General features: G+C 48.6%; 1 protein-coding gene and 1 pseudogene across 1 annotated transcript; one reads left to right on the top strand and one right to left on the bottom strand.

The window, feature by feature from the left end:
• Nucleotides 1-5,670: 5,670 nt before the first annotated feature.
• LOC127191934 (cullin-4B-like) lies at nt 5,671-22,166 on the bottom strand (annotated as a pseudogene).
• A 6,789-nt stretch (nt 22,167-28,955) lies between these two features.
• On the top strand, nt 28,956-53,236 carry Rhcg (Rh family C glycoprotein). Its single transcript, XM_051148761.1, has 11 exons — nt 28,956-29,161; nt 39,452-39,638; nt 43,280-43,430; nt 44,579-44,726; nt 45,660-45,826; nt 46,762-46,899; nt 47,082-47,218; nt 47,494-47,618; nt 47,841-47,914; nt 51,856-52,053; nt 53,062-53,236. The coding sequence occupies exons 1-10, from the start codon at nt 28,975-28,977 to the stop codon at nt 52,027-52,029; spliced, it is 1,488 nt and encodes a 495-aa protein (XP_051004718.1). The 5' UTR covers nt 28,956-28,974; the 3' UTR covers nt 52,030-52,053; nt 53,062-53,236.
• The last annotated feature ends 6,555 nt before the right edge of the window (nt 53,237-59,791 follow it).

Below are 59,791 nucleotides of genomic sequence, written 5' to 3'. Positions count from 1 at the left end.
ACTTGGGGGTGGGTGGACCTGTGGTTTAGAGGTGCTGTGAGGGGTGGGGTGGGGGTCATTCCTGCAAACTAGAGGCCTGAGACCCTGTTCTTCTCTCAACCCCACCCCCCTCAGACTCCAGCAGTGCTCACTGGACAAATCCTGTCTCTAGGCTGCTGTGGTCCCAGACTTCTGTGGGCCTGGCCCTCCCTTTTCTGGCCAGGGGAGCAAGCTGTGACTGAAGGCAGTGAGGCATGGCCCAGTCCTGCCTTATCAGGATGGCACAGTGCCCAGAAACCCCTCATATCAGGTGCTGTAGACATGGCCTGGAACACTGTGTCTGTCAACTGACGTGGAGATTCAAGGGCTAAAGGTAGGGGACTTGGGGAGGCATCAGCTTCTGAAGCCCACCAGACAGGAGCCAGATCAGATGGTCAACATGGGACCCCTGAGCAGAGCTGAAAGTCCTTATGAGGCCAGAGATGCTGGCCATCCTGTGGAGCTCCCATCCTGACTCTTCATCAGCCCTTGGTCCTTCTCAACAGGGACAACTTTACTCTAGAGGAAGGGGCTTAAAGACACCTCAGATGTTATAAGGGCTCAGGGGATGTGTTGGGTCCTGAGTGCAGGAATGGAAAGGAATGCATACCCCAGATAGTTGGAGAATGGGCAGAATTGCAACCTCCCCTAATGGGCCATGGCCAGAGTGTGAGGAAGGACTGAGTAAATCAGGCATCCTAGTGTGGTGCTGAGGAATCCATGCCTCTCCCCCCCCCCCCTTTTTTTTTTTTTTTTTTTTTTTTTTTGGTTTTTTTGAGACAGGGTTTCTCTATGTAGTCCTGGCTATCCTGGACTCACTTTATAGACTAGGCTGGCCTTGAACTCACAGAGATCCACCTGCCTGCTGGGATTAAAGGCATGTGCCACCACACCAAGCTCAAGATAACTCTCGTTACAGATTTTTAAAAACCACATCCAATTAATTTACAAATCCTGACATAAAGAGTGTTTACATAATAGTCTCAGAAGAGTTCTTGAGAGCTAAAGGCCAGGAAATTGTAATGATAAGAGATTTTTGGGAGTGTAGAGCAGAGAAAGCTTAGATATAATAGGTTTGTGAATTATTTGCAGTGACAGGTTGTTATCATATGAGAAAACTTAGAAATCAAGTGTGTCATCTTTGGACACTGAGCTGTCCTTGGAATAAGGCATTTGCAGTAAGACAGAGGCTGGGGGTGGGTGTGTGGATCTCTGAGTCTGAGGAAGGAAATCAAGTCTGAGGAGAAAAGGAAGAAAGGTCAGGAAATTAACTTTGACATAGGGAAACAGAGGAGAGAGATGCCCACAGGGTGGACCTACTGGAGGACCTAGTAGGTTCCAGGAGCCAGACAGAGAATATTTACTGAGGAGGCAAAGAGAAAAGGATGGTAAGAGCAGGGGGAAGGAAGAAGCAGCTGTAGAGGCAGACTCTAGAATTTGGAATCAAATATGGTGGGTGGCAGAAACCGACAGAAACAAATGATCTGTATACACCTTTGAAGAGTCAAACCAGGCAGCTTGGTTCAGAGAGGCAGAGTCCCTTCGAAGGCAGCTCATATATGCCATCTCTGTAGTTTCAGCACCAGATGATAAAATAAAATAAAATAAAATAAAAGGAGGAGGCCAGGTGTGGTGGAGGAGGCCAGGTATAGTGGTGCAGCCCTTTAATCCCAGCACTCAGGAGGCAAAGGCAGAGACAAGTGGGTCTCTGTGAGTTTGAGGCCAGCCTAGTGTACAAAGAGAGTTCCAGGACAGCCAGGGTATCACACAGAGAAACCCTGTCTCGAAAAAACCATAAATTAAAAACAAACAAACAAACAAACAAATAGATGGAGGAGAACATGACTACTCCTAAAGTGTGGAGAAGATTTTTATTGTAGGTACAAGGGAGGAAGCAGGCAGAAGGAAGAGTCTAGGCTGACCATGGGCAGCAGACTAAAGCAGCCCATGAAGGAGGAAGGCCAACAAGAGTGGAGCCGCTGGCCAAGAGACCCCCTGTAGCCAAAAGAGCTGAGTTATAGAGGTCTGGCTGCGCGAAGGGAAGCAGAAGGCCTGCCCCTGCGAGGGAGGTTTGGGGTAGGGGGCGGGGTGAAAGTGCTGGGAGGAGCCACGGGTACAGAGTGAGACTTGTCTGGGTTTAAGGCTTACCACCTATATAGCCAAAGCTGGCAACTGACTCGGAACCTTCATTCAAAGACCCAAGTGCAGGAATCTGAGATGTGTGCCATAACACCCAGATTGCAGATTCTAATACATTCCTAACTGCTGCCTGACCGGAAGCCACTGATCATCACCACCGAATGCTCACTGGGTCATGTCTTGGAGAGTTGTTGTTCCTCCATCTTCCTCCTCCTTCTTGCTCTTCTTTTCGTTGTATTTTGAGACAAGGTTTCTCTGTGTAACCTTGGCTGGGATGAACTCCACGCTGTAGATCAGGCTAACTTTGAACTCACAGAGGTCACCTGCCTCTGCCTCCCCAATGCTTGGGTTGTAGGCGTGTACCACCACCGACAGGCTCTCTGCTATTCTTAACAGGTCTTGCCCTCCAACCACTCCCTTCCTCCGCCTCTCCCAATCTCCTTTCCCTTCTCTCTTTCTCTCTCTCTCATTGAGAAAACAGGCGTTTCAGAGCTTCCTCGGAAAGCACTTCGAAGTTTAGGGGCCTCAAGAAAAGCTGAGGATTGGTTTTGCTGACAGAAGTTGTTTTTAAACAAAATTCCAAAGGTTCGATTTTTTACCAGTCAATACTCAGGAGCCAGATGCTGGGGTGAAAGCCTACTCGCTCAGAGAGGCAGTGAAGGCACCCAACTGACCTTCCTATTCGGCCTATGTTCCAGAAGGAAAAAGTCTCTTCTTCTCCATACAGTCTTTAAAAATCCTTTAAACTGAGTGCCCCCTTTACTTCCTGTGTGTCTATCTATCTTCCGGACTTCCTCTCACTCTTTTCCTATGTTCAACTGGTTGCTTGCTCCGGCTCTTGACCTACTGTTGATTTTGTTTAATCCTGTTTACAGAAAGCTCTTGGCGTGTGTGCTAGGGCTGAACCACACCACAACTAGAAACGGGTTATTCCAGTACACAATCTCAGGATTCACAGTGTGATCAAATATCCTGTAACACATGAGTCCAGTTTCCATCTCTGCTCCACGAGGCATCCAGCCTGACCTGGCCACCATGGCTGTCCACTGAATTTTTAATTCCTATTGCTATTACATGCAAATGCAATGTGGCTCTTCTTCGGATCTACTTGATCCATGTGGAGATGGACATACTGCTATGTATCTTTCTCCAACTCTGTGTTCAGTGATGTCTTCTTGAAAGCTTGTCATCAGCCATGGTGGCAGTATTCATAGCAAATGCTACAAATCAAGTCTTGATTTCTTGATTGACTAGGTTGAGTGATGGTAAATATTAATCATTCAAATTCAATTTAAAACTGTGCTGTTCTGTAGCCACGACATCATGACTAATAATACCCACATGGTGAAATGCTCTCCTCATTGAAAATTACTCTCTGATTCAGCGAAGGTGTGTCTTCCATTATTAGCTAATGAAGCTCCAACCTGTCCTGTTGTCTCATTTCCTCTTCCTCCCTAACATGAACATGTCAGCCAACACTTGCATGAGAATGAAGATGAATAGCCAGGGGTCAGCTGCGGGCACATGAGTTGAGCAATACATAAATAAATAAACAAACAAAAGGATATTTGCAATAATCATTTTTCCATATATTGCATCATTATTATTTGAAAATGTCAAATATCTTTGTTTCTGTAAGACTGATGTCTGTACGCAGGCACACACTTTTTCCTACGTCACTGGGTGGACCCATTCACTGGAAGCAGCCATCAAAATGCAAGTCAAGGTCTCTAGTGTTGTATAAAATCTTTAGATCACTAAGTGGATTTGGGGGCTCCTTTGTTCCTAATTATGAAATTGATGGATGACTCACTTCTGTGTCAGTTCAGAGAGACATCTAAAAATGTAGTTTTCCAGCTGGATGTGGTAGCATACACCTTAAGGCACTTAGGAGGCAGAGGCAGGAGGAACTCTGTGACTTCAAAGCCATTGTGGTCTACATAGAGAGCTCCAGGCTAGCTGGGGCTACACAGTGACACTGTCTCAAAAAAAAAAAAAAAAAAAAAAAAAAAAAAAAAAGAAAGAAAGAAAGAAAGAAAGAAAGAAAAAAGAAAAGAAAGAAAGCTAGGCATGGTTTGATCCTAGCACTCAGGAGGCAGAGACACGTGGATCACTGTGAATTCCGAGGCCAGCCTGGTCTACAAAGTGAGTCCAGGACAGCTAGAGTGACACAGAGAAACTTTGTCTTGAAAAAACAGAGAGGCGGGGGGGTGGAGGGGGCTTCAACGCTAAAGAGATAGCTTGTAAGGGGAGTTACAGCAACTTCTGCCATTCCAAAGGCCTGGAGTTCATTTCCTAGCACCCACATCAGATCAGGTGACTCACAACTGCCTGCAACTCTAGGTCCAGGGTACCTACACACACACACACACACACACACACACACACACACACACACACACACACACACATAAATTAAAAATAATCCACTTTTCAGGGTAGAAGAGGTGAGTTAGAGGTTCAGAGCACTTCCTGCTCTACCAGAGGACCCAAGTTTGGTTCCCAGCACCTACACTTCAGGGGATCCAGCTTCTGGCCTCCAGGGGCACCTGCACACACACGTATGACCTATGCTCATGCAAACACACACACATACATAGCAAATCGTAAAATAAATCATATATATGTACACACACACTTTGCTTAATATTTTATTTAGCACTTAGCTTTCTTTGGTTTGGTTTTGTTTTTCGAGACAGGGTCTCTCTGTGTAGCCTTGGCTGTCCTGGACTCACATTGTAGACCAGGCTGGCCAAGAACTCACAGAGATCTGCCTGCCTCTGCTTCCTGAGTACTGGGATTAAAGGCATGCGCCGCCACCACCTGGCACTTTTCAATTTCTTAACAGGTTTCCCTTAATAGTCTGGCTAGTTTTTCAGCTGAAACAGCATCAAGTTTTCAAAGAATTAAGAACTTCAGGAAAGAGACCCTCTTTGAAGAGGGTGGTATCAAGAGCCTCCTGGTAGGTACAACTCTACTTGGAAATTCCTCAGTAGTAACTAGTGGGTGGCGTAGTAGTGTCCATGTCCCACAGACCAGCAGAGATGGCTTTGAAGCGATGCTGACAGTCCAGTACACATGGCAGCCACATTTCCTTCTCAGAAGAGCTCCTGTAAGAAAATCAGGGTAGGGATTGGAAAAAAACAAACCATACCAATAATCCATGCAACTATTTTCATCACACTGCTTCATTTGGTCGTCGGAAGTGGAAAAGAAGTCAGTGAGATCCAGCTAGGTTTACCTAGTGGCAAGAGCATATGACAATACATGTTCCAAGGCCAACATTCTATGCAGTGTAGTGCCCATTTGTTTTTTGTTTGTTTTTTATTTATTTATTTATTTATTTATTTATTTATTTATTTTATGTTTTGAGACAGGGTTTCTCTGTGTAGCCCTTGGCTGTCCTGGACTCATTTTGTAGATCAGGCTGGCCTCGAACTCACAGAGATCCGCTTGCCTCTGCCTCCCAGAGTGCTGGGATTAAAGGTGTGTGCCACCATGCCCGGCTCGATTTGAGTTTTCTTTATCTCTTTCTATGTAGGGATTCTGTTCAGTCAATTGGGGATTCTCTTCTCCCCTCTAGATCAGCAGGTCTTACTGGGAAGTTTTAGCTGACTGTAGACTTGTGAGACAAGAAGACTGTGGCTAAGCATTTTCCTCATCGTCATACGTCAGACGAGCACACCATCCATTTGGTGCTGCCTACCTTAAAACGCTCTTTCTGTAGTGCTTGCTCGTTCTTCAGCCGTTCCTTCCATTTGGATTTGACTGATCTTTATCCTGAGCAGCTCGTGTTTGAAACCATCGTTACAAATGAATTTGTCACCATCTCTGATATCTCTACCCTTTGGGTTTCTGGCCAGAACGCTAGCTTTCCCCGGGCACCTGCAGCATTTTCCTTAGTTCTCCGTTCTGCATCCTGGCGGCTTGCTTGATCTCTTCCAAACTGACTCCTCCCTTCATTACACATCAGCAGCACCAGGGCTTGAAAAGGAGAGACCTGAAGATCTTTTTTGCCCTCTTTAATTATGACTCTTAGCACACTGCGTTCCAAAGTTGGCTGCCACGGGGGTTCCCTGCTGATGTCCTTGCCTAAGTAAAATGTCTTTAAATTTTCCTGAAGCTACATCATCTTTGGTGGCAAATGAACACACATGTTGGCCAGTATTCCACTGTCAGGATGTTCACAGTTAATTGGACGTTGCCAGGTGTGTGCTGGTTCTGCACATCTGTTTGAGCTGAATCATGATTGTCTTCAGAGTGCTCCATGTCTTTACACACCCCTTCTAGAGTGCTTGTGAAAGCGCCACACCCGTTTCAGTTTGGACAGCAGCGATTTTTTTCAGCATCTACAGATGAGCTCTTGGCACTTAGCTAAATCTTTCTTCTAGAAGGCTCCCAAAAATGTCTTTTCTGTAAGACATCTAAATACGATCATCATTTTCTCAAGCTTTTTATCTGTAGCTTCTTTGTTGCCTGGACAAAGTTTTGACTCCACATACTTCACTATTAGTTCAACCAAATTACTTGGTCTTTTCTTTTTTCTTTCTATTTATTTACTTATCCATCTATTTATTTATTTCAGTTTTTAGAGACAGGCTCTTACTACATAGCCTTGGCTGTCCTGGAACTCTGTAGACCAGGCTGGCCTTGAACTCACAGATATCCACCTGTCCCTGTCTCCCAGAGTGCAAAGATTAAAAGTGTGCACTATAATCTCCTGGCTGGTCAACTTTATCTTTAAAGCCCAACAATTCTTGAACCATGGTTCTATCTTGTTCAGGATTAATAACAATAAATAGTACTTGTAAAGCATTAATATATTCTATCCATTCACTGCAAAAGAACCTGAACTCCCCCTTAAAAAATCTCCTGCAGAGTTGACAGAGAAGGGACACATTTGCAGGAATCTTGTAAGAACAAAGACTTTCTATAGCCTGGAAGAGTTCTTCTAAATTGTACTTTGAAGTTTTTTCTTTTTTCTTTTTTTCTTTCTTTCTTTCTTTTTTTGGTTTTTCAAGACAGAGTTTCTCTGTGTAGCCTTGGCTGTCCTGGACTCACTTTGTAGACCAGGCTGGCTTTGAACTCACAGTGATCTGCCTGCCTCTGCTTCCCCAGTATTGGAATTAAAGGTGTGCACCACCACTGCCTGGCTTTAATTGAAGTTCTATTCTGAATAGTTTGTACCATTTCTTTCACCTTTTGCCTTGTGTCATCTGTATGTATAGTTATAGCTTATTTGTAGAGGGTTTTTTTTGTTTTGTTTTGTTTTGGGTTGGTTTTGGTTTTTTAAGACAGGGTTTCTCTGTGTAGCCTTGGCTGTCCTGGACTTGCTTTGTAGACCAGGCTGGCCTCGAACTCACAGAGATCTGCCTTCCTCTACCTGCTGCTGGGATTACAGGCATGCGTCACTGTGCCCAGCTATCTTCAGAGTTCTTGATCACTGACTTGTGGGTTCTTCTTTTTCTCACCCTTTATTCCCCTAGTTTTACCCTCTAACACTAGATAGAAGAGAAAGGAGGATAGAGGGAAGTGAGGAATTAGGAAAATCTCCAAATATAATTTCTTTTCTTTTCTTTTCTTTCTTCTTTGAGCATAGCTACTAGCAAACCACAACCAATCTCCCTAACAACCAACCACTACCGACCCTGCCACTTGGGGCCCTAGCATTTATGTATCCCTAGAAAGTTCCCAGATTTCCAAATGTCATACAATGGTGAAAGTATTTGCAGCTGGGAAAACCACACTTTTGCTAGAGCACCAAGCAAATCATAGCCAGTGGCTGTGGACAGTCCAAAGCACCCCCATATTCCTTTCCTGGGCATCACATACCTGGGCATCCTTACAATATTTTTGTGTTTTTTAAACAAACAAAATTCCAGATTTTCACTATAATATACTCTTGTTTGTTGTTGTTGTTGTTATGGTTTTTTGAAAAAGGATTTCTCCATGTAGCCTTGGCTGTCCTGGAACTCATTCTCTGGACCAGGCTGGCTTTGAACTCACAGAGACTTGCCCTGCCTGCCTCTTCCTCCTGACTGCCAGGATTAAAGGCGTGTGCTACCATGCTGGGCTCTATCAGCCTTTTTAAAAAAGAACCTCTTGCAGCTGGGCAGCGGTGGCTCGTGTCTTTAATCCGGCACTCTGGAGGCAGAGGCAGGCGGATCTCTGTGAGCTCCAGGCTAGGCTGGTCTACAAAGCAAGTTCATGACAGCCAGGGCTACACAGAGAAACCCTACCCCCCCCCCAAAAAAAAAAAAAACCCAAGAACCTCTCACACGGTTCTGTTTTCCATGGACCACTGGCTAGGAGTGGCTTGAGTAAACTTAAGGGCCGGGGATTCATTTACTAATTACATGTTTCAGGGATGCAGATTCACCATGCCAGTATGTGCAAGCTAGTGGACAGTACCTGTTGTGCCACTGTCTTCTCATGAGACATGTTTAGACTGAGGGTGTGAGGTCTGGGGCGGCTCCATTGCTCTAAGTATCTTTTATTATGTTTTTGTTTTGTCACTGATGCCGGTAGCTTTGGCTTGGGTGTGAGTGAGCAGCAGTAACAACTATAATGGCAGTGGTGATGGCTATTCTGGTTATCCTCCAGTCCTGACTGCTTGAGCGGAACATCCCACAGAAAGATTCGTTCATTTAGTGAGCACATTTAGTGAGCACTGACCACTAAGGAGCTGGGGTTTGTCTTAATCTTCTGCCACAATAAAATACCACAGACTGAGTGGCTTAAGTGACACTTGTGTATTTATTACACTTGATGTCAGCCAGTCCTGTTCCTTGGTGAGGGCTTTCTTCCTGGCTTTCAGACAGGTGCCACTGTAGTATTTGGTCTCCCACAATGGAGAGAGACAGCCAGTTCCCCGGCATCGCCTCTTAGGAAGATACTAATTCTGTCAGATGAGAGCTTCATCCTTTGGGCCTCATTTAACCTTAATGGCTTCCTTACCCCAAATGCAGCCTCACTGGCTTTAAAGCCAGTATATGAATATGGGGGTGGGGTGGGGGAAATGAGACAGAGTCTCTCTAAACCATCTGACCAAAACTCACTTTGTAGACCAGGCTGGCCTTGAACTCACAGAGACCCACCTGCCTCTGCCTCCCAAGGTATGGTGAACCACCACACCTAGTCCTCTTAAACCAATTTAATTTATATTAAATTCAGTCTATAGCAGGTCCTCTGTTTGAGCCTACTGACCCCATATTTCAGTCCTCAGCACCAGCCTGGCCTTCTTGCCCCATATCTGAATGATGACAGAACTTGTATGGGAAACCTTTGCCCTGCTAGTCACACCCAGGAGTAGATGGATGGGTCCAAGAATCCCAAACTTTCTGACTTCTTTTTTTTTTTTTTTTGAGACAGGGTTTCTCTGTGTAGCCTTGGCTGTCCTGGACTCTTTGTAGACCAGGCTGGCCTCGAACTCACAAAGATCAACCTGCCTCTGCCTCCGGAGTGCTGAGATTAAAGATGTGCGCCACCACACCCGGCCTGACTTCTTTTTTTCCTTCCTTCCTTCCTTCCTTCCTTCCTTCCTTCCTTCCTTCCTTCCTTTCTTTTTTAGACAAGACTCATTATGTATCCCTGACTTGTGGACCTCCTTCTTGACCCTGGCTCCTGACTTCAAGTCAAGCAAGGTTACAAAGGAGCATAGTGTTGTGGTTTGTTTACATAGAACATAAGTCGTTAATTCAAGCAGAATGTTCAACAAATATTGAATTGTAAGTAAAAGGCTACTCAAGCTCCCAGGCAAGCCAGGCTTTAATCCCAGCACTCGGGAGGCACAGGCAGGAAGATCTCTGTGAGTTTGAGGCCAGCCTGGCCTACAGAGATATAAAGAGAGTCAGAACAGCCAGGGCTTTGTGTGACAGAGAAACCCTGTCTCAAAAAAACAGAAACAAAAACGAAAACAAAAAAGCAAACAAAACAAAAAAAGAAGGAAGGAAAGAAAGAAAGAAAGAAAGAAAAAAAAGCAAAGAAAACAGCAAGCTCTAGGCAGGTGGAGCCTGAGAACCTGATCTTAATTTCACCTTATGATCAAAATGGAGACTTGGAGAAAAAAAATAAAACAACAAAAACAAAAACAAATAACCAATAGCAGGGCTTGGTGGCACACACCTCTAATCTCAGCACTCGGAGGCAGAGGCAGCCGGATCTCTGTGAGATCGAGGCCAGCCTGGTCTACAAAATGACTCCAGGACAGCCAAGGCTACACAGAGAGACCCTGTCTCAATAAATAAATAAATAAATAAATAAATAAAAACCACCACAACAAAATGGAGACTTGGAGGCAAAATGGCTTCTGCTATCCTAAGAGCTATAGCTGGTATTAACAGAACCACAGTTATATTAGAAACTAAAGCAAGTCTCAACGGAGGAGCTGTAGAGTTTGAGCAGGTTAAGCAGGTTCCAGTACATTTCTTTCTAAGTGGCAAGTAAGGCAGGAAGTATAAAGGAAACTGTCCCCTACAGCCACTAACCATCACAGCCCCTTGCCATTCGCCCATGGGCCCATTTAGACCTAGTTATGAAAGTGACCAAAAAGCCTGCTCATATCTATACAATTTTAAAGACTTTAAAATGTGTGTATTGGAATTTTGAGACAGAGGTTTTGTATGTGTGTGTGTGTAGCCTTGTCTATTCTGGAACTCACTCTGTAGACCAGGCTGGCCTCAAACTCAGAGATCCTCCAGCCTCAGCCTCCTGAGTGCTGGGATTAAAGGCGTGTGCCACCAGGCCTGTCTGGATACATAGATTTGTATTTGATAGGCACGTGCTTAATACAGATATTGATCCTGCATTAGGGTTTCCTTGGCTTCCAGTGGGCAAGTGGTTACACATTCTGCTTCAGGTTCCTTCAGTAGGACCAGCACCCAGGCGCAATGGCCCACATGTTCTGGCAAAATTCATCCATTGAAATCCTAAGCTCTGGTGTGATGCTATATGGAGGACTAGGTTGGGAGGATGGAGCCCTGGTATATAATATCAGTGTCCATATGACGTAGGCCTGAGGGAGCTGCATCAACCCTACTGTCGTGCATGGGGGACAGCAAGTAGACACTATCTAGGAGAGCTCTTACCAGATGCTAAATCTGATCTTGGACTTAGCCTCCAGAACTGTTGTTGTTTATAATTCACACAGCGTCGGGTATATTTGTTATAGCAGCTGGTATAGACTATGATACATGGTGAGGAGTGTAGGACCATTGGTAAATTCAGAGCTTCAAGGATGCGTACCTTTGGAAACCCTACTGTCCACTACACAGATAATATTAAAATACCTTCATTTCACATTAAATATGTATTTGCTAGGAAGTAATTTGAAATGGGGTGTGTGTTTGTGTGTGTTTCCTCTTACAGAATTTTTTTTTTTTTTAATTTTTGCCACATCTTTTTCAGATGTAGGAAGAGGCTAAGCGTCTAACCCATATAGCGTTACCACTAACTCAGGAGGAAGGACCACCCATGTAGGTGAAAATGCACTTTTTCAGGTCCTTTCCCTCTGCTCCAGAGGTAGTGCTCATCCTGAATTTGGAAACTATTGTTCCCATTCATTTCTTTAGACTTTAGAGGCGACACTAACATATATCTAAGAGTTGTTTCTGTTTGTTTGTTTTCCAATTTCCCCACCTTGGCGTGCTAAAACAATTTTTATAATTTTGCAGTTGACACTATTTGGTTACAAGTTAGTTAAATCACTTAAATTCTTGAAGACAATTTATCTAACCTATAAATTGACCTAAAAAGTAATTAAATGTTTCTGAATACAGTAAGTATGTTTGATGGACATTAATCAAGACCATCATTTCTATTTTGTAGCTTTCCTTTTTTTTTTGAGACAGGGTTTCTCTATGTAGTCTTGGCTATTTGGCTATCCTGGACTCCCTTTGTAGACCAGGCTGTCCTTGAACTCACAGAGATCCAGCTGCCTCTGCCTCCCAAGTGCTAGGATTAAAGGCATGAGCCACTGCTGCCTGGCGTAGCTTTCCTTTTATATTTTGTTTGTTTGTACGGTTTCTTGGTTTTGTGGTTATAGTTTTTCGAGACAGGGTTTCTCTGTGTAATTGCCCTGGCTGTCCTGGAACTCTCTTTGTAAACCAGGCTGTCCTTGAACTCACAGAGATTCACCTGCCACTGCCTCCCCGAGTGATGGGATTAAAGACATGAGCCATCACCGCCTGGCTCCTTTTATATTTTGTAAAGGGTCCCTGTAGGTGTGAAAACCTTAGGCCCTGACACTGGGTCTGAAGTCCTAGGGTGGGGAGAGCGTGGGGTACAACAGAGTCCCTTTGGGGGAGCACAGAGCAAAAGCAGCAAGGGTATTAGGAAACCAAGTCAAGGTGACATGTTAGAGTTCTTACTTCTTATTCCTTAATGAGCTTCTAGCAGTACGGTGATGTCCAGAGATTATTATGCTAGAAAGGAGGGGTAAGTATCCTTTGATTTACAGAAGCTTTTCAGTTTCAAGAGATCCCATTTATTAATTGTTGATCTTAGAGCCTGAGCTATTGGTATTCTGTTCAGGAAGTTGTCTCCTGTGCCAATGAGTTCAAGGCTCTTTCCCACTTTTTCTTCTAACAGATTTAGTGTATCTGGTTGCATGTTGAGGTCTTTAATCCACTTGGATGTTAGTTTTGTACAGGGTGATAAATATAGATCTATTTACATTATTATACATGTAGACATCCAGTTAGACCAGCACCATTTGTTGAAGATGTTATCTTTGTTCCATTGTATGGTTTTGGCTTCTTTGTCAAAAATCAAGTGTCCATAGGTGTGTGGATTTATTTCTAGGTCTTCAATTTGATTCCACTGATCAAGATAAAAAAAAAAAAAACCCAAATGACAACACATGCTAGCAAAGATGTAGAGAAAGGAGAACACTCCTCCATTGCTGGTAGGAGGGCAAACTTGTACAACCACTTTGGAAATCAATCTGGCTCTTTCTCAGAAAATTGGGAACAGTGCTACCTCAAGACCCAGCTATACCACTCCTGGGCATACACCCAAAAGATGCTCCACCATACAACAAGGACATTTGCTCAACTATGTTCATAGCAGCCTTATTTGTAATAGCCAGAATCTGGAAACAAGCTAGATGTCCCTCAACCAAAGAATGGATAAAGAAACTGTGGTACATTTACACAATGAAATACTACCCAGCTATTAAAAACAACGAAATCTTGAAATTCAAATGGATGGAACTAGAAATGATCATCCTGAGTGAGGTAATGGAGACCCAGAAAGACATGCATGGTATATATTCACTTATAAGTGGATATTAGCCCAACATAGATGTCCTCTGAGAGACTCCACCCAGGGGGGGATCGAGACAGATTCTAGATGGAGTCATGAGAGAGGTTTGGAAGAATGGGGGCCTGGAAGGACCCAGAGGGTTCTGGAGCCCCACAAGGAGACCATCAAGGCCAGTAGATCTAAACCCAGGGGGCCCTGCACAAACTGTTGCACCAATCAAGGACAATGCATGCAGTAAACCTAGACCCCCTGTTCAGATCTAGCCAGTGGACAGCTCATTCTCCATGGTCGTGAGGAAAGTGGGGACTGCCTCTGACATGAACTCTGGTGCCCCTGATTTGATCACTCCCTTGGTCGGGAGGCTGGGCAGGCACACAGAGGGAAAGATCCGGATGAGCCACAAAAGCCTCGGTCATATGGTGGGGGAGGAGGTCCCCTTTTGTCAGAGGTCTAGGGGAAGGGAATAGGGCGGAAGAGAGCGGGAGAGTGGGAAAAGGAAGACACAAGCGAGGGGGATAATATTCATTATGTAATCTGAATAAATTATAATAAATTAAAATTAAAGAAAGAAAGAGAGAGAGAAAGAATAAGTAAAGTAGTGGGGGAGCTGGGACTGAACGCCAGCAGCTGACAGATTCCTCCAGATGCTGCCGGCTATTTCTGAGCCCCATATGTATCTACCAGTCCAGTCCTGAGTCGGTTCTTAGGCTTTTGCCCAAAGCCGGCCCTTTCTCTGCTGACTCCAGGTCACCCAGTTAAAACACAACCGGACATTTCCCGACCCTACTCTACCCCCACCATTGACCTCGCCTCCCCACCATGCTCCCTCCTTCCTCCCTCTGCCCTGCGCCTGCTCAGGGCCGGTGAGAGCCCACAGGCTGCTTTCCAGATGCGATAGTCTCAGGTGGCTGCCTCTGAGGCCCGCAGAGCTTACCTTATCTTGATCCATCAAAATTTTCCCTGCCACCTGAGCTCTGAGTCAAGGTCACCTCTAGCGGATTCCTCGACCACTGCACAGACTGGAAACCAAGACTGGAGCCTGGGGGCCATTTAAAGAGCCGGGTTGTAGCTCCCGGCCTCTGTAATAGGCAGAGAGTAGCTAGGAGGTGCGAGGCACAGGGAATGTGATCCCAGAAGAGTAAGGCTTCCTCGAGGGACTCTGGGCTGAGCTCCACGGCCGGGAGGTGTCATTTCCTCTCTCTGGGCCTCAGTTTCCCAAATTGGAAAGGCTGAGTGAGGTAAGAACAGTGCTTTCTAAGATCCTTTTAAGAGTGAATGGCACTCAGGAGACAGAGGCAAGAAGCAGGAGGATCTCCAAGTTCGAGGCCAGCATGGTCTACGGAGTGAGTTTCAGGACAGCCAGGGACTACAGAGAGAAACCCTGATCTAAAAAAAAAAAAAAAAAAGCGAATTATATGTATACATATATATAATTTTATAAAATATGTATTGTTTACTAAATATAAATTAAACATATGTATGTGTTCTGCTTATAATATATAAGCATAGGGAAATATATAATATAAATTATAAACTATATATGTATATACTGTTTATATGATTTATAATTTTGCACAATTATATACCAACATGTATATGACTATATATCTTATACTTTTTCTTTAATTAGAATTTTTTATTTATTTTAAAAATAATTTATTTTATGTGTGTGGATGTTTTGTTTGCATGTATATTTGAAAACCATGTAGGTGCCTGGTACCGGAGGAGGACAGAAGAGGGCATCAGATTTCCTGGGTCTGGAGTTACAGACAGTTTGGAGTCATCATCCATGTGGGTGCTGGGAATCAAACCAAGGTCCTCTGGAAGGGCAGCCAGCATTCTTAACCACTGAGCCATCCCTTCAGCCCCCAGTTTTATATCTTTAATAAAAATTTTAATATATACTATCTTAGTTAGGTTTCTATTGCTGTGACGAAACACCATGACCAAAAGCAAGTAGGGAGAGCCGGGTGTGGTGGCGCACGCCTTTAATCCCAGCACTTGGGAGGCAAAGGCAGGTGGATCGATCTGAGTTTGAGGCCAGCCTGGTCTACAAAGGGAGTCCAGGATAGCCAAGGCTACACAGAGAAACCCTGTCAAAAAAAAAAAAAGCAAGTAGGGAGAAAAGGATTTACTTGGCTTACACTTCCACATTGTAGTAATCCATCAGTGAAGGAGGTCAGGACAGGAACTGAATCAGGGCTAGAGCCTGGAGGTGGGAACTAATGCAGAGGCCATGGAGGGATGCTGCTTACTGCCTTGTTCATCATGGCTTGCTCAGCCTGCTGCTTATAGAACCCAGGACCACCTGCCCAGGGCCCTCCCCCATCAATCACTAATTAAGAAAATGCCCTATAGGCTTGCCTATAGCTCAACCTTATTGAGACATTTTCTCATTGAGGCTCCTTCCTTTACAATGACTCTAGTGTGTCAAGTTGACACAAAACCAGCCAGTATGTGTGTGTGTGTGTGTGTATTGTATTATAATATAATTATATTAGTATAATTGCTTGCTTTGATTTGAAATATAAATTAGGACTGTGGCACAAGCCAGTCATCCTACCTATTTGGAAGTTTCAGACAGAAGGATTAAAATTTTAAGGCTACAGGGCCAGGCTAGCAAGACCCTGTTTCAAAAATATGAAAGATAAAAAAAAAAAAAAGGACTATGCATATAGCTCAGAGATAGAACATTTGCTTAGTGGCACTTGAGAGACCCTGGTTCAATCCCCAAGACCAACAAAAAGAGAAAGGGCTGGAGAAATGGCTCAGCAGTTAAGAGCATTTGCTGCTCTTCCAGAGGACTGGAGTTCTGTCTCCAGTACAACATCAGGCTACTCACAACCACCTATAACTCCAGCTCCAAGGGGTCTGACTTTCTTCTGGTACCCCCACACACATAGCACACACATAAAAATGAAGCTTTTGGGTGTGGGTGTGGGTATGTGTCGTTGGGTTTTTGTGTGTGCGTGTGTGTTGGTTTTCCAAGACAGGGTTTCTCTGTGTAATGGCCTCAGCTGTCTTGGAATTCTCCTTGTAGACCAGGCTGGCCTTGAACTCACAGAGATCTGCTTGCCTTTGCCTCTGGAGTGCTGGGATTAAAGGTGTGCACTGCCACACCCAGCTTGTTGCTGTTGTTTATTTATTTATTTATTATTTTATTTTATTTTGGTTTTTCGAGGCAGGGTTTATCTGTGAAGCCTTGGCTGTCCTGGACTCACTTTGTAGACCGGCTGGCCTCGAACTCACAGAGATCCGCTTGCCTCTGCCTCCTGAGTGCTGGGATTAAAGGAGTGGACCACCAACGCCTGGCCCGTTGTCTTTAAAGAAAGAAGTGCTAACAAACCTATGCCCTGCCATCTCAGGAAGAACCCTACCCATCTCCTAGCATGAGGGAAAAAGACAGCAAAGGAGAGCAGGGCGAGGAAGGAATCCATATTCTCTGTGATGCTGCACACTAGAATAGTCAGTGGATGTTGCAAACGGTGCGCCTGAGCCGTGCTGCAGAGCAACTGGAACATCTGGGTGTGGACCTGGTGGGTGCAGACTTTGGTATTCCTGGGCTCCGATGAATCTGCTGTGCACTGAGGGTTCAGAACCACCCTCTGAGAGCAGGGTTGTCTGCTCTTCAGTGCCTCTGAGTCCCCTGCAGGGATGTGTACTGGGCCCCTTTGTGGACTTTGCCATTTACTAGGATGATGCCTATGTGTTGCCCGTGGCTACTTTGACAAATCTCTTCTACTCTTACACTTCATAATAAGCCTCGCGGTGGGGCTGTGCTACATTTGGAGGCCCCAGCGAAGAGCTTGGTGTCTTGCCCACCATTCTGTGAAAATCCTGAGTGTTTATCTGATGAGCTTCTCTAAGGTCGTACACTCATTCCTCCCTCATCCCTACGGACTGGACAGCATAGACTGGCCTAGGCTGCAGGACACGTCCTAACCCTGACTGCTGAAGCCAGAATGAGCTTCTTGTCAGGGAAGAGGGTGGTGGAGCAGAAACACTTGGGTTTCAAGAATCACCCAGATCCAGGTTAGCTCACTCCTGAATTCAAAGCACAGGCTATAAGGGTTCAATCAGACCTTGTCTCTACCCTAATGGAGATATTAAACCAGTGTTCCCCTTATCTTTGACTTCTAAAGAAACTCTTAAAATTTAAAGACTTCAAATAAGTATGTAATGGCTCACCGTGGTGTGGGCCCTTGACTTAGGCTAGCCTTGGCTGGCCAATTCTTCTAGACTCCTTTGCGCTGGCTGTCCACTTATGGTGTGACAGGGCTGGATGGTCTAGGTCTTGGCTATGATGGGAGCTTTCAGCACATTGGCCTGGATTGCTTCACTTGGCAGTGGTGCTCCCCAAAGGGAATACATGGATAAAAAAGGGGGGGTCATTCTGATTTGCTAATGTGCTATTGGCCGAAGAAAACCACATGGGTAGACCCAAAGACCTTATGGCCAGAGGAGTCACAAGAATGTAGGTGTGAAAGGCATGGTGGCCCAAGGAACAGTCTGTTGGGGCTACACATCACTAACTCCTCTACCTCTCAAAGCCCTTCACTCTTCTTGGAGAATCCTCTACTGCGCATGACTGTGTTTCACATTCTCACCACCTCCCACCAGCCATCTGGCTCTTGGACTCAGAGCAAGGGCGTGAGGAGGAGGATGAGGAAGGAAACTGCACGATTGGTACACACTGTATTCCAGATGTTTTCACAGTGACCTGTCTTCCAGGCCAGGAGTGACAGGCTTTTCCATCCCTCTTACCCTGTTGATTTTGGGTTTAAAAGAAAGCCTGACAGTCACACCCCATTGTGATGGTGGTGGCTCTACTTCAGTGGCTGCTACCAGTGAGAGGCACCTGGAACTAGAGTCGTGTGGCAGAGCCTTGCCCTCGAATAGGCAGGAAAAGGACAAACAGGACACCCCTGTTTTTGTATACACAGTTACAGGTGGGGGCAGAGGCCAGCTATGCAGCCACCAATTCCAGGCACCCTGAAGCCCCCGGGAAGGCATGACCTTCAGGGTTTCTCCATTTTCAGGCTCCTTATCTAGTGTGAAGGGGATAACTAGGTCTAGGTGTTCTTAGGCCATAAGGCTCCAAATTGGCTTTCTTAGAGGGCAAGTGGGTGGCAGTCAGCTGTCATGCTAGGGTGACTGTGTGTCCCCAGTGCCTGGGGCAGTCCTGTCTGCACCTGATACCCCAGGGTAATTATTAATAGTGTCCTTTCTTCTCTGTCTGGTTTAGATGTCGCAAGTCAGGGGTCCCCTAGTGAAAGCCCACGTTTGCTCTAGACTGCAAGAAGGTGAGTGGGGACAGGAGTGCTTGTCTTGTTTTGTTGCTGACAAACTGAGGGACTTAAAGCATGTCCATTTTTCTCTCTGGTGGCAGTGGCTTCATGTCTACCTTGAGGGGTTAGTTAGGTCAGATAGCTCATTCTAGCTGGGATGAATGTGAGACACTACCCCGCACTGTGGCAGGGGTTGGGGGGAGGAGGTTCCACTTAACCCATAGGCCAAGGAGCCTTTGGCTCACTGCCCTCTGGGACCCACCACACATTCTATGGGCTCTCAACCCACCCCACCTCTCTGAACACAGCTTATTCATGTCTCCCAGTTTCTGTCTGTCTCAGGGCTCCAGGCCAAATGGGACCTGAAGCCTGTCCACCCACATCTCCCCTTCAGTGTTCCAGTCACGCCATTTTTTTCTTTCTTTTTTTCTTTTTCTTTTTCTTTTCTTTTTTTTTCTCTTTTCCTTGGTTTTTCAAGACATGGTTTCTCTGTGTAGCCTTGGCTGTCCTGGACTCTGACTTTGTATTCCAGGCTGGCCTTGAACTCACAACAATCTACCTGCCTCTGCCTTCCAAGTGCTGGGATTAAAGGCATACTCCACCACACCCGGCCCCAGTCATAGCAGTTTTTATCCTGCCCTTCATAGCTGGGTGTAGTTTGGGACAAATAACTAAATCCCCAGTGATTTTTCTCTATATATCATACAAAGTGACGGTGGCAGGCTTGTCGGATTAGGGATGTTACACTAAGTGCCTGGCTAATGTTGAGATTTGCCAAGGCATTATAATATTTATTTTATCTCACTATTAACTACCTGGATGAGCCCAACCCAGGTCCTCACAGGGTCAGTTGAGAACTAATGGAAGTGATTTGCCAATATGAAGCTCTCACAAGTTTCATTTCTCTAGCTCTCTGTGGCTGGAAGTTTCTGTGAAAACTCATCACTGAGTTCCATCTCAAACTCCACATTTCACCGTTCACAGGACTAATAACGCACAGAATGAAGCAACAGGGACACCCTGAAACCTTTAATGATCACACAGCTGCTCTGAGAGATCTTTACCCTAGCCAGGCCAAGCTGCTAAATTTTTCCTAATCCCCAGTTGTTCAGTCCTGCTATAAGGAGTTTTGCCTCGAGCAGAATATTCAAGAACACCAGCCCTATGGTCTGACACTCAACTAAATGCAGCCTGTCCTTACATCTCCCCCCCACCCAGCCCCACCCCACTTTGAGACAGGGACTTACTCTGCAGCCTTGGCTGGTCTTGAACTCACTCAGATCCGCTTGTCTCTTCCTCCTGAGTGCTGCGATTAAAGATGTTCTCCACCATGCCTGGCCCTGTGTTCTCTTTTTGACAAAGGAGTAACCGTCTCTGTTTCTCAGAACCTGAAAGGATTTATGAGGTGCTATGTGGAGACACTGGGTCCTGTAATAGGAGTCAATAAATGTTAAGTTTCCATGCTTTTGATCTTGCTCTCTTCCTGGCTGCTAAGAATATACAATTTTCTTTGGCAGCAAGATAAACAAACAAGCAAGAGGTTTTAGTTTGTTTGTTTGTCAATGACTAAAACTGTGTCTCAGTTGGGAGAGTGCTACTCTAGTGTCCTTGAAATCCTGAGTTCAGTTCCCAGCACTACATAAACCAGGCTTGATGGAACCTATCTGTCATCCCAGCACTCAAGATGTAGAGGCAGATGAGGCTGTAGAGGTGGCTCAGGGGTTAAGAGCACTGTCTGCTCTTCAGGAGGACCTGGGTTCGATTCCCAGCACCCTCATAGTCACTTGCAACTGCCTGTAATTACAGTTCCAGGGAATCCAGTGCCCTCTTCACCTCCATTGGCCCCAGACACTCACATGGAACACATACACACAGGCAAAAGATACATACACAGCAAATAAAATTTAAAAATTAAACCGAAAATGCCTCCCAAGCTTAGGTGCTTCAGGAAATAATGCTTTTGAAAAGGAACCGAGTGTTTGTCAGCCGTCGTTGGCTGTCATCACCTGGAGGCTTCACTGGGCTGGGTGTTCGCCATGACTCACTCACAGAGCTTACAGTTGATGCGGGCTATTGTCTGCAGCTCCATCTGCAGCCATCAACCACGACATGGGCCTCCTCGGAGGAACTGTCTCTGGATAGTTGGACTTATAGGGTCTATGGCCAAACCCTAGCATGGACAGGGGAGAGGGCAGTGGACCTGAACTGTACTTCTCTTTGGAGGGAATGGCCAAGTTCTGTCATTGGCTAGAATGTGGGATTGAGAAACTATTGAGGCCATCTTTCGTCACATCACCCAAGTCTTCTGAAAACCAGGCTTTTAGCTGTCAGAATTCTTGTGCACATGCTAGGAGAGAGAGACAAAAAAAAAAAAAAAAAAAAAAAGCTGTGGTCAGTTTTGAGTGAAGACACCATGTTGGGACGCTTTGGGGTACACAGAATTAAAGCGGCTGAGAGGCCAGGCCAGGATGAAGGAACTTTAGAAGGCTGGGCAGCAGGTACCCCATAAAGGAAAATGTTACTTTGAGGTTACTGCCTGTCAAACAAATACAACCTCAGGACCCAGCCTTTGGGCACCATGCTATTAAGAGAAAAGCCCAAAGAAGAGCAAACTGATTGGTTGAGTGACATGTTACATTTTTGACTAGATAAGTGTGGACAAATAGGGACGTCATTGGGACCTCTGAAATGTTCTGTTGGCCTACTGTGGAGACTGTGTATGGTGGAAACTCCCCTAAGGAGGGACGAGTGTTCTAGAGGGCCGAGAGAAGACTAGCAAACCACAGTGTTCCTCAGACATCCCCACTCCCACTCAGGCAGAATACTATCATGAAGGGCTAAGGGCCCAGGCCCTTCCAGGAGCACCTTAGGAGGATAAGACCACTGTTTTGTCCCCTTAATACCAAAATACCTATTTTTAAGTTTTGTAACTATATTGTTAATGTCTGACTAGGCAATACAGCCACTGAAAGAATATTAAGAGGAACACTGTGAGACAGTCTGGCTCCCACTCAGTTCCCTGGCTACCTACACCTCTAACCCTCATTCTCCCGTGCCCACACTGATCTGAGTGCCTTGGGTATGTTCCCTTTGATATTTTTCCTTTTGATATTTATTTATTTATTTTGGAGAAATGAACACTCACTGTCCTGGAACTCTCTTTGTAGACTAGGCTGGCCTCAAACTCACAGATATCCACCAGCCTCTGCCTCCCAAGGGCTGGGATTAAAGGCCTGTGGCACCACACCTGGCTGGAATAATGTTTTTAATCATTATTTAAAATTTATAAAAATCTGCTTTCCTTTTTCAAGGCTGGGGATAGAACCCAAGGCCGCATTAACCATACCAGGCAAGTTCTCTACCCCGAAGCTGCTTCCCCAGGCCCGCCCTACCCACTCGGTGGCCGACAGGCAGTGAGGCAGTATTGAGGTCAGGCACGTTGTTCCTCATCCTCATCATCGTTCATCTCGGAGCTCTTTGCTCTTGCAAAGCTGGAACTCAACTATATCAAAACAATCACTCCCCTCCTCTTCTTAAGAATCCAGGCCAGTTGTTATGTAGCGTTCCTCAGTCAGAGTTTGACTTCTTCAGTTAGGACCCCTGTGTGCATTGGCAGGATGAGCACAGAGGCCAAGCTATTTTCTCTTGGAGCAGTGGCCAGCAAGCACATCCCATCCAGCTTCCTGTGGCCGCAGTTTTTACCTTTGAACCCACTTAGCCATTAGAAGAGAGCGGTTTTGTTTGTTTTGTTTTGTTTTTATGCCGGGCATGATGGCACATGCCTTTAATCCCAGTATTCAGGAGGCAGAGGCAGGCAGATCAATGTGAGTTCGAGGCCAGCCTGGTCTACAAAGGGAGTCCAGGACAGTCAAGGTTACACAGAGAAACTCTGTCAAAAAAAAAAAAAAAAAAAAAAAAAAAAAAAAGGAAAAGAGCGTTTTGGGGGCACTTGGGGGATGGGAACGGGGCCAGAGGTGCTTTTCAATCCCAATGCTTACCCCGTGGCCCTGAGGCCATGAGCCTGGCTCTCCTAGGACCACTTATGTTTGATGACTGTTCAAGTATTCCAAAGGAAAACCCTGCTGTCCATCACCACAGAAGCCACCCCCAATTATATTCAAGACTGGTCTCCATTTGTGAAGGACTTTCCAATTTATTCTAGTCACACACTGTAAAGGGCTTCTGCTTCGTCGAGTATGTGGAGTTCAGAACATCTCATGCACCAGGGCAACCGCTGCTCCTACCACCATACTCATCGTAGAAACAGGTAAGGAGAGGTTCAGCCAGAGGTCATCCATCAAGGATGTGGCAGTGCTCCCACCCTGGCCACTTTGAGTCTGAGTCAGAGTGCTTAAGTGGCAGGCTGCGTGGCTCCCTTGGAGCTGTGCAAGGCAAACCCGTGGGACTGTCGAGCAGTCTGAGAATGTCGGACCCCTAGCCTAGTGCTCTAGCACAACCTCAGGCTCTACAGGACCCCAAATTTCACCACCACCACCGCCCAAATGCAAGAGGGGCGGCAATGGCCTGCCCAGAGGACAGGGCCACAGGGTCACCAGTCCTCTACCCCTCCCCCAGCATAGGCCACACCTTTGGAAGAAGACAGCCAGAGAACCCAACCGCCTTTGCTCCTTAACCACATCTTCCCTGCGGCCTGCCAGGGTGCAGCCCCACCCCGCCCCTCCCTGGCTGTGGAAAGAGCCATCCTGTTCCCACAGCTCATCACCGCCCGCCAAGGAATGCCCACCTTCAGAGGAAGCTCCTCGAGTAAAGCCCTACCTGTTTGACAGACCTGAGAATAGGGTCTTGAACCCCAGTCTCTAAGGACGTAGGCTGAGTTCCCACCTGCAGGGGGTCAGTAGAAGTCCTGGGCAAGAGAGGACCGTGGAGGAGGAGAGGTCTGAAATCATCTGCCAAGGGTGCATAAGAGGAGAAAAGTCAGCTGCCTACCCTGAAAATCCCACACCAAGCTCACCTCTTCCGTGCAGCCTCCTCCCTAGCCCCGTCCCCAGCTCCCAAGGGCTCACCAAGCTCTCTGACTGCAAGAGAAATCTGCTTTGTCCAGCAGGACAAACCTAGACTTCTGGGATAGTGGCTTTTTTCTTCTCCCAGGGGTATCAGAACTCCTGGCCGCTGGAGGGAGAAACTGAGAGTCTGTCGAGGCCAAACAAGGAAAGGGTATTTGGAGAAATACCAGCTGTCGGGGTTATTTGGAGAAGGATGATAGCTTCAAAATGCTGCTGGTGGCACTGGGTACTGGCAGCCTAGCTCGAGAGGATGGGGGAGGGCTTAGGGAAAAAAATGATCTTTTCTCTCTGTGACCTTTCCTGGCCACCCTATTCATAGTACACTCAGCCTTTCTTCCATCTTCCTTTCTGCTCTATATACTTACCCCATGTCCTCCCTGCTTTCGTGTTCCAGAAAGTTCTCAGATGTCTGAAACCACAGATGGTGCCAATCCCTATCTATACCACTTTTCTCCATAACTGTGATCTCAGTATATATCCATACCTTGATAAAGCTTAATTTACTAGTTGGGCACAGTAAGGAATAAACAATAACTGTTAACAATAAAATGGAATGACTATAACACTGCATTGTAATAAAAACTTATCTTAAAATCTATAAGTTGTTGACTTCTGAAAGTTTTCATTGAATGTATTTTTGGTTTATTTTTATTTGTTTTTTTTTTTTTAATTAGATGTGTGTATGTCTTGGAGGAAGGGGATACCTGTAGAGACCAGAAGGGCCAGATCCCTGGGGCTGGAATTCTAGGCAGTTGTGAGCCACCTGATGTGGGTGCTGGGAGTTGAGCTTAGGTCCTTCTGGGAGAATGAGAAATACTCTTAACCACAGAGCTATCTCTCCAGCCCCTCACAGGGTATTTTGGGATCCAAGCTGAATGCAGATAATTGAATACAAAGGGACAACACATGTGCCCAGCATGGTGGTGCACGCCTTTAATGCCAGCACTCGGGAGGCAGAGGCAGGTGGATCTCTGTGAGTTCAAGGCCAACCTCTCTATAGAGTGAGTCCAGGACAGCCACGGCTACACAGAGACAAAACAAAACAAAACAACAACCTGACACACTGTGAGTGCTCAGAGACTACTTACTACTCCCTCCTTCCTCCATCCTGCTGAGGCACTCGTAGGTACTTACTTCATCACAACCCTGTGATGGCGGGCAGGGGGGTGGGGGGGAGACTTGAAATAAGAAATCTCTTCTGGAGGTGAGGGGTGCAAGAGAAATGGCTCAGCAGTTAAGAGCATTTCCTGTTCTTCCAAGGGATCTGAGTTTGGTTCCCAGCACTATGTTGTGTGGCTTATAGCTCATAACTGGCTCTAACTCTAGCTTTGGGGGACCTGATGCCCTTTTGTGGCCTCCTTGGCCACGCCCCCTCCTCATCTGTCTTGTAGGAAGCTAGGGGTCAAACCTGAGTCCACAAAGCCATCCACAAAGAGGCAGGTGGATCTCTGTGAGTTCAAGGCCAGCATGGTTTACAAAGCGAGTCTAGGACAGCCAAGGCTACACAGAGAAACCGTGTCTCAAAAAACCAAAACCAAAACTAAACTGAAACAAAAACAACATCAAAAATCTGAGTTCATGGGGCCTGGAGAGATGGCTCAGCAGTTAAGAGCACTGACTGCTCTTCCAGAGGTCCTGAGTTCAATTCCCAGCAACCACATGGTAGCTCACAACCATCTATAATGTGATCTGATGCATACTGTATACATAATAAATAAATCTTTTTTAAAAATCTGAGTTCACAGCAAGAGCAGAAAGTATTCTTTTTTTTTTTTTTCCCCCAAGACAAGGTTTCTCTGAGTTTCTCTGTGTAGCCTTGACTATCCTGGAGTCACTTTGTAGACCAGGCTGGCCTCAAACTCACAGAGATCTGCCTGCCTCTGCCTCCCGAGTGCTGGGATTAAAGACATGCGCCACCACACCCGGCTAAAAGGAGTATTATGAATGGGCATCTCCAAAGTCATTTGTGGGGGCAAAGGGCCCCTTGCTCAACTGAAGCCACTCAGTTTACAGTGCCTTTCTCCATTTCCCCTATTCACACCACGTCTTCTCTTTGGTTAGCCATTCCCTTATAGTCTTCCCAGCCTTGCCCCCACCTAAGTCACCCGCAACCATGGAATGACTTCTTAAAATTGCATCCGTGGGCCACACCCTATGTAGTGTCGGCAGCCTCCTGCTTCTGATTCCTCACCCTCCCCTCCAGCATTCTCCTATTATCATTGGAATGTTCCCACCAAAACTTATATTGACATTTAGTCCCAACTGTGAGGCATCCATACTTGGGGCCGGGGGTTGCCTCTCTTATGCTGCCTGTGATGAACCAAGCTGTCCTGTGACTTCAGCTCTGTCGCACAGAGGTTCTCTAGGGCTCTACAGCCACATCCTGGACCTGTGCCACACCATTTTGGGTCCAGTGGACAATTCCCAAAGTAGAGTCCAGGTTCCGGTCCTACCAGGATGCTAAGGTACTCTGTTAGAGGTATGGTCAGCCAGTGAAAGAGGGCAGTGCTTGGAGTGACTGGGCCATCTCTGCTTCCTTATCTAACCTTAGGGTGGTCACCCTGCTGAGCGGGCCTCTCACATATCCTTTTTAGACCTGTTCTCGCAGACGATGCCGCCCGCTGGCCCTCCTCCAATCACTGTCTAGCCCTGCATGGAACCGAGAGGCCTGAGGATCGAGCTTCATGCTACAGCTTTCCCTGCACTCCACTTGTCTGCACTCCAGTGTGCCTAGATGTCATCCCGAGTAAGAATGTGCTTGCCTTATGTCCAGCCTCTTCCTACCTCTGGCCACAGGAGGACCAACAGCATGTAGGGTCTCAGCTTTTGCAATCAGATAGCCCGGGGTCCTTAACCTACCTGAGGGCTCAACTTTCACTTCAAACACATGGCTACAATATCCACCTCATGAATCATTGCAAGTTTAAAGGCACATAGGGGAATTTGCCCACAGCAGGCTCTTACTACATGTTTCCTCTTGCTCACAAGGCTTCTGTAGTGTCTGCTTGTTTTCAAACAGGATGATTCCCTGCTGAAGACTGGGACCTTGGTGCCCCACGCTGACATGGTAGGGCCTCCAGAGTTACCAACACTGGCCAGTGCTTGGCCTCATGTACTAGGCAAATAGGGTTGTAAATCCAGTGCTCATGGTGGTACGTGGGAAGGACTCGCCCCTGGCATGTGTGCTTTGTGTGCTCAGGACGTCCTCAGGGAAATCTAGTGAGGTGTGACAATCATCTTGCCTTTAGGAAATCATGGACAGGTGCAAGGACCTCTGTGTGTGTGTGTGTGTGTGTGTGTGTTTATGCCACAGACTCCAGCCACACTGTCCAACAGCAGGAACTGGTGAGAGCAAGCATGGTATTATCTTGTTTTTCAAAAGGACCTTGGGCCTGGCAAGATGGCTCAGCTGGTAAAGATGCCTGCCATCAAGCCTGAGGACTCGAGTTAGCTCCCTCAGACCCACATGGTGGGGAGAGAGAGAGAGAACCAACTCCCACAAATTGTTCCCTGGCCTTCACATGACTATGCCACAGGACAGGCTTAACAATAAGTAGAGCTTAATATGTTTATTGATTTTTTTTTTTTTTTTTTTTTTGATTTTTAATATTTATTTATTTTTATTACTTTTAATTATGTGTATGAGGAGGCATGTGTGCAGATGAGTGCAGGCACCTGCAGAGACCAGAGGGATTTGGTCCTCCAGAAGCAGGAGTTACAGGCAGCTGTGAAGTATCAGATGTGTGCTCTAGGAACAGAATTTGGGTCCTCTGTAAAAGCAGTATGTGTTCTTAACCACTGAGCTGTCTCTTCAGTCATACAAATTATTAATTAAAACATAAATTAAAAAGCTGTTGTAAAGTGAGTGTGGCAGCTCAGACCTATAATCCCTGTACTTGAAAGTCTGAGGCAGGAGGCCACCCTGGCTACTGAGTTACTGTCTCAAACAAAACAGAACAAAACGAAACAACAACAACAACAACAACAAAATAACAACAAACATAACTAAAGCTAGACTCTAATCCCAGCACTCAGGAGGCAGAGGCAGGCAGAACTCTGAGTTTAAGGCCAGCCTGGTCTACATAACAGTTCCAAGACAGCCAGGGCTACATAGACTCCATCTCAAAAATAATGAAACAAAACAAAACAGAAACAAACAAACAAAAAGTAACAACAGAAAGAAAAAAAAAAAAAAAAAAAAAACAGGTTGGTAGCAGGATGCCTGTAATCCCAGCACTTAGGAGGCAAAGACCAGAGGACTACTGTAAATTCAAGCTCAACATAGTGAGTTCCAAGTCGGCCTGCCTACAACACAGACCCTGCCTCAAAAAGATAAAAGCAAGGACCAAGAGTGTGTGTTCCAGGATAGCCAGGGCTACACAGAGAAACTTTGTCTCGAGTGGCGGTGGGGGGAGGAGGGAATAAAATAAAGATGTAAAAAGTCGGGGAGATGTTTATTTATGAACCGTTGAGTAACACGAGCTATATGTGAATAATATTACAGAGTTAAATGGCCCTTCCTGTGCCCTCTCTAACAAGCTTGAAAGGCTAAATACATATACACCAAACCCCCAGCGCAGTTCCTGGATGACAGAGAACTGATGGCTCCCATTTTCTTCCTTATGCTTTGCTGTCCCTGCCCCTAAACTTCCCTGGTCAGCGACAGTTTCTCCTATTTCCTCTGCTTTTCATTCATGCGTCTCTTTTAAATTTAGTGAACTGAAGGAAGAAAAGGATGTCAAGAGGTGGTGGTTCAAGCCTGTAATCTTATCATTTGGGAGGCTGAAGCAGGAGGATTGCCAAGTGTCCAAAACCAGCCTAGGTTACAGAGGGAGAGTGCCTCAAAAAAGGATACTCGTGGTGAAGATGGGGGGCTTGATTCCAGTCTGGGAATTCTTCGTTCGGATCTGGATGTGCGATGACGAGCATCCTTTCGCTCCATTCACCGGAACAAGGTGGGAAAGGCCAGGAGGCATCGACGGGATGTGCAGAAGTTGGGGCGTTCTACCTTCTTCCTTCTGCGCTGCTCCCACCATCCGGGAGCTTCCCTTCCATGGGCTCGGGGCTCGGGGCTCAGGGCTCGGGGGCGGTCCCGCGGGACTCTTGCCGGTTGGGTAGCGCCCTGGGCGCGAGGGCGGCACCAGGGTCAGCTGTTCTGCGTTCGCCCCGCCCAGTGCCCGGGTCTTATAAGCTTCGCCCTGGCCTCGGAGTCCTGCGTGTGGAGCTGCGGGCAGTGCGGGAGCATGGCTTGGAACACCAACCTCCGCTGGCGGCTGCCCATCACCTGCCTGATCCTGCAGGTGATCATGGTGGTTCTCTTCGGCGTGTTCGTGCGCTACGACGTCCAGGCGGATGCCAGCTGGTGGTTGGAGAAGAAGCGCAAGAACATCTCCAGCGACCTCGAGAATGAGTTTTACTATCGCTACCCGAGTAAGTCCTATAGCCCGCAGACTCACCTTGAAGAGTCTCCAAGGTGGCCCCCAGCTAGCGGGGGCTGCCTGGCTGCACTCCACATTAGGTCTGCCTCTGCCTCTGAAACAGTATGGAGAGGGAGGGGCCTCAGCCAGTCCCTGGAGAAATGATCAGATGAGCACACACTTTGAAAGTCTGGTATCTTTGTTACTGTTCTTTGGTTGGTTTGGGTTGTTTCTTTTTATTTAACTTTCATCTCTCGCCGCCATCAGACGCCTCCTATATCCCTGTCCTACTTGGTGTCCTCAAAAGCCAGAATTCACCTTCATCACCCAACCAGCTGGTGACCTGACTCCCATACACTTCAAATAGAGATAGGTCCTATGTCAGACAGAGATCATAAGGATTACATGCTTGCCTTCCACTTCTGATATGGAGGCAGGTGTGTGGGACCAGAGCTGGTATTGGTCTAGGAGGTCCCAGGGTTTGGAGAAAAAGCTACTGGACACCCTCCCCTACCCTGGGAGCTATGATTAAGAAGATGTCTGTAAGGGCTGGAGAGATATATCAACATTTAATAGTATTGGCTACTTTTCCAGAGGACCAGCGGTTGATTCCTAGCACTTACATGCTGGCCATCTGTATAACTCTAGTTCCAGGGAATCAGATGATCTCTTCTGCCCTTGTTGGGCACTAGGCACACAGGTGCACAGACATGCATGCAGGCAAAGTACTCACACACATTTAAAGAAAAAGAAGAAGACTACATGCTGGGCTCAGTGGCCCATGCTTGTAGTCCCAGCACTCGGAGAGGCAGAGGCAGGCAGATCTCTGTGAGTTTCAGGCCAGCCTGGTCTCTACAAAGCAGGTCCAGGACAGCCAAGGCTGTTACACAGAGAAACTCTGGGAGCGGTGGGACTACAAAGAAGAATATGGCCCTGGAATGACAGACCTGTTTTCTAACATGGCTCTGCTGCTTTGCGGTAGGCGGTGTAGGCAGATGTCAGCCACAAGGAACCCTAACTTCCTTCTCTACTGATTGGGGTGATGACGGTGGGATCCACTGGACAGGGGAGGCGGGGGGGGGGGTGTGTGAGGCACAGTCCTAGGAGTTTAATCCTTACTTTATAATAGCAATTGATTACAAGACCACTGAACACAGCACCTTAAGGCTTTAGGCACCTCTGAGAGTTTAAAAGCAGCCCAAGGCTGGGCGCGGTGGCGCATGCCTTTAATCCCAGCACTCGGAAGACAGAGGCAAGTGGATCACTGTGAGTTCGAGGCCAGCCTGGTCTACAAAGTGAATCCAGGACAGCCAGGGATATACACAGAGAAACCCTGTCTCAAAAAACAAAAAAACAAAACAAAAGCAGCCCAAGGTCACTCCAGGCAGTCTAACCTTCAACTTCCAGCCCAGGACTCTGGCAATGCCCCTGTGCTTTCTGGGTCTACTTTATCCACTAGCTGCCAGTGACAACTCTTCTAACAGTTGGCACTCATGTGGTCACAGGCCATTGGATTTTGAAGGGACCCTGAAGCTTTTCTCTCCCAACAGCTACCCATATCAACCTTCGTCGTCCCCCCACCCTCCGCCGCAGCTTGTGTAAGTGGCAGCGGGACATTTTCCATATCTGGAAATAAAGGGCCCCCATGAGGCCTGTAGCTTCAGAACCTAGGGTGCGAATTCACTCTTCAGGCTGCCAAACTTTCCTCTTCTGGGTGGGAGATTGGCAGGCAAATAGGAAAGCAAGCAAGCTTAGGATTCACTCTTGACTTGTTCCGTTTCATCTGCAGCTCTGTCTCGGTCCCATCTGGGCACCAGAGCCAGCCCTGGTGGGAAAGTGTGAGGCCAAGGCTTCATTTCCAAGGATATCTGTAGCATCGGAACCCCACAGTGGAACGCTATAGGACCGCATGCCCCTTAGAAAGGACACAGTCCTCAGTGCCCCCAACTCCTATCCTGTCCCTCCACACTTGGCCTCCTGTCTTCTTTTGCACCACTCCATAAGCATTTATCTACAGGGTGACCCAGGGATGCTGGCAGCAGTGGGTTGGGACCGAGACATAAATCCAGACTGTCCCATGGAACTAGGGTTTGTGGTCACTCTGAACTAACAAGTTGTACATCATGGGTCTCTGGTCCGCAAGGACTCCTAGATTTATTGGGATTTATATGAGAGCCCTGCATCTCATAACACCCAAGACCAGTGGTGCTGAGCCTGGTGCTCGGAGCAGGCAGTCGATTTCTGACAGTGGCAAGTATCAGTTGCTGAGGAGGGGCCAAGTTGGCCGAGGGTCCTCTGAGAAGGAAGCTGGGAAGTGGGGTGAGAGGCTCATGATGGCCTGAAAGGAAAGGGGGGAACATGCTGATTGAGAAGGGAACCCCAACCACCAAGGATGCTTTCCCCCAGTTGCCCTTGTCGCCAACTCCAAGAGATATGGGGGAGTGTGCACAGAAGCAGGAAGTGTGAAATAACCTTGGCCTCAGTGTTCCTTGGCAAGGACAGGAAGTACTACGATGGGACAAGCACCTCCAACCAAGCATAGGATCTCATCTCAGTCATCACTGTCAACCCTCAGGGGAAGACATGGCTCCTGCCTCCCCCTCCCCCAGCCCCATTTCACAGATGAGACCACAGACGTGTCTCACACAGGCCACCCAATAAGAAACCAGGAGCCCAGGTTGCCACCCTGGGATCTGACTCTGTTCCACAGCTCCCTAGATCATGGTGAACTGTGGTTAGGAGCTACGGGAGGAATGTGAGGCTTCCTGGCTAGGTGGGTCTCCAGGCCCTGGTTTCTGCAGGTAATTAATTCCCAAGGGTGTGGGACAGGGCAGCCCATGTGGTCCTTCTAATTCTTGGCTGGCAGTGATCAGGACCTATGCAGGGTGAAGGTATTAGTGGAGCCTGCTGGACATCTCTGGGTTCCAGAGCAGGACAGCATCAAGACTCAAGAGGGCTCAAAATCGGGATCCTTGGCCACAGTCCCCCACAGAAGACTGACGCAGAGCTAGCTGGAAATGTGCCTCCAGGAAATGGCAGGAGAGGCCCAGTGCCTACCACCCTTAGTGTACTGGTAGAGTAGAGGTCAGGATAGGAGCTTCAGTCAATTGTCCCCCCCCCCCACCCCCGAGTGGTAAACTTTGGTTGACTACTTTGTGGGTGTCAGGGTCGGGGAACAGGCTCATCCGAGGAGTCAAAGAGAAGTCGAGGCGACTGGGAGTGGAAGTGAGAACAGCTAGGTAGTGGCGCCCTCTAGTGGAAATTAACATAGTTGGCCGCTAGTGTGTTGATCTGCCGCATTGGAGCGTGGGATTGAGTTTCCCTAAACTGTGAAGGGCAGAGGACCAACTTCCACTTATCAGCAGCAAGGTCTCCTGCCCCTGGTCACTCTTGACGGGGGTGGGGGGTGGGGTGGGGACCACCTGCTCAAATATGGGCGGCGGCCTGTGCCGGGACTTTGATGGGGCTTCCCACAGAACTTCTTGGGCTGTTTGTACTACACAGAGGACATGCCTTGGACAAAGCCACACAGACCAAACTTCCACATGATTGCTGCTAAACCTCTTCAGTTAGCGCCGAACCTTAGGCGACAGGATTTGATGGACAGGTGGTTTCGGTGCTAACTCAGGACCAACTTGGCAGGGAAAGAGGAAGGGCATGTGCCCAAGGAGAGGAAGCTACATCTCGGGCCAGAGAGGGCCAGGGCACCCAAGGGGCTGAGGTGAGAGAGCATAGATGGGGGAAGAAAGACAGGAAAAGCCAGGATTTCTTGTGCCTGCACTTGGGACAGAGGGAGACTAAAGGCAGCGACAATGTGTAGGTGTGCCTGATGCCCTTCTGCTCTTCCTCGTCAGCATGGCTTTTCCATGCCGCCACAGTCTGGGGGGGCCCCCTTCTTGATAGGCCCCGCTTAATGACAGGACATTTTCTCCCGGGGGCTCCCTCAGTGTTCCCCTTTTGTCCTCTAGCTCCAAGGCACACGAGTACTTGATCTGTTTCTCCCCCCACATACAGTGGGCCAGCATTCTGCTGGGTGGCATGTGGTCGGGCTTCAGGCCCCACCTCCTCCGTGGCTGGTTGTCTGAGGCTCACCACAGCCAAGATGACACCCAGCACATAACGTTCCCCCAGCTGCCCCTTCACTCCCATTGGCTCTGAGTTTGTCAGTGGCGCAGTCTTCGTGTTTCGGGAGGCAGAGGCAGGCGAATCACTGTGAGTTCCAGGCCAGCCTGGACTACAAAGCAAGTCCAGGACAGCCAAGGCTAATACAGAGATACCCTGTTCGAAGAAAAACAAAAAGCAAAAAACAGTCTTGGTGTCACCTAGCTCTCCTCCCTGCTTAGGAGACTGTCATCTGAACACAGCCTCTCTCTCTCTCTCTCTCTCTCTCTCCCTCTCTCTCTCTCTCTCTCTCTTTTCATGGAGTTCTTCTAGTCTGTCCCTCATTGGCTCTTCCCAGGATAACCACAAGATCTTTTGCGTTGCTTCACGTATATTCTCTCCTTTTTCACCACAACCACATGGGACATGATAACGTGAAATACACACACACTTAGAAACCCCCGCCAGGATGTTTTTGCTCTTGTGAGCTCAGCAGAGCAGAATAGACTAGAAACCTTGAAGGGGACTCAGAGCATCATCCTGAGAGGTACATGGGGTAGAAAATGTCAGCTTTCTTATATCCATCTGTGCTTGGATGAGCAAAGAGGCCTCTCACTCCTGTTCAGGGCCTGCTAGCTGAGAGAGAGGCCGAAGGCACTGGTCTGGGCCTCAGGGAAGCCCTGGAGCAGGGTGGGGTGGGAGACAGATCTGGACAGATAGCAGAGGTGAAGGTCAAGATCAGTGCAACAAAGACTTCATCCACCGCTCTCTTGTCAGACTGCAGGGCCTCTAGGGCCCATCAGCCCTGTGTGTGGGTGTTAGAGGAAGAGGGCCTTTGGGCCACTGTGCTGTAACGTCACCTGATAGCTCCTGGACTGTGTCCAGCTGACTAACTACAAAAGCAATGAGAACATACTTTTTTTTTTTTTGGTTTTTCAAGACAGGGTTTCTCTGTGTAGCCTTGACTGTCCTGGACTCACTTTGTAGACCAGGCTGGACTGGCCTGGAACTCACAGCAATCCGCCTGCCTCTGCTTCCCAGGTGCTGGGATTAAAGACGTGCGCCACCATGCCCAGCTGATTACATACTATTTAAAAATTAAATACAATATCATTTGTGGGGTTGGGAATTAGGGGGTGTTTTCACTCATGTATGTCTATGTACCACTTGCCTGTAGAGACCAGAGGGTGTTAGAGCCTTAGGAACTGGAGTCACAGGTGATTGATTGTGACCTATCATTTGGGTTCCAGGAGTTGAACTCTGGTCCCCTGGAAGAGAAGCCAGTATGCTGTACTTTTTTGAGGGGAGCAGATGGGGAGGGGGGGAGAAACTGTGTAGTTCCTGGCTGTCCTGGAACTCTGTAGACCAGGCAAGCTAGCCTCAATCTCAAGAGATCTGCCTGCCTCTGTCTCCCAGGTGTTGAGATTAAAGGCGTGCGCCATCACCACCCAGCAAAGGTTCCTTTGAGGGAGGGGAGAAGAGAAGGATTTCTCTGTGTAACCCTGGCTGTCCTGGAACTCACTCTGTAGACCAGGCTGGCCTCGAACTCAGAGATCCAACTGGCTCCTGAGTGCTGGCATTAAAGGTGTGCGCCACCATTGCCCTGCTAAGTTGTATTCTTGAAAATATCATGGAGGGCTCTCCCTTAGGCACTCAGAATATCCTGGTGGCCAACACAGGCATAGCCTGTCTTCCTAGAGCTGTGGAGTCTAGTAGGTTAGACAAACCAACATACAACTTCATGTAATAGGACAGGGAAGGAAACGAGGGGACAGCCTGCCTTAAAGTAGGTGGTCACAGTTGGGCCTAGTGCCATAAGCCTTTCATCCCAGCACTCGGGAGGCAGAAGCAGGTGAATCCTGTGAGTTTGATGTCAGCCTGGTCTACATGAGTTTCAGGACAGCCAGAGCTACTGAAACCATGTCATAATTTTTTTTCCTTTTTTTTTTTTTTTTTTTTTAAAGGTGCTCTCCATGAGGGCGTGTCGCTTTGGGCTGAGATATAGGGGAAGAGATGTTTGCAGGCCAGTTCTGCAGCGGCCTTTCAGTCAGGGAAGTAGCACCATCGCAAAGCGCCTGTAGTGTGATGGGAATTGAAGGAAGGTTAGTGCAGCTGGCACACAGAAGGGAGAGTAGAAACCAGAAACGGAGACAGTGTAAAGAAGACAAGGCGGCCTGGCAGGCCCCAGGAGCTGCCTTTTCTTTCTCGTTCTCAGCCTTTGGAAATAATTTCAAATTTACAAAAGCTGCTGAAATGGAACACAGAGAGACACATTATGCTATGTACACTTTAACTCAGGTTCAGGAATTGTTCTGTCTCCAGCTACACACACACACACACACACACGCACACACGCACGCACGCACGCACGCACGCACGCACGCACATGCACGCACACACTTGGAGGGTCAGTCACATCCCTCATAGCCTTCCTCCCTGGCACACTCTGGCATATTAGACTTCATATGTCCATGTGGGTGAGGTACCTTTTTTTTTTTAAAGTTTTTTTGTTGTTGTTGTTTTTTGTTTTGTTTTGTTTTGTTTTTTTGAGACAGAATTTCTCTGTGTAATAGTCCTGGATGTCCTGGACTCACTTTTGTAGATCAGGCTGGCCTGGAACTCACAGTGATCCGCCTGCCTCTGCCTCCCCAGTGCTGGGATTACAGGCGTGCGCCACCACACCGGCCTGTGGGTGAAGTACCTTAATTCACCATCCGTACCTAATTCTTTCAGCTGACCCAATAATCTTTTTAGCTGCCTCCATACTTTCTCTGCCAAATCCAGTGCAGACGTAGGTATTGGGTGTAACTGCCATCTCTTTTAATCTGGAACAGTAAAAATACAAACAAACAGAAAAAAACCAAGCAAGGCTTTTCTTGGTTAATTTTCAAGAGGACACTACCGCTTTGCTTTGCTTTGTTTTGTTTTGATTTTGAGTCAAGGTCTTACTATGCAGCACAAGCTGGCCTCAGATTTGCAATCCTCCTGCCCTAGACCCCCAAGACAGACAAGCACCACGGTGCCCTACCTCAGCCTCAACCCCTTTTAGCAACAGACTCCTTGTTTTGTGTGCTGTTGCTTTTTCATTATTAAATTTGGCCCTGCAGTATCAGGGAGAGCACCCTCTGGGGGGATGTCCCATCTGGAGGCACGCACTGTCCTTCTGCTGCCATTCGGCATGTTAATTTTGATTCCCTCACTCTTTATGTAACCTAATTTTTCCTCTGTACAATTACAATGGTTTGTTCTTCCCTGGAGACCAATGAGTCATTTATTGGCAGAATCTTTAAGGCGGTGCAAAAGCCCTGCTCTTCTTGGAATTTCCCTCTGCGTTTAGCATCACTCAATTGACTCGTTGCTGTGAAAGCGATGGTTTTTCTAATGCTGATTTTAAGCAGAGTCCTCAGCACCAGACTGCAGGCAAGAGCCCTCTTTGCTACCCTGTCGGGTTTTTTTGTAAATTTATTGTCAGCATGGACTCGAGAATTCCTGTATCTAAATGGCTGTAACTTATTATGAGAAACCATTATTTTTGGTGCTTAAATTGCCCAGATGAGGCCAATGGGAGCCCTTTTGTCTGGCGCTTGGTATCCCATGCCATTCACAGTTCCTTTGTGTCTTATATTTCTATTAGGTTTTCACATGTCTGGGTTTTTTAATTTGTGGTGTGTGTGTGTGTGTGTGTGTGTGTGTGTGTGTGTGTGTGTGTTTTGTAAAATTAACTTCTATTCTCCTGGCTCAATTATTAATTGGGAGACTTACTTCTGTTAGCCTAGGCCTAGTCCTGGAAGCTTCTAACCTCCATACAATCTAACCCTGGCCTAGAATGTTTTAGCCTCTAAGACTGACTGCTTAATGACTTCACCCTTGCTTGATCTTTCTGAGCTCTAGGCTGGCTGGTTCAACTCAGCTGTTCTGGCTCAAACTCTTCTCCCAGCTGACTTATTTAACCTGGCTTCTCTCTTGGCCCAGAATTGCTCTGCTTGGCCTCAAACTAACTCAGCAAGCTGCTCTAATCTTCTGGCTTCTTCTCATTTTCTGGCTTGTTCCGTCTTCACCTGAGTAAAACCTCCCTCCTCTCTCTGAAAAACTGCCTCTCAAGTAGCTTCCCTTTTCTCTCTCTTCTCATGAAAGTTGGGCTTATCCTATTCTGTCAAGTTTTCTCTGATTCATCATCTCCTTTTCTGCCACTCAATTGAACATCAGTTTCAACTAAGGGTGCTTCCTTCTACAACTAGCTTTCCCTTTGATTTGGATTAAAGATATGTACCACGATGCCTGGACCTATGCTTTTCTTTTCCTGATACTCTATGCCAGGCTGGCCTTGAACTCAGATCTGTTTGCCTCTGTCTCCTTGATTAAAGGTATTCATTTCAGCTAGATCCCGCAGACCTAGAAGATCTTTGGATGTGATCTGTTGCCAGAACAGCCATGTTCTGAATTAACATTCCTCTACAGCTTGTGTGGGTTTTGTTTTGTTGTTGTTTTTAAGACAGGATCTCATTATGTAGCTCTGGCGGACCTGGAACTCACTCTGTAGACCAAGCTGGCCTCGAACTCACAGAGCTCTGCCTGCCTTTGCCTCCCAAAGGCGTGCACTGCCACGCCCAGCTCCTTATCTTGTTTTCTTGGTCTCTAAAAGCAAGCAATATTAGTGCTGGGAGAATAGTTTAGGCCATTCTAGTCCACCCCAAATCCTTCTAGCCCATTTCTTTTAGTTTTATTAGAAATCTGAGATTCCGAGTGTGGAGGTGGCTTGCAGGGGTCACTGTGAGTTAGTCTGGACAAACTTGGAAATAGAACCAATGCTTGAGTAATAATAAATAAATACATACATACATACATACATACCCAATTGGACCACCTTTTATGGGCACACATTAGGCCAAGAACTTTACATACACACATCTGTATTTAACCTCTGCAACATCTGTAAGGCGGCATTACAAAAGGTGTTTAAGGCCGGGTGTGGTGGTGCACGCCTTTAATCCCAGCACTCAGGAGGCAGAGGCAGGTGGATCGCTGTGAGTTTGAGGCCAGCCTGGTCTACAAAGTGAGTGTCAGACAACCAAGGCTACACAGAGAAACCCTGTCTTAAAAAACCAAAAAAAAAGAGGGGGGGGGGGAGGACTGGAAAGATGGCTCAGAGGTTAAGAGCACTGCCTGCTCTTCCAAAGGTCCAAAGAACCTTCCAAAGGTTCAATTCCCAGCAACCACACGGTGGCTCACAACCATCTATAATGAGATCTATAATGAGTGCCCTCTTCTGGTGTGCAGACATATATGCAAGCAAAACACCGTATACATTATAAATAAATAAATCTAAAAAAAAAAAAAAAAAGAAAGAAAGAAATAGAAATGTGAAAATGGAGGGGGAAAAAAAAAGGTGTTGAGCCCCAAGCGTGTTTGGGAGCAGCCATCCATCCAGACGATGGAACATTGGTGTTCCATTCTCTCCTGCTGCATGGCTGGAGGAACTGCATTTGGGGGAGGGGGGTCGGGAGAACGCAGACATGAGTAGCTCTGCTCTGTGCAACTATGTTTGGCCTGTCACGGCCATGCTTATTCAGATCAGCATTGATTCTTCTGCCCGGAGGAAAAGGTTACTGTGGAGAGGGCGAGACTATATTGCCTCAGGTGATCTGTGTTCTAGACTCTGCACACCACCACCACCCCCAGACCCCGAGTATAACTTGGCCTCAAATTCAAATGCTCAGGGCCTGAGGAAGAACCTCAGTGGTAAAACATATGAATGAAGGCCCTGGATTCCACAACCCGCACGGAGGGAGGGAGCGAGGTGGGGGTGGGGTGGGGGAGTATAAGCCAACCAAAATGCTCAGTTGGCCATCCGTGTGGACCAGCAGTGCTATCTGAATGGAGGGCGAAACAAGAAAATTGTCATCTCCCAAGGGTGCTCTCAGGCATCTTTTGGCCCTACAACCCAGTGGTCTAGCCTGGAGACACACCCCAAGTCCCCCGGCTGTCTCCAGAGAACCTTAAAATGGAGGTGGTGGTTCTGCCAGCCAGCTGTAGTCTGGTTGCAAGGAATAAGGGACCTTGGATGGGGGCGGGCAGGGCTCCAGGTTCTGTCACAGTGTCTGGAAATATAGGAGCCATCCTAGGTGACGCTGGCCTGTCAGACTTAAAGCCCTGGTGGACCTTCTCTAGGCGGCAGAGACCTTCAACTGAGCTCTCCCGGCAGGCTTCCAGGACGTGCACGCCATGGTCTTCGTGGGCTTCGGCTTCCTCATGACCTTCCTGCAGCGCTACGGGTTCAGCGCTGTAGGCTTCAACTTCCTGCTGGCAGCTTTCGGCATCCAATGGGCTCTGCTCATGCAGGGCTGGTTCCAAAAGTTTGAAGATGGCATCATTGTCCTGGGCGTGGAGAAGTGAGCCCGGGAGTAGCCGAGGGGCGGGCCCTGGAGGGGATGGGGCGCAGGTGGGCTGGAGGCGGGGCAACTTGATGGGGGTGGGTCCTCGGGGCGGGTAGGGCTCAGGGGCAGGGGCGGGGTCTGGATGGGGCGGTGCGTGGGAAAGAAAACCTGGATATGGCTCAGAAGTCTGGACCTAGAAGCATAGTAGTGAGGGTGCTGTAAGGGACAGGTGATGGGACAGGTTGAGGATGGAGAGAGAGGAGAAAGGGAGTGGATTGGGACAGGAGAGGGCGACTGGGTGGGCTTAGGTGGTTTGTCCTTCAGGACACTTTAGTCTGGTGGCAGATGCTCCACCCACAGTTTTCTCATCAGCAACTCTCCAGGAGGGTGGTAGTAGAGTTATTCAGGTACCTTGGGAGGGTCTCTCTCTGAGGCAATACAACCCCAGGGACCCAGGAGGCAGGGCCAGCTTCCTAAGCCAGCATCAGAAGGCTCCTTGCTAAGAAGGCACAGAAATGGGGAACTCAACTCAATGGAGGTCTTGCACTCCACCTCTCCCTTAGGCAGGAGGAGCGGTGAAGGCGTGTGTGTGTGTGTGTGTGTGTGTGTGTGTGTGTGTGTGTGTGTGTGTGCAGGCTCCCAGTGTAGCCTTCTGAGCTTGCATCCCAGGGTAGGGTACCAACCTTTTATCCCACCTCCAGCCTTCTAAATAACAACTTCTCAGCTTGATGAGTCACCAGCCCTTCCCCACCAGATACCTCACTCTCCTCTTCTGGGAAGCTGCCTTCCCTGGGCTGCCCCAACTCACCACACCAGCAGTAGTAGCAGATTGGAAGATAAATTCTGCCAAACCAATTTGTCAAAAAAACAAAAACAAACAAACAACAACAACAACAAAAAAAAAAAACAAGCAAGCCAGCCAGGCAGCGGTGGCACACACCTTTAATTCCAACAGGCAGAGCAGATCCCTGGATTCTAGGCTAGCCTGAGCTACAAAGTGAGTACATACAGAGAAACCCTGTCTCGAAAAACAAAACAAAACAAAACAAAAGAACAAAAACCTACCAACCAACCAAACAAAAACCAGGCCAAGCTGTTCTATCACATTGTGGCCTCTGGAATTGCAGCTGTTGATGCTGTGTGGGGAAAAATAATGAAGGCTCTCTCCCAGGCTGGGCCAAGTTGTAGGTTTCGGCAGGCTCTTCCCTCAGTCAGCTCAGATGCCCTCCTCCTTATGCAGACATAAGAGAAGTTTGGTTTAAGGGGGGGCAAGTTCTTTTTGGGGAGTGGTGGTTTTGTTTTTGTTTTGTTTTGTTTTATTTTTGAGATAGGTTTTCTCTGTGTAGCCTTGGCTATCCTGGACTTGCTTTGTAAACCAGGCTGGCCTCAAACTCACAGCGATCCACCTGCCTCTGCCTGAGCAAGCCGTCATTGGCACTGCGAATTCCTTAGTCTGTTGTCAAGCCTGCAATTAGGAGCAAACTGATAGAAAAACACTCGCAAAGGGCAGATCTCTGCTGTATCAGTTACTTCTCTGCATGGAAGGAGGGTGGTGCCCAAATGCACTCAAAGCCTGGCTCCCCTCCCCCCACCAGCGAGATGTGTCCCTCCATCTTCCGCTTTTCCTCCATTAGGCCACACCTCCTAACTTCCCCAGACATGGCCACCAACTGAAGACCAGTTGTTCCAAGGACTGAGTGTATGGGGGACATTTCTCACTCAAATGCCCCACTCGCTGTCACAAGGAAAGCACCAGCCAAGTGTTATCAGCTAGATGTTTGAAACTTTAAACACGTGTAAAAGAAAAGACCAGTTACTCGAGCCACTTAGTGACACATAAAAGAAACAGGAAAAGCATTCAGCTAGACAAAATGAACAAAACCTATGACATGCATATCTCCCTGAAGTGCAAAATGCACTTCTCAATACCACAGGCCTAAAGTATGAATAGACGTGCTATATGTATCTAGTTAGCCTCCATGGCAGAATGGCTGTGACACACGAAAAAGTACTTGGAGGCAGAGGTAAGCGGATCTCGGTGAGTTCGAGGCCAGCCTGGTCTACAAGGAGAGTCCAGGACAGCCACAACTAATACAGAGAAAACCTGTCTCGAAAAACAAACTTAAAAAATTTAAGTAAATAAATAAAAATATTTTATTTCTCAAAAGACAAACTCTGAGTTAGCAAGTTTGAGGTGAACTAGGTATTCAGCAAGCACTTGATAAATAGAGTTTGGGCAAGTCGGCTTTGTGGAATTAGATTCCAGCTCCTGACCTGGAGCTGATATCTGGAGTCCAAGGCTGGAATGAGCCTGTTGTCGCCTCATGGGCTCAGAGGTGAGGGTCTGCGTCTTCTGTTCTGTTGTCTCTCAGGCCTTCCTGACATCCTATGGTATGGCACCCAGGCCCACCTCCCAGGCGTTGATGTGTTCTCCCAGCTCTTCCGTTCTCACCCTTCCTCCCTCCTAAAGGGGCACCGCCATCAGGTGGCTGCTTGGAAGACAGCTGGAGTCACTGGGCCTCCATGAGCCTGCCTCTCATACCTGTGAAGTGGAGGTGATAAGGGCAGCCACCTTTTGTAGTTGGGATGGTTCAACATAGTAGCCCCTTTCAGCCAGACCCAGCGGACGCAGTGACACACAAGGCTGGCAGCGGAGGGACACTCTGTAAAGATTCTCCGGAGAGGTCCTGCCTTCGCTCTGCAAACTGGCCCTCGATCCAATTGTTTCACTGTGATTTGGTGTTATACCCACACCCCTGCACACGAGGAAGATGCCTCGAGGTTCAACAGCCTTGAGGAAGCAACCCGATCCACACTGAGGGTCTGCCTGAGAATGCTGGATAGCCTTGCTGCTGGCAGGGGACAATACTCCAGGCAAAGCATGTAGTGGACAGACAGAAGCAGGGTCCCCTGTAGGTGCAGGTGGTTTGGGAGCTGCAGCAGATGCCCACCTCGCCATGATCCCTCTGCTGGCGTGGCTGGGCCTGTGCGGTTCAGAATCAAGGGGAGCTCGTGTGCCTCCTTTTGCCTTATCCTTTCTGTCAGCCCTTCCTGCCCCGGCATGCCCAGTACCACTCGAGATCTTTACTTCCTGCGAGAAGGCCCCTTTGTCTCTTCTGTGGACACTGACCCTGGCTTGTGGGTAAAGTGACAGGAAGGACTCACAGTGGGAGGGACAAGTGAGCCTGGAGTGAAGACTCAGAGTCTGGAGCAGGGGCCACATTGGAGAAACCGGGGAAGGAGGCCTTTTGGCAAGCAGAGGTAATAAGAGGAAGTTCTGGGAGAAAGGCAAGCAGACGACAGAAGGCAGGGTTTCACCCCAGACACAAGGCTTGTTCAACAACAATGGCCAGAGCACTCGGTTCCCTGCGCATAAGCTGTCCATCCACTGGGCATGGGCTGTCAAGGGGAGACATGGCTCTCCACTGCCGCTGTGCTGGGTACTATGCACGCATGGCTTTAACCATGATGAGCTCGTTAATCACAGATAGCGAAACTGAGGCTCAGGGAAGTTAAGCCACCAGCCACAGTACACAGAGGACCGAAGGCTTGGTGGAGAGGCGGGGTGAGGATGGTTGCCCGGGGCGGGGGGGGGGGGAGGTGGGGGGGGAGTTCATTTCTGGCTACAGCTGCAGCTCCTCGCTGTCTCTCTACAGCATCATCGAAGCTGACTTCTGTGTAGCATCTACCTGTGTGGCCTTTGGGGCAGTTCTAGGCAAGATCAGCCCAGTCCAGCTGCTCATCATGACCTTCTTCCAAGTGACCCTCTTCTCAGTGAATGAATTCATCCTCCTGAACCTCATAGAGGTGAGCAAAGGTGGGGGAGGGGGGAGACAAAGAGGGATCAAGGGAGAGAGATCTGGGGCCATGTGAAACCCGACAAGTCACTCAGCTTCCTGCATCACGGTTTGCTTGGTTTTTTTTGTTTGTTTTGTTTCCATCTACAAGCTAGGAATCACGATGCCCTCCCAAGGTCTACCTGACATAGCTGCCCAGCATCTAGGCAGAGTGGGCCTTCTTCCAGTCCTCTCTAAGCTTGACTCTGTCCTTGTCCTCTAAGTCAGGCCTGTCTCCATCAGAAGCACTCATGTGCCTGTCCTGTGTTCAAGATTCATCTCCTAGGCTAGGCAAGCCAGCAGAGGGCGCCACGGCCAGCCTAGTGTGCTTCAGAAGCTTCCCCAATGGGGGCTACTCAAATCGCAAAGCCCCACCAGGAGAGCTAACCAAGCCAAGCCAAGCAGAGGGCAAATGGGAAGGGCCCTGGCATCTGGGTGACTGGCCAGCAGCCTGGGTACAGGGTACCTCCCTCTGCTCAGTCGAATGCTGTGGGAACCGTCTTAGATACGGTTTCTATTGCTGTGATGAAATGCCATGACAGAAAGCAACTTCTGGGGTGAGGAAAAGGTTTATTTTGCTTATTCTTCCACGTCCCAGTCCGTTATCTAAGGCAGTCCTGGCAGGAACCTGGCAGCAGGGACTGGAGCAGAGGCCATGGAGGGATGCTGCTTACTGGCTTGCTTCCCATGGCTTGCTCAGCCTGCTTTTAGAACCACCTGCCCAAGCTTGGCACCAACTATCCCCAATCAGCTGGGCCCTGCTATGTCAACAAAATGCCCTGCAGACTTGCCTACCGGTCAGTTGGATGGAGGTATTTTCTCAGGTTCCTCTTCCCAGATGATTCTATAGCTTGTATGTATCAAATTGACAAAACAAACAAAAACAGACCAACCAACCAAACAAACACGTGCACACACACATGCACATACATGTATACACACACACACACACACACACACACAGAAGAAAAATATAGGTCAGGGAACTAGGCTCTGTGTTCTGATGAGTCATAGACAGCTAAGCACGTGTGCATGTGTGTCGCGGGGTGGGGGTAGGGAGAACTGTGAGGAAGGAGGGAGAAAATGGTGCCAGGCCCTGACAGGCCCCTTGCACTCCAGGCAAAGGATGCAGGGGGCTCTATGACCATCCACACATTTGGCGCCTACTTTGGGCTCACAGTGACCTGGATCCTCTACCGAAAAAACCTGGAGCAGAGCAAGCAGAGACAGAGTTCAGTGTACCATTCCGACCTTTTTGCCATGATTGGTGAGAACTAACAGCTGCCACGTTGGTGAGGGCAGCCATGGTGGGTGAGACCTCCCATGTGGGTGAGGGCCACCCTGTAGGGGCGGGGGCATCTGGGGACAGCTGCTATATCAGTGAGAGCTGCCCCAGTAGATGAGAGCTGCTGTGATTGGTCAGACCTGCTGTGAATGGGTAAGAGTGACGCCACAGAGTTGAAAGACTGCCATGATGAGTGAAGGTCACCACCATGAGGGGTGAGAGAAGCACTCATCATGAATGAGAACAGCCATGGTGGGTGAGGGACCACCCTGCAGATGGATGGGGACAGTTATACATGCATGAAGGTGTGCTGTGATGCGTGAGGATCATGAGCCACACGATCATGGCTGGCTGCTGGTTCCTGGGGAGAAAGGGCAGAGTGAAGTCGCCTGTAGATACTTGTAGAGTCCTGGGTTGTCCCTCAGGAAGTTGGCCACTCATCCTATGTGTTCCCTAGAATGCCCCAAAAGTAGCTGTGGCCAGGGCAACCTGAGCATTCCCACTCCTTATGTCTCTTCATTTCAGAGAACAGGTGACATTTCTCAGACCCAGGCCTGCCTTCCGTCACCCCATAGACTGAGAGATGATAGTGCCACCAGCTAATCTGTCTTCAGAGGGGAAGAGACTCTCCCATATGACATTACAAGAGTAGGAGCCATGTAGCCAGTCTTAGTGGTCAGGGAGACAGAGGAGGCTTCGTGAAGTGGTATGGCAGGCCAAGTGGGAGCTAGGTGAGTTAGGCAAAGGGGTGGGGGGGGGATGTTTCTAGAAGGAGCACCAGTGAGAGTGATGCTCAGATATCAGAAGCAGCTCGGCTTCTCTGGAGTTGAAAGGCAGTGCCTCTGCTTGGGCATGTGAGCCTGACCTAACCACCTCTCCTCTCCTGGGCCCTGGTGTGTGTGTGTTCTGACCCAGGCACCCTCTTCCTGTGGATATACTGGCCCAGCTTCAATTCGGCCATTTCCTTCCACGGAGACGCCCAACACCGAGCAGTCCTCAACACCTACCTCTCCTTGGCGGCCAGTGTGCTATCCACAGTGGCAGTGTCCAGTGTCATACACAAGAAGGGCAGGCTGGACATGGTGAGCAGGGGGGTGGCAGGGGGTGGCAGTGCTGCGGCTTTTGTGGGGAGGTATCATTCTGACTGCCGAGGCTCAGCCTATACCTCATTGTGGCAGTCTGCTTCTAGATTGGCATGCCCAAACCTAGATGCTTAGAGTGGGCCATCCTTGCCAAATGTTCTTGTCCTCCCCACAGCCTGAAATGCTACTGGCCAGTGTCAGTTGCATGCCACATCAGGCCTACCTAACAGAGGAGTTGGGGCTGTCCCCTCTGCCAGGCCTTCATCCTCCTGTCATCACTGGTTTCTTGGGCTTTTGTTGTTGTTGTTGTTTTGTTGTTTTGTTTTGTTTTGTTTTTTTCAAGACTAGAGTTTCTCTTATAGTCTTGGGTGTCCTGGGCTCACTTTGTAGACCAGGCTGGCCTTGAATTCACAGAGATCCTCCTGCCTCTGCCTCCCGAGTGCTGGGACTAAAGGGCTGCACCACCATGCTTGGATTCTTGGGCTTTTTAATGCTGTCCTAGCCCACACACTTAGAGGAACCAGGTGCACAGCACATGCCACAGCCAACTAGGAACATTGGTAGCAACTGGCCATGCATGATGCCCACAAATATCTTTTGCAGACACATTGTATACTCAGATATGCCCATTGCACCCAGATAGACATGGAGGGGGGAAAATTTGCACTTGGGTTGTTAGAGCCCATGGGTATGTCCATCAGCACACTGACTCACGGACACAGAACGTGTCCAGGCCTGCTGGAAGTTGTGGGTGGCTTGCTTGCAGAGCATACGAAGCAGCTGTACTCAGCTGGGGCCAAGGCTAAGCCCTTCTGCGTGTTCCTGGCTTGCTGAATCTGAGCTGTTTCCAGCTTCCAACTTTGCACAGCGTGTGAGCACAGACCACGCTCCTGGAACAGAACTGAGAGTTTGCACACTTTGCCTGCCCTGCCCAGGTGCACATCCAGAATGCCACGCTTGCAGGTGGCGTGGGCGTGGGCACAGCTGCAGAGATGATGATCACACCTTATGGCGCCCTCATTGTGGGCTTCTGCTGTGGCACCTTCTCCACCCTAGGATTTGCATACCTATCGGTGAGGCCCCTAGGACTGGTGCTGGGGTGGAGGTTGGGGGGAGGTTATGTTCCTGATAATAGGGAGAGATGGAGGGAGGGGGCAAAGATTAGGGAACACTGAGTTTCTGTGTTTTTGATGGCCTCCCCATGCCCCCACCACAGCCACCGCCTGAGCAGTGCCTCCCTCCCTCTTCCCCCTAGCCGTTCCTGGAATCCCGCCTACGCATCCAGGACACATGTGGCATTCACAACCTGCATGGCATCCCTGGTATCATAGGTAGCATCGTGGGTGCGGTGACAGCAGCCTACTCCTCCCCCGATGTGTACGGACTACCAGGGTAAGTGTGGAGGAGGCTTGAGAGTGGGTTTTCCTCCTTCCTTCTCTTTGCCTTCTTCCTGTGGGAACAAAGGCATCACCGTCCTCTTCATTTTCCACTCTAGACCATTCATGGGCCTCTCCCCCCTACAACCCTCAGACCTGCCCTAAGAATGCAACAAAAGAACCGGCTAGTTAGGAAGGCAGAGGCCTAAGCTTTCAAGAGCACACCTGTGAGGTTGCAGTAATCATGGCCTCTCCATGGGGCCTTTGCTTGCTTCCTGTCTCTACCCCTAGGATAGTCCATTCCTCTGGTTTCGGGGGTTATAAGACGGACTGGACTAAGAAAATGCAAGGCCGGTCCCAGATATTTGGCCTCCTCCTGAGCTTGGCCATGGCCTTGGTGGGCGGCATCATTGTGGGTGAGTGAGACTGGCTAGACCAGAAAAAGATGGGGATCCTGGTGGGAGACCCACTAAGTGGGAGACCCGAGAGCATGTGTGAAGGGTGGACCTGGGTCCCCCTGGAATCCCCGATATCTGCGTTGTCAGCTGTGGGGTCAGGAAGGAGCTGGTCCAGCTGAGGGCAAAAGTTGGGATGAGGAAAAAATAGTTTCTGACTGCTGTGTCCTCCAATCTCTTTAGGACTCATTTTGAAATTGCCATTCTGGGGACAAGCTGCTGACGAAAACTGCTTTGAGGACTCAGTGTACTGGGAGGTGAGTTCTAGAGACCAGTCTGTCTGCATAAGGGCAGCTGAACCCCTCGCCTTTCCTTCACCTATATAGGGCATGATGTCACCTGTGAATTGAAGACTCTCTTCCCTATCCTCCTTTATTTTGCCTCTGGACCCTGAGTGGAATGTGTATACCTTTTTTTCCCCCTACACACTCTGGGAGTAGAGTCACCAAAGCAGCCTGCCATGGGGCCTGAATCTGGAGTGTCAGCCTGCAGGTGTATTCTACTAAACTTCCAAAGTCTGAGCCCCAACTCCAGCAGCGTCAGTGTCACCTTGTACTCCAAACCTAGGGAGAGGGCTGAGGCAAGAGGGTCAGAGGTTCAAGGTCATCCTTAGATATACAGTGAACTTGGCATGCTATAGGTGACCTTATCCTTAAAACAAACAAACAGGGGGCTGGAGAGATGGCTCAGAGGTTAAGAACATTGATCGCTCTTCCAAAGGTCCTGAGTTCAATTCCCAGCAACCACATGGTGACTCACAACCATCTATAATAACGAGATCTGGTGCCCTCTTCTGGCCTGGAGGTAGAGGACTGTACACATAATAAATATATATTAAACAACAACCACAACAAATCAGCAAATTACCTACCCAGAAGTATTAACAAACAACCTTCTGGGTGACTCTGATGGAGGCCTCATCCGAGAACCTCTCTGTTAGCCTGATGGCTCATTAGTTACTCTTCCTGGCCTCTGAGAGTCAGTTGGGAAGCCTACAGAGGAGTGGTTCTCAGCCTGTGGGTCTCGACCCTTTCTAGGGGCAGGGCGGGGCGGGGTTAAAGAATCCTCTCACAGGGATGTCATATCAAACATCCTGCATCTCAGATATTTACACTGTGATCCACAACAATAGCAAAATGACAGCCGTGAAGTAGCAACAAAATAATGTTATGGTTGGAGGGGGTCACCACAACACGAGGAACTGTATTAAAGGGTCGCAGCATTGGGAAGGTTGAGAAGCACTGGACTAGCGCTCCTCAGAGCTTCCAGCCTGCAGCTTGGGTTTCACTGGGCTGGTGGTGCAGGGCTTGGGCGTGTAAGTGCTCTGTAAATCTCCCCCAGGTGGTTCTCACCCTCACCTTGGCCTCAGTGTGGTGTCCAACCATAGAACCCATAGTAAGCACCTTATCTTACTGCCACCTGATGCCAGCCCGAGGGGCCTCACTCAGAAGGGCTGCAGGAGGACAGGTTCCCAGGGGATTCTGGCTCAGAAGCGGGATTCTACCACACCCCACCACTTTTAGCCTGTTGGTGCAAAACCCAACCTGAGAGGTGCTCCAGGAAATAAAATATCAGAACCCAGCAGAACTGCCTATCACTGTTTCTCTCTGTCTGTCTGTATCTCACTCGTTCACTTTTTCTCTGTCTCATGTGTGCACACATGTGTGTATGTGTGTGTGTATGTGTATGTGTGAGACATCTGTAGAAGTCAGAGGACAACTTGTAGGCATCAGTTCTCTCCCAACATGTAGGTGCCAGGAACTGAACTCAGATCATCAGGCTTGATAGCAAATGATTTTACCCACTGAGCCATCCTGCCGGCCCAGAACACATTTTCTTTAAAGGCATGCCTCCCAATTGGAGCCTCCCATGGCATCAGAGTTTCTCTCCCCAATAACCCTCAATCCATTATTGCAGATGTTTACCTGCTCCTTTCAGATGAGAGAGAGAGAGAGAGAGAGAGAGAGAGAGAGAGAGAGAGAGAAGAAGAAGAAGAAGAAGAAGAAGAAGAAGAAGAAGAAGAAGAGAAGAGAGAGATAGGCAGACAGAGACAAACAGAGACAGAGAGACAGAGAATATCAAAAGACACTTTGTAGGACTCAGCTTCCTTTTACCATGTGGGATCTGGGGATGGAACTCAGGTCACTAGCCTGATGGCAAGAGGCTCTACCCACTGACCCTGATTTGCTTATTTTATTGTTGTTGTTAATTGTTTTTTCTGTTTTTTTTTTTTTTTTTGAGACAGGGTTTCTCTGTGTAGCCTTGGCTGTCTTGGACTCACTTTGTAGACCAGGCTGGCCTCAAACTCACAGCAATCCACTTGTCTCTGCCTCCTGAGTGCTGGGATTAGTGGCGTGCGCCACCACACCCGGCAATTTGCTTATTTTAAATTATAAAATTGCTAGAAGGTCAATTCAGAAACTCTGGAATTAAAGAAACATGTCTAGAAATATATTTACAAGGTGCTGAGGCTGTAGTTCAGTGGTAGAGCACAAGTCACAAAGCACAAGGTTCAATCTGACTACACATGCATGCATACACACACACTCACACAAACTTACACTCTCACACACACACTCATACAAACAATCACACTTACACACACTCACGTACATTGTTAAAAAAAAAAAAAAACCAACCCTCTTTGAAACACCATTAATACTTACAGTATGTTTCCTCTCATGCTTTTTTCTCTGTGTAGGTTTTTTTTTTATGCTGTTGAGATTTGATTATTCACCCTGCTTTTTCTCTTTTCCTATCTGGCAAATGGATTGCCTCATACTGTTAAATTTTTAGCAGACTTCTTTTCTTGAGCATGACCGTGTTCATCCTAACTTGAGTCTGTGCAAACATAATTTGAGACACCACAATTAGAAACACCTGGGCACAATACTAATGAACCCCCACATCTCCATGCATAAGAGTTGCTTCTGTCTGTCTGTCTGCTTGTCTGTCTGTCTATCTATCTATCTGCCTGTCTATCATCTATCTATATCTATCTATCATCATCATCATTATCATCATCATCTGTGTCTGTCTATCTTCATCTATCTCTCTATGTGTATATCTCTGCGTGTACACTCATGTGTGCCCACACAGTTATATGTTCCTATGTATTAAAGAAAATGGTGTTAGTGGGGCTGGAGAGATGGCTCAACGATTAAGAGCCATGGCTGCTCTTCCAAAAGACCCAGGTTCAATTCCCAGTATCCAGAAGCTCACAGCTGCCTGTAATTCCAAGGTCTGACACCCTCACACAGACATACATGCAGGCAAAACAACAATGCACATAAAATAAAAATAAAATAATAATTTTTTAAAAGAGAAAGTCACGTTGGGTTCCTCTGTTACTCTCTGCCTGTTCCTTTGAGGCAGGGTCTCTCCCTAAGCCTGAAGCTCACATTCTCACAGCTAGGCTGGAAGCCAACAAGCCCCAGTGATCCTCCTGTCTCCACTCCTCTTGGGACTGGGGCTACTGGCACATGGTAGATGTCTGGCTCGTTACATGGTTCTGGGATCCAAACTCCAGTCCTCGTGAATGCGAAACAAGTGAGCTTCACTATGGAGACACCCTTCCAGCCCATCCTCATTTGTTCTGACCATGGAAAGTCAGGCCAAGTTCATACTTCCTCCCAGCAGTACTAGGTCAAGAGAAAACAAAAGTCTAAATTGCTGGAAGTGAAAGCTGTCCCTGCACCCCTGTGCACCTGGGCAGCGAGAGGGCTTCCCAGAGGAAAGGAGTGAGGCATCTGTGGGAAGGCAGGGCTGAGCTGCCCTCCCACCCCTGCCCTTGCTTCACTGCCCAGATCCATTTCCCGTCTTTGCATCCCCTTTTCCACTTTTAGATGTAGCTAAGGTTTCTGACACGCTATGCTGCTCATCTTTCAAAAATGGGCACAGCTTTCCCAGCCCTCCAAGCTGCTTGTTCCAGTCTACAATGCAATCTGAGCTCTTCTGTCACCCCTGTTTACCCAGCTGCTATTCTTGTGGTGAGGACGCTTTGGTCCCTAGCACCCTGGACAGTGCCAGTGCCCTGCCAATTGTAAAGGGCAAGCTGTTGAGGGAATGTTCATGTGATCTTCAACAAGACCACAAGGTGGCACTGGCCACACAGCATTCACAGGCTTTGGCTCATCCCAACCAACATACAGGGCTCTGCCTGTGACTGAACCCTGGAAGTTGCTTTCTCTCCCCACAGATTCATGAAGAAGCGAACACGGTTTACATTCCTGAGGACCTCGCCCGCAAACACCCTACTTCTATGATAACCTCAGTACCCTTGGTACCTTCACCGTCCATGATTCCCCCAGTCCCTCCAACACCTCCAGCATCCCTAGCAACTCCAGCACCTTCAGCATCCTTTGTACACTAAACTCCCAGGGCAGGTGAGAAGCAGGTAAGCCTTACCTGTAAGAAGGGGTGGTCTACTTCTCCCAACAGAGGCCCAGGTCTCAAAGCCCAGTTGCCTTAGCAAGGAAACAAAGAGCAAGCATGAAGAACTGAAGGCGAGAACTCGCAGGAACAGGCAGGCTAGACTGGAGGGATGTATAGAAGGACACCCAGGAACACACTTGACTTTGTGGCTGCTTTCTCCTCTGTGACGTGGAGAGCTTCTTCAGCCTAGAGATCAAGGTTCAGTGCTCTTGTCTATGATCAGGCTAAGCCCTCCCTCCTCCTCCCATGTAAGGCAGAACGTGTCGATGGGGTAATGCAGTATCTATCCAACCCTTGAGAAAGCTCCCATGAAGCAGGGTAATTGTTTCCCTCATGTTCATATCCCAGGCTAGCCTGGAACTACTGAGTGTCCTCCCTCCTCCTCGCCAAGTGCTGGGATTACAGATGTGTGCCACCATGACCAGCCACCCCCACCCCCCTTTTTAAGGGCAGGATCTCAGATATCCCACGCTGGGTTTGCCTCAATAAGTAGCCTGGAATGACCTTGAACTACTGATCATCCTGTCTTACCTCCCAAGTGCTAGAGTTACATGCATGTACCACTAAATCCAATTTATACAGTGCTGGTCTCCAAACCCAGGGCTTTGTGCATGCTGAGCAAGCACTCTACCAACTGAGCTGCATCCCGGCTCCCTCTCTTTCTTTCTTTTTAAAAGATGGAGAAATTAAAGCACAGGATCTTCAAGCCATGTGGCTAACAAGTGAGAAAACTGGGGTCTTTCAATTACCGTTGGTCTTACAAACAGTTGACAGACTTAGAGACCAGAGGTTAGAAGTAGCTGGGTCCAGGGCAAAAGGCAGGAGAGAGGATTTTAGAGATGATCAAAGCCAGACTGTGGCCCTTGCTAGTGGCAGTCACCTCAACTAGAAAAAGAAAAGGTGCCAGGAGGCTGTGACAGGGCCACTGCTCCCATTGGACACACCCGCTGCTCCCCCTCTCTCCCTACAGGCTCTACAAGACTGTTCCCTAGCTCTGGGAAGAGCTGGGCTGACCTAGCTGGGAACTTGGGAGCAGGGCAGCTGAAAGGCCTGCTGGCCTGGCCCCAGCACCTGCCACACACCCCTTCATCCCAGGGGGCTTGCCTGAGAATTGAGGAGATTCCAACAAAGTGAGCTTGAAGCCAGGGTCAGCTGCCAAAAGGTCTGCCCCTGCCTGGGGTCAAGATGCTCATATCCTTCAAAAAGCAGCAAGGAGAGTGGCTGGGGTGGGGGTGGGGTGGGGTGGGGGATTGGGGTGGGGTAGAAGGGATGGGCTTGACCCTCTCTGGGGGTACCATTTCTTAGATACTTCCAGCCCCCAGGCCTTTCCCCCCCACCCCCCACCCCTGCCAACCATATCTCCCATGCTCTGAGGGACCCCAGACCACTCTATTTTGTGTAGTAAATAAATGCTGTTGATATTCTTTGTAGACTGGGTGTCAATGCTCTGATAGGGCCCTGTGATATATATATATATATATATATATATACACACCCAGAAGACCTGACCTTCTGTCTGACCCTAACTCTTGCCTAAAGGGCCACTCGCTCTACAAGAAAGTTCACTCAGCCTGGGGAGGCCCGGGAGCTCAGCCCTAGACTGCATTCTTTCCCCAGGCACCCCTCTTCCTTTATGTTAAGTGTCCACTCCAATGAGGGAAGCCACTAGCTTGATCTGAGTACATCCCAAGCAGGCTGGGGAGTAGGGAGGGAGGGGTCCCCTCCCAGTTGGCTTTCCCTAGCCATTCCCCCCCACCACCCCACCTTGCCTGCCCTGCCCACTCCTGCTGTACAATGGGGAAAGTTTCAGGTCCTTAAATTCCCAGGTGTGGAACGGACATGTAGACCACCGAGATGCGGTCTGTGACTAGGTGGCGGTGACCTGGTAGGATTGTGGAGGACCACCAGGAGTTGCCCAGGGAGTTACAAGAGGATAGCATGAGCAAAACTCCGTGTACAGGAATCAAAATGACTTTGCCTTTAGGTAGCAGAAAGGGGAAGGGAAAGTGTACAGGCTAGAGAGCAAGGAAACCCGGGTCTTTTGTGGAGCCAAGGTTCTTGGGAAGGAAGGGGTGAAGAGAAGAAGGGGACGGTCTCCCCGCCTCCCTGACAATTCACACACTCACACACGTACACGATAGTGCACGCACACTCAGGGCTCCGTTCCCCTTTGCAGAGCAGTAGGAGGGGGCGGAGAGGAGGAAGCTGAAGTGCCACCTATTCATGTTATGCGATGTAACACCCCTTATTTTCCATGCTGGGTAAAGACAAAAACCCTTTACAACCTGTTTCTGGAACTTGTCAGCAGCTGCCAAGAGGAGCATGTTAATTAAACGTCGGCAAAGATGGAAGCCGGAGGCCCCGGCTCTAATTGGACAGTTTGCTTCACCGGATTGAAAAACATTGTGACAAAGGAGGAGGTGCGCAGCAGCTCGGCAGGGGGACCGGGTTGCGGGGGGCGGGGGAAGGGGGGCGGCGGCTTTGATTCCAGCTGATCGGCCCGGCCCCTCCCCCACGGCCGCGCGGTTCCGCCCAGCCCGTCCCTGCAGGGCCAGGGCGGGGTGCAGGGGCGGGGTGTGGGAGGGGCGGGGCGCAGGTGGTGAGGTGCAGAGGCAGAGTCTGGGAGGGGACAAAAATGGGGTGCAGCTGGCGGGGTGCAAGAGTGAGGTGTGAAAAGGTCTCAAGGGACAGTTTTGGGGTCTGGGAGTGGCAGTACAGATAGATGGTAAGGTGCAGGGAGCGGAGGAGGGTTTCTGGGAAGGATACAGGAGCAGGATCTGCCAGGGGTTCACGAGGCGGGCCATTCTTGGCGGGGGGCGGGGTGTGGAGGGGAAGCAGGATCTTTTCTAGGACCAGACCTCGGGTCTCGGTGAACCATCTCCGAAACTGATAGACACCAATGGTGGGCCAGGCTTTGAGGGAGCTGTGGTGTGACGCCCTCCCCCTCACCCCATCCCCTGATCACAATACTTGGGCACCAGGGACAAGCAACTGAGAAGCTTCTGCCTTTGGGCAACATGGAGGCTGCCTTGGAAGCGGTGCCCAGCTGCTTTCTAGAAGGGAGGTCGCCTTAACGTGATGTGAACAGGAATGAGGAATCACACAGCGCTGGAGGCTAGGGCACTGTACCAGAAAACCGGACTTGTAAAGGTTCCCAGGGAGCTTGCAGGTCCACCAGGGCTGGGGATCACATTGTCCTATGGATGTGCTCCCAAGTTCCCTCCCCTGCGTGCTAAACTGGGCACTATGCTCAAGACCTCCCTCACCCACCCTGTCATTGAACTCCCCAGCAACCCAGAGAGAGTGGCTGTAATCTTCTAGGTTTACTGGTGGGGAAACTGAGGCCCAGAGACAATAACACCCTACTCAAGGTCACTGTGGTGGGGTGGGTGAGGAGAGAAAGTCTCACTAAATAGTTCTGATTGGCCTGGAGTTCCCTATCTAGCCTGCCTCAGTCTCCTAAGAATGAGTGTTCTTAAAGATAACCTGGACCGAGAGACCTGGGCCTCTGTTTGTTCCAGGTTCTCTGAATCCAGACAGACCCAGCCTTCAGTCCACACCTTTTCAGAATGGTCTGAACTGTTCTTTTTTGGGCTTCCAGGCTGGGGTTCCCCCAAGGACGGTTTGCATCAAGGTGAAGTTCACCCAGGAGGGTACCCACATATGCCCACAGGCCCTATTTCCTGGAGACGGAAGCACTGGGGTTGGAGCCAGGCTGAGGCTGGCGACAGGCTGCAGCAAGGATGGGGAAAGACACCATTGTCGCTGGGCCAAGGGCTAAGAGCTTGCCCTTGGGTGTGGAGTTCTGGGACTATTGACTGCTGAGAGCTGAGTTCCCAGGCAGGGAGGGGCTGGAGCAGCCTGCCCTGTGCCCATATTGCCCGCTGAGCCTAATCCCCTGAGAGCCAGACCCAGGAGCCCAGACAAAGCTGCTGGGGAGACAGCCTGCCTGCCCTTGATGGAGTCCTGCAGCCTGGTCCTGGGTGCTAAAGAGGCCACCTGGAGGAGGGGTGGGTGGGCCATGAGTAGTTATGCCTGAAGGAGTCTGCACAGCTGCTCTGGCCTGGTGTAGTGTATATGTAGGACGCTTTAAAAATAGGCAGCCGTGTGTGTGTGTGTGTGTGTGTGTGTGTGTGTGTGTGTGTGTGTGTGTGTGTGTGTGTGTACTTGAGGGCTGATCGAGCAGGGTGCTCAAGAGCAGCCCTTCAGAGGCGGCTGGAGGGGCGCTGCAAATTGTAATCAGATTAAGGGGACCAATCACTTAGGGCTCTTGAAAAGGCCACAAGGTCCCTAATCAGCCCCAAGCGTCCCAGCCTACAAAGCCCGGAGGAACTCCGCAGGAGCCACCCTCTGGGGGGCCGAGGGGTGGGGGCTTCTTTCTTCCCAGTCTTTAGTAATTATGTCAATTTGCTAGCCAAATTGTTTGCTCAAGTGGACAGGGGGGCTTGTGACCCATTCATGTGGTAATGTGGGAACCAGCGGGACTCCTGGCTGGGAAAATAGGAGGGACTGGGACCTTTCTCCAGGGAGCAGCCAGGGCAAGGGCATGGGGTGCCCAGGCTTCTAGAGCCCCCCTCACTGGTATGGGTCTTTCCCTCTTGCACTCTGCACTCCAACTGCTGACTATGGAACCCAGGGCCCACATTAAAGGATATATGGAGCTACCTCTCCAGCCTTCAGTACAGGAGCCTTTATTAAACAAATTCCAGAAACTTCCAGCCAGATGAGGAAAGAGATGAGGGCCCCAGAGAAAGGTATCCTAAGGAGATCTCCATGGTTTGTTGGCTCCCTAGTAGGAGGACAGGCTCAGGCCTGAGCAATTTGTGAGTGACATGGGACCTGGGAGATGGGAGTTTTCAAAGAATGAGTCTCCTTTGATGGGACTGATGGGCCCAGGCAGGTTCAGAGATGGACAGAGACTTAGGGAAAATCCTTGCTAGTTCATTGAGCCAGTGTGCCTGCAACTCTAGTGTGCTAACAATCCTACTCCTTCTTCATAAGCAAGAACACAAAGGCCGAGGGAAGCTAAGCGTTGTGTTCAAAGCCACACAGCTCATAGGTGGTCAGCAGAGATCTGAGGCTTTCTCTGTCCCTCTGCCCCATTCTTCCTTTCCAACCAGCAAACAGGAACTGTGTCTCTGTGCCTCATTTAGACGAGGCACTGAGACTATGGCGATTCAAGTAGGAAATGATCACAGGGACCATGAACACTAGCACACCATCCCTCATGGTATGTCACTCAGCATGGGGCACAAAGAAAGGCCGAGCGGGCGAGCATTAGACATGGCGTTTAGGGACAGCGCGCATTGTGAACAGCGGTGCCATCAGTCCAGACCCAGAGCATGCACCATCTGCTTTCTCCTGCCTTATGGAGTTCCAGAATCCCCTTCAATGCTTGAGGACCTTTCTCATCTACCCTGATGTGGCACCCCAACATCATTGCTTGACACCCACCCCACCTCCCGACTCCAGTGCCTCCTACTTTTCCCTTTCTGGGGCTCTTAGGATGTGCCCTGCCAGACTCGGCAGGAGATGGGTCACCAGCCCCAGCACAGCATCCGGGATGCCTGGGGAGAAGGCTCAACATCAGTGTCTGTTACTTATGATGGCCAGAGGTCCTGTCTTCTTAGAGCAGGCCTGAGCCAGCCTCTCTGGACTGGAGATACTGCAGACAGCCAATGGGCAGGGGGGTGGGGGGGCCGGGGGGCGTGTTACTCTGTGGCCAGCTGTACAAGGCATATGCTGTGTGTTAATGATGGACCTTCACGACCTATGAATAGGTTGTACCCTTTTCACCTCACACAGAAACTGAAGAGAGGTTGAATGAAGAGTGTTCCAAGACCCTAAAACTGACTGAGCAGAACACCTGTGACCTCACCCCCACCCCCACCCACCCATTCCTCCTGGCAAAGCCACCAGGAACCCACATATGAACATGCAAACAAGAGGATGTCCAACCCTGCATCCAGCCTTCTTGAAAGCCCCAATTAAGCTGGGTCCTGAAGGACCAGTGAGAATTTTTGAGGCAAAGAATCGTGAGTGAGGGGACCAGGGTCTGGGAGGTGAAAGAATATCTAGCTCAGAAGTTATGAGGCCAGAAAGAAAGGCAGGAACCTCCCTCGCCAGGGGTGAATTTGGATGGTTCAGTATGGCTAGGGGGAAGAAGCCATGATGGGTTGAGCAGCAAAGGTGATGTGATTGTGAACAGTGCCCTATGCTAGCCTCATCTCCCTCCAGTCCTAGAAATTGGTCATGCTTACTTCTCCCTCAGAAGTGTTGCTTTTGTTTTTGTTTGTTTGTGGGGTTTTTTTGTGTGTGTGTGTGTGTATGTGGTTTTTTTGTTTGTTTGTTTTGTTTTGTTTTGTTTTTTTCAAGACAGGGTTTCTCTGTGTAACCTTGCTTGTCTGGACTCACTTTGTGGACCAGGCTGACCTCAAACTCACAGCAATCCACCTGCTTCTGCCTCCTGAGTGCTGGGATTAAAGGCATGTGCCACCACACCTGGCTCTGGTTTTTTGTTTTGTTTTGGTTTTTTGTTTGTTTGTTTTTGTATTTGTTTTTTGACACAGGGTTTCTCTGTGTGACAGCCCTGGCTGTCCTAGACTCTCTTTGTAGACCAGGCTGGCCTTGAACTCTGCCTCTTGAGTGCTGGAAACTTTTTTCATAATAATATTGCAATGGTAGCCCTAGTAGCTATCAAGGATGCAGGCTCTCCATCTTTAAAATAAAACAAAACCATTTATTTATGCATTTGGGTATGGGTGGGGACTTGTGGAAGTCAGAGGACAGCGTGGAGCAGTTTGAGCTCTCCTTCCACAGTGTGGGTCCTGGAGATGAAACTCAGGTCATCATAGTGGCAAATGCCTTTACCAGATAAGCCACCTTCACTATCCCCAACTCTCTTCAGCTTCCTTCCTGAAGCCCGACATGTACTTACCTCTCATTGGTCAGATTACAAGATAGCTATGTAGGAGGCTGGGAAACGTAGTTTCCTCCTGAGAGACCATGTGCCCATATGGTGGGACAACCAGTATTTTCTCTAGTAGTTGGCCAGGGCAACAGTGAGTCTCAGAAGTGATTTGGCCTGTAGCCTTGGCTCTATACCTTTATGAGATTCTGATTGTCTTCATTACAGCCAATTTTGTTTGTTTGTTTGTTTGGGTTTTTAGAGACGTGGTTTCTCTGTGAATCCTTGACTGTCCTGGAACTCTGGCTTTGAATTCACAGAGATCTGCCTGCCTCTGCCTCCTGAATGCTGGGATCAAAGGCATGTGCCACCACTTTCTGGCTTATTACAGCCAGGCTTTTTTTTATTAAAAAAAAAGATTTATTTATTATTTATACAGTATTCTTCAGAAGAGGTCACCAGATTTCATTATAGATGGTTGTGAGTCACCATGTGTTTGCTGGGAACTGAATTCAGGACCTTTGGAAGAACAGACAGTGTTCTTAACCTTTAAGCCATCTCTCCAGTCTTACAGACAGTCTTAATACCACATGTAGCAGTTTTACTTCTTTTTTTAAAAATTTATTTATTTTTATTTTATGTGCATTGTATGTCTGTGGGTATCAGATTTTGGAGTTACAGACAGTTGTGAGCTGCCATGTGGATGCTGGGAATTGAACCCGGGTCCTCTGGAAGAACAGTCAGTGCTCTCAGCCCCAGCAGCTTTACTTCTGTTGGCATATTTTTTACATAA

Source organism: Acomys russatus, chromosome 7, assembly GCF_903995435.1.
Source record: "Acomys russatus chromosome 7, mAcoRus1.1, whole genome shotgun sequence".
Taxonomy (NCBI): domain Eukaryota; kingdom Metazoa; phylum Chordata; class Mammalia; order Rodentia; family Muridae; genus Acomys; species Acomys russatus.
Note: the sequence above shows the minus strand (reverse complement) of the source record. Positions and strands in the feature narration are given on the sequence as shown.

Coding starts and splice junctions, on each gene's coding strand:
- Rhcg (XM_051148761.1), top strand. CDS start 28,975: ATGGCTTGGAACACCAACCTCCGCTGGCGGCTGCCCATCACCTGCCTG. Junction 39,639..43,279: donor ATTGTCCTGGGCGTGGAGAA/GTGAGCCCGGGA, acceptor GTCTCTCTACAG/CATCATCGAAGCTGACTTCT. Junction 44,727..45,659: donor CGACCTTTTTGCCATGATTG/GTGAGAACTAAC, acceptor GTTCTGACCCAG/GCACCCTCTTCCTGTGGATA.